Genomic DNA, 60496 nt, shown 5'->3' with positions numbered 1-60496 from the left:
GCAGACCATACGCCGCACACTGCATCAAATTGGTCTGCATGGCTGTCGTCCCAGAAGGAAGCCTCTTCTAAAGATTATGCACAAGAAAGCCCGCAAACTGTTTGCTGAAGACAAGCAGACTAAGGACATGGATTACTGGAACCATGTCCTGTGGTCTGATGAGACCAAGATAAACTTATTTGGTTCAGATGGTGTCAAGCGTGTGTGGCGGAAACCAGGTGAGGAGTACAAAGACAAGTGTGTCTTGCCTACAGTCAAGCATGGTGGTGGGAGTGTCATGGTCTGGGGCTGCATGAGTGCTGCCGGCACTGGGGAGCTACAGTTCATTGAGGGAACCATGAATGCCAACATGTACTGTGACATACTGAAGCAGAGCATGGTCCCCTCCCTTCGGAGACTGGGCCGCAGGGCAGTATTCCAACATGATAACGACCCCAAACACACCTCCAAGACGACCACTGCCTTGCTAAAGAAGCTGAGGGTAAAGGTGATGGACTGGCCAAGCATGTCTCCAGAACTAAACCCTATTGAGCATCTGTGGGGCATCCTCAAACGGAAGGTGGAGGAGTGCAAGGTCTCTAACATCCACCAGCTCCGTGATGTCGTCATGGAGGAGTGGAAGAGAACTCCAGTGGCAACCTGTGAAGCTCTGGTGAACTCCATGCCCAAGAGGGTTAAGGCAGTGCTGGAAAATGATGGTGGCCACACAAAATATTGACACTTTGGGCCCAATTTGGATATTTTCACTTAGAGGTGTACTCACTTTTTTTGCCAGCGGTTTAGACATTAATGGCTGTGTGTTGTGTTATTTTGAGGGGACAGCAAATTTACACTGTTATACAAGCTGTACACTCACTACTTTACATTGTAACAAAGTGTCATTTCTTCAGTGTTGTCACATGAAAAGATATACTCAAATATTTACAAAAATGTGAGGGGTGTACTCACTTTTGTGAGATACTGTATATATATATATTTTCCCCTAACCCTACCACCTCTCTCCTTATTGGAGTAAACTAATGGACAATAACATTTAGGCTTCTACTTCCAGCTTTTACATACTGTATACATTTTACGGACACAATGTATTTTACAATAGTTTGTTTTTAATCTCATCCTTCAGCTACCATCAACCCCTCCCATCTATCTCTGAAGCTCATTAGTTCGATTTTTTTTTTATTTTGCCATATATTTATAACTGTGCTGTTTCACAGAAGTTCTGAACCTATATACATTTTACGGACACAGTATATTTTACACTAGTTATCTTGTTTTTAATCCCACCTTTCAGCTCCACTCAACCTCTCCCATCTATCTCTTAACACCATACATTTTTTATTTCTATTTGCGATCTACTTTTTTAACCGTGCTGTGATGTTTCACAAAAGTTCTGAAACTTTCTATTCTCATAGTTTCTACAGATTGTAAATAAAAAATATTATTATATTATTGATCAATTGACCATTACTTTTCAAATCACCCAGTAGTGCTATCTGCAGAGTTAGCTCCAGGTAAATGTTGCACTTCTTCAACCATTCCTAGACCTGCGACCAAAAACAAGCTACATATGGACTGTACCAAAACAAAATCTGCAGAGCTGGGATGGTTGTATCCCCCATATATATAACATTCTATTGGTTGCAAGAATTTTGTATAATATTTCAAATAGAAAACTTCCAAGTTTGAATCTGACATTGTTTTGCGTATCAGTTCATAAACCATGTGCCTTGGAATCGGTACATCAAAAATCTCTTCCCAACTATTTTGCAATCTATATAGCACAGCTGTACATATTTTGGTCCTTAAATGAAACTGGTATACTTTTTCATTTATCACAATTTTCTTTAGCCAATTTTGGTCTTTAATGCATGGCAAGCAGACAAATTCCTTACTTTTCCCCCCTTCCACTTGCCTCTTCCATTTTTGTGGTAATGCTGCAATTAGTTGGTTGTAATGTTGGGTAGAGCAGACATTTCCACATATTTTTGTTAGCTGCATGTGTGACATAACTCCACCAGTTCTATTTATGATACATTTTACAAAGATTATACCTTTTTTTCATGTTTTTTTATCAATCAGTATATTTGAGTTTAACCATAATATATGTTGTGTTATCTGTTCCGTTTTTTTTTCTGGTGGATTAAACTGAAATTGCAACCAACTTTCTATGGCTTGTTTTAAAAGTAGCGATATTTTGGAAAATATTTCATTTTCAAATAACAGAAAGTGAGAGGTTGTAATCTGAATAAAGGGAAAAATGCCATTCTTGAACATATGGTGAGACATTTTTACTAATCTGCTAGAGAACCAGTTTGGATTTAAATATAACTTTTGTAGGACTGACGCCTTTAGTGAGAGGTCCAATGCTTTAATATTTAATAATTCCTTCCCTCTGAATTCGTATTCATTATATAAATAGGCCCATTTAATTTTGTCTGGGTTGCCGTTCCAAATAAAATGGAATATTTTTTGCTCATATAATTTAAAAAACAGGTCGCTAGGTATAGGCAAGACCATAAGCAAATAGGTACATTTGGATATGACTAAAGAGTTGATCAGGGTGATTTTTCCACAAATATACAGGTATTTTCCTTTCCATGGTAGCAAGATATTATCTATTTTTGCTAACTTTCTATAAAAATGTATTGGAGTGAGTTCATTTCTTTCTTTCGGGATATGTATTCCGAGTATGCTCACATCCCTGTCAGACCATTTTATTGGTAAACTACACGGTATTGTGATCCAATACATAATATAGTACACTTATCATAATTTGGTTGTAATCCAGAGAGGTTAGAAAAAGTATCTAGATCCTCTATGAGGCTGTGGAGGGATCCAAATTGTGGATTTAAAAGAAAACATGAATCATCAGCGTACACCTTTGTTTTTAAGCACCTTGTTTTGTAACACCTTGATGTTATTGTTGGATCTGATTTTAACAGCTAACATTTCGATGGCAATAATAAATAGATATGCCGATAGTGGACAACCTTGTTTTACTCCTCTTGACCGTTAAAATCTTTCTGAGAAGTAGCCATTATTAACTATTTTACACCTAGGATTACTATGCATAACTTTAACCCATTTTACAAGAGATTCTACAAAATTGAAATATTCCAGGCATGTATATATAAACTCCAGTCGTACATTATCAAAAGCCTTTTCAAAGTCAGCTATGAATACCAGGCCTGGTTTCCCAGATTTTTCATAGTGTTCTATTGTTTCCAGTACTTGTCTTATATTATCTCCAATGTGTCGTCCATGTAAAAAACCTGTCTTCTTAGGATGAATAATATTCGACAATACCTTCTGAATTCTATGTGCTATGAATTTTGCTAGAATTTTTGCATCACAAGACTGACGTGTAAGAGGCCTCCAATTATTTAAATGGTCTGGATCTTTAAATTTACCACTTGGATCCTTTATCAGTGATAATGAAATCAGACCTTGTTGAGTGTCTGATAATCTACCATTTATATCGGAGTGGTTAAAACATGCTCATAATGGCCCTCTGAGTATATCAAAAAATATTTGGTATACCTCTACTGGTATGCCATCCAGCCTTGGAGTTTTCCCTGAATTAAAGGCATAAATTGCATCAAGAACTTCCTCCTCTGTAATTTGGCCTTCCGATGACTCTCTCTGTACAGCTGTTCATTTTACATTATTAATAGATAAAACAGCCATACAATCAGCTTAGTTTAGTGCAGATGGAGGAGACGGAAACAAAAACATATGCTTTACTTCCTCTTTCAAAATATTGTTTGGTGAATCATGGGTGACTCCATCATTTGTAACAAGTTTCAGTAAATTCTTTCTGGTAGCATTTCTATGTTGAAGATTCAAAAATAATTTGGTGCATTTTTCCACATATTCCATCCAGTTCGCTTTATTTTAATAGTATATTACACTTGGTCTTTCTTGAATATGTTCCTCCATTTCCTTTTGTTTTTCCTCTAACTTACTCTGAGCCTCTACGGTACAGTTTTTATTGCTATCTATCTGTACTGTTAGTCATTCCTTTTCCTTTGTTAATATGGACTCTTTCGACCTAAATTGCTTTTGTTTTAGAGATGAGTACTGAAATCCATGGCCTCTAAAGGCACATTTAAAAGTGTCCTATACAATAAGTGGATCTGCTGAACCTATATCATGAAGGAAAAAGTCAGTTAAAAATGATTCTGTCCTTGTTAAAAACAAGTTATCATCCAATAGGCTTTGATTACATTTCCAATATTCTTGCCCACATGGAAACGATGTAAGTGTAATATACAGTGCATTCGGGAAATATTCATACCCCTTCCCTTTTTCCACATTTTGTTACATTACAGCCTTATTCTAAAATGTATTCAATTACTTTTTTTCCTCATCAATCTACACACAATACCCTATAATGACAAAGAGAAAACAACCAAAAAGTTCTACAGCTGCACCATCGAGAGCATCCTAACCGGTTGCATCACTCCCTGGTATGGCAACTGCTCGGCATCTGACCGTAAGGTTGCTACAGAGGGTAGTGCGTACGGCCCAGTACATCACTGGGGCCAAGCTTCCTGACATCCAGGACCTATATACTAGGCGGTGTCAGAAGAAGGCCAATAGAATTGTCAAAGACTCCAGTCACCCAAGTCATAGACTTTTCTCTCTGCTACCGCACGGCAAGCGGTACCGGAGCGCCAAGTCTAGGACCAAAAGGCTCCTTAACAGCTTCTACCCTCAAGCCATAAGATTTCTGAACAATTAATCAAATGGCCACCCGGACTATTTACATTGCCCACCCCCTACTTTCTTTTTACACTGCTGCTACTCGCTGTTCATTATCTATGCACAGTCACTTTACAAATTACCTCGATAAACCTGTACCCCCCCACATTGACTCGGCACCGGTACCCCCTATATATAGCCTCATTATTGTTAGGTCATTTTCTTGTGTTAATTTATTTTTTTACTTTTTTTTTTACTTTAGTTTATTTAGTAAATATTTTCTTAAGTCTATTTCTTGAACTGCATTGTTGGTTAAGGGCTTGTAAGTAAGCATTTCACGGCGTATTCGGCGCATGTGACAAATAACATTTGATTCTATTTATTTTGTGCCACCAGGGCCACAATAATACCCCCCCTCTCTGATTATCCGAGTGCGACCCCCTCCCCATACTTTACTGCAGCTAGTGTTGCAATTGTCACTCACTTAACTCCACACTTTTCCAAACACAAAAACACACACCACACCTTCCATCACAATACATCCGTACATACCCACATACCGCTTCTTAGACTTTCAATGAGAATGACAGATCTATAACTCACATCTCTATGTAAATTTGTTTGCCTAAAAATATGACATATTGCAGCATTAAATCCATTTCAATCAGTGTAGATGAATGGGAGGAGACAGGTTAAATAAGGATTTTTAGGTGTTGAGATAATTGAGACATGGATTGTGTATGTGTGCCATTCAGAGGGTGAATGGGCAAGACACACTATTTACGTGCCTTTGAACGGGGTATGGTAGTAGGTGCCAGGCGCACCGGTTTGTGTTATGAACTGCAACTCTGCTGGGTTTTTCACGCTCAACAGTTTCCCGTGTGTATAAAGAATGGTCCACCACCCAAAGGACATCCAGCCGACTTGACACAACTGTGGGAAGAATTGGAGTCAACATGGGCCAGAATTGTAGAATCCATGCCCCGACGAATTTAGGCTGTTCTGAGGACAGGGGGTGCACCTCAATATTAGGAAGGTGCTCTTAATGTTTTGTACACTCAGTGTACAGTACATCATTGCTGTGAACCCGTAATTAGGACTTTTATTTTGAAGACAATTTCGGACGCTGGAGTAATAGGCCTACTGGTGGCAAAGGTTTCACATCCTCTTTGTTCGTTGGAAGTAACGTTGGCTAGCTAGGTTTACTTTCTACCGTCTCATGCGGCGCTCACTAGCAAAGGTAGCTAAGATACTGATTGGCACATGGGCCATAATGGGTATGTATTCGTGGTAACGTATTATATAAAACAATATTGTGTTTTTTCTTGTTAATCTGTCTAGGTTGTGTTTTCTAGCTAGGTGGCCAACTAGCCATGATCAGGCAGGGCTGTCCTCATTCGTGTACACTTTACTAAAACGAGCGTTTCTTATTGGATAAGTTCAGGCTGTCCCTGTCCGTTTCGGTCCGTTTTTTTCTCCTTCGGTGTCTAATGAACACGACCCTGATCTCAAGGAAGTAGCTGGGTAGCTAGCTAGGCCTACTTTTCCGTTTTTAGCAAAACCCCTTGATCTATCTAGCAGTGCCGCTACGGCGATCTGTTATTATTGACTAACTAACTAACGTTCAGTTTTGTATTATGTTATTATGTGTCCATTTGCGCACGTTCTGTGCAAGCTAGCCTTATAGCTAATACGTAAGTGCAAGTTAAGCTGTTAACGTTAAGTTGGCTAACGTTAGCTATCTGCTGGCAATGTTATATCAACCGTAACATTTATCACTCAATGAATAACTATATGTAGTTAAGATATGCAAAAGTAGCTAATTTAGTTAGTTCTGCTATGTTAATGTTTCTACAAAATGGAATTGATTTAGCTAGATATCTAACACACTTCACTGTACTTTTCACATTATAGATTCCCCCATTCCGCTCTCCTCCCTGCGCCTTTTGGTTCCACCTCTACGGCTGATGTCTGCATTTATGTGGCAGGTAGCGCAACAGAGGGCCATCAAGCACTATGGAAAATTAGAGGAGTTTGTGACCGTGGTAACACAAACTGTCCCCGAACTTATGACTGACAGACAGAGGACCCTCCTTATTTTGGGTCTGAGAGCAAGGGTAAGAAATGCCACATATTATGCCATACAGAATCACTTCAATGTCACATACTGTTTTTGAATGGGCTTTAAAAAATCATGAAAACATGGGCATTTAAGATATTACATTCTAGTTGTATTCGTGGATTAATTTACTTCTACCTGATGCCTTTTATGAAGGTTTTCAATTGTTTTTGTAATCGAAAACCATAAGGCATGAGAGGTAGAATTTCACATCTCAAATTACTGTGTTTTCATGAATTTGATGATATAATCTTGAAGCCCATTAAAAAACAGTATGCAACTTTATCCAGGAAGCAGGTGGACTTTCTTAGTGTATAGGTAAAATGTAGAAAATAGTTTTATGCAAAGTATCAGACTTGATCACTTTTCTTGCAGGTAAACCCTGTCAGTCTCCGGACTCTCCTTTATAGAATAAAGTCTTCTCAACATGCACAGGTTGGTGAATCAAAGTATGAATACAATGCCAAGATTGGACATTTTGTTCTGCTGGACACTTATGAGATAATTAACACCCTCATAATTCAGAAATATTTCAAAACAAGAGATTTAAGATTGTTGGTATGGATGGTTGTGCGGGATTTGTCTGAAAGTCAAAAAATTAATCTTTTTTTTAAACTTTGTTTTACAGTCCAATGATGCAGGCATGGAATCACCTGAAGCTAACTTTGCCAAGCTCACCCAAAGCTTGATTATAGACCCGGTTGAGCGTGAACACTTCGTCCAAGTAAGTAGCTGTTAATGCCAAGCTTGTCTTGAACCTGCAAGGCCTTCCCACACTACGTCAGATTCAGTCTTTTACGATTATTACATGTCACACTGTGCAACGTGACCAAATTAAAATCTTGACATCAACCTGGCTGGGTTGTAAGGTTTACCTCAGTTCTGTCATCATATTCTGCGATTGGCTTGCGAGGCTATGTCAGTCGACTTAGGCTACGTCAACTGGGCGTATCAAGCATTGGCGTCAAAAGAAAAACAACAAGCTTTTGCTATGTTGGTTGACAGACACTGCTCCTCCTACCTCTGTGACTGAGCGGTCCTTGTATTAAAAAGCTAAACTCTCGAATTGAAGAGGCTCATCACAACATGGAAAAGCTAATGCCGAATATAATCCCCATAGCATAATCATTGGCATTACTAAATAAAAGCATTGCAATTTTGACATTCAAGGTGTGATGGTTATTTATAACTACAGAGCCAATTACTTGCACCAAGCTTTCATTCTACAAAGTGTGATTTAAATGTTTTATTTTTTATGAATGGTGTCATTGCTGGTGGTTTTCTTATTGATACTGCCATAACTTTTTCGGAGCTTAGGAAAAGTAGAGGTATTTAAATAAAAATTCCACCCAAAAACTATCCTTTGGTATTTGTTTTATTAGTCCATTGTAGGGCTGGGCAACTATATCAAAATAATTTGCAATTTTTTTGTACGATATCCCAAGTAACTATATCGCAAGAATCAAGTGTTTTTATTTTAAACATTTTATGAGTGTTTATGTCCACTTGTTTTCATGTAGTCTTTTTGGTCTCGTCTCCTTCGCTCCTTCTGTGATGTGTGCGCCTTCCCATTTTACACCAGAGATCTGTATGTAATGATGAGATGCATGTCTTCGCCCTAACAATTGGGGTTGTTGTCCCGAAGGCAAGCTTAGGTCCAAAATAAGCCCATTTGAAACGCATTGGGCTTATTTTGGACAGATTTGAGTGTGCGTGAAACTGCTCGCTTCACCTCTTGCTCTGGTTTACACACACCAAGCCACTCTCCCTGTCACTCACAACAACAAAGATGAGAGATCACGTCTTCCTCCTTGACAAGCGGTTTCAACTCGCTATTTGCATTTGAGAGAGGAAACTAATACATTAAAGACAAATTGCAGAAAGGAGGAGCGTAAGTAGAAAAAGTTAAAGTTACAGGTCCATTATGATATTCTGAGAGAGCATCTTGTGCATCTAAGTGCTACATTCAACACTGTTGACCATGATGTCCTTCTGGAGAGGTGGGTTGTCCTCGCCGGTCCAGCTCTAAATTGGTTTAGTACCTGTTTAACCAGTCTGAGGTTTGTCACCCTTGGTGAACACATCACGTGGTGTTTGACAAAGTTCGATTTTGGGTCAGGTTCAGTTTATAAATGTTACAGCATTTATAGCAGCATTATCAGAAAGCACATCATTGATTTTCACTGCTACGCAGACGATACAACTTTTTACATTAGTGTCACCAGAGGATTTTAGCTCCACGGATAAATTATTAGACTGTATTCGTGATTTAAATACTTGGATGGCTCACAACTTCCTCCAACTAAATCAAGTCAAGACTGAGGTACATCTTGTTGGAGCCAAAGCACAGAGAGAATCTGTCCGCACCTATTAATTCGCGGACAATACGGATAAAACACCAGGTAAAAAACCTAGGTGTTATTTTAGTCGGAACTCCATTTCGAATCACACGTTAGGAATGTGACATCTTTTTACCACCTGAGGAACATTGCCACGGTGTGGCCATTTCTCTCTTAGGCTGATACAGAGAGACTCATCCGTGCTTTTATTACAAGCAGGCTTGACTACTGTAATGCTCTTCTGTCTGGTCTACCCAAGAAAGCCATTGGTTAACTGCAAAACATACAGAATACTGCAGCACGGGTACTGACCAAGACCAGACGGACAGCACACATTACACCGATTTTAAGGTCTCGGTACTGGCTGTCTGTGTTTTTAGAATGAATTTCTATTGGTTTTTAAATCAATCCAAGATTGTGCACCCCAATACATGTCAGGCATGCTTTTAAGTTATGTGTCCAGTACAGTAGGTCCCTCTGGCGCACTGGCCTTTTAACTATCCCAAAGCCTAGGACCAGGAGTCATGGAGAGGCAGCCTTTAGTTACTATGCCCCCAGCCTCCGGAATAGCCTGCCAGAGAACCTGAGGAGGGCCAAAACTGTGAATGTTTTAAAAAGATCTTAAAACACACAAATTTAGCTTTGCTTTTCCTTAGGGTGCTTTTTAGTTGTTCAGTTTGTTATTCATCCTCTTATTGTGTAGTAAATATAGCATTTTATTTTTATCTTTTTCCTGTGAAGAACATTGTTGCATTCCATGGCTGAAATGTGCTGTATAAATAAAGCTTGATTTAACCTGTGTTAATTTTCTGTAGCCTAATGCCTGCTACGTTAAGTTAGTCATTATTAGTGAATGTGCATTATGCAAGGTTCTGATAATGTGTCCCTTTCCAACAATGCAGAGAAAAGAGATAATATAAATTCGAAATAAATACAATGAGTAACAATAACTTCGCTATATACACGGGGTACTGTCGGGAAGAGTGGTTGTGCCCGACTACACAAGCGGCAATGAGTGTAAACACGAGTTCGAGTTTTAGATGCTTTCACATTAGGTTTTTGTGTCTCTGGCATTGTAGTCCACAAACTGTTCAGGCCAGAGGGTGTTTGAAGACGGCGGTGCGGCTTCACTGGCAGAGTCCGTAACACTCCTTCTAAGAAGTCTGTGGAAGGGGAGAGTAGGCATGCTGTGTCTTCCTAACTGCTCACTTGAGTTAGGTCCAGCCTGCACTCTTGTGCCAGTCAGTTGATTAGGGAATTCCTTGCAGGTGTGCTGATTAGTAATCCTGCACAGGTGTGTTTGGTGAGCAGCGCTGTGGCTGGCCTGGTGCTGAAGGTAGTGCAGCCTTGCACAGTGCTGAACTGAGTGCCGTTGTCCATGGGGCTGAAGTGAGCGCACCGTACTCCTGTAAGTGGGTGGGTGGCTTTGTCCATGTTGCTGCACTGAGAGTCCTTCAGCCAAACCTATGCCCATGCCTCTCATGGTGCCACACACCCCTCCCTTTAACTCCGAGCCATGAAAGGAATTGGTAGAAGAGAAAATGGAGCCGGGAGAGGGCATCAGCGTTCCCATGAGCAGACCCTGGTCTGTGTCGAACCACAAAGTTGTATGGTTGTTGCTCGAGGAACCAGTGAGTCACCCGGTCATTGGTGTCCTTGGCAATCCACTGCAAGGGTGTGTGGTCTGTCTCCAGGGTGAACTGCCTTCCCATGAAATGGTAGGATCGGGAGCAGGCAGCCTATTTTATAGCCAGACATTATTTTCCAGACATTATTTTTCTACGGTAGCATACTTCGGTTCCCTAGGTAGGAGCTTTTGACTGATGAATAAAGCATAATGTTCTTAACCATCCCAGACCTGGGACTGGATGGCTCCTTGTCCAGTTCCAGAGACGTCTGTTTGGACGACGAAAGGCTTGGAGTAGTCTGGTGACCTCAGGACTGGTCCTGAACAGAGCGAGGTTTGAAGATTCACAGAATAAACCGCCGGTAGTAACTGGCCAGTCCCATGAAGGCTCTCACCTGAGTCTTGGTGGTTGGATAAGGTCAGTTGCTTGGATACCAGGACGATAGGGCTGGCCCTCTGACTTTTTGACTCCTCTATGGCGTCCAACTCACACACATTTTTGACCTCGGAGCAGATGGCTTTGCGATGATCTTCAAGGACCCTATTCGGCTTGACGTGTACAGTCTTCCCAGGTAGCGTAAGGATATACTGCTCTAGCACATCTGTCCGCCCTGGCAAAGAGGAAAATAAATATATCCGTGTACTGATCAACAAAGTGTCTTACTTCTTGGGGTTGTTGGGGAGTAAGGTCTTGGCCCATGTTTATGACATCTCTGGGTATTTCCCGAGGAAGCTCTGGAGACAAAGGCCACAGTAACATCATCCTCCTCCCACTTCTTCAGAAGGTTGATGTGATATACTTGCTCTCGTTTACGGCGATCTGTCTGGTGTATCCCGTACGTCACTGGGTCTAGTTTCTCCATGACTGCGTAGGACCCCTGCCACCGGGCGAGGAACTTGCTTTCTGTGGTGGGGAGAAGGAGCACTCGGTCACCAGGATTGAACTCTAGGAAGGCCCACCCTTGCGAACATATGTACCAACTCCTTGGCTATGGCCTTGGTAGTGATGGTTCATAGGATAATTGCCTCTGGGTACCTGGTGGCATAGTCTACCACCACCAGGATATATCAGTATCCTTTCCCAGACTTTGGGAGAGGTCCAACTAGGTCTCCCTAGTCTATCAAATGGGGTCTCAATGATGGGTAGTGGGGTACGCCTTACTGGGGCAGTCTGCTGACAGGTGGGAAACCTCTGACAGTACCGTGAGACAGACATGTAGATTCCCGGGCCAGTAAAACTTCTGTAGAATTCGTTCCATTGTCTTTTCCTCACCCAGATGAGTGCCCAAGATGTCAGAGTGGGCCAGTTGGAGAACAACTGGAACATACACTTTGGGCACTAGGAGGATATAAGTTCTTCGCCTACTTCGTTAACCGATAGAGTAGCCCTTGATGAAGGGCAACGTAAGGAGTCACCAAAGGGCATTTGCGAGGTTTTGGTCTCTGGGCATCACCAAAACGGCACTGCAACAGAACTGAGAAGTCATTGATATGTAGGGGAGGCTCACCTTCCACATCAGCGGTATCTCTGTTGTATTCAGGTTGGTCTGGTTGTGCAGCATCACCCAGCAGCACCTTTACCGATCTCTCCTGGTGAGAAAGTTTTTTAGTATTTTGCCCCTTCAGAACAGGCAGCAAAGGCTTGGGTCTATGGGTGTGGTGAAGAGCAGAGGTAGTGCGAAATGAATTTTTGCTTACCCCAGCAGCCTCAAAGACTCAAATCCCAGGCAGTTTCGACTCGGGAGCAGAGGGGTTGTCCATGCCCCACAATCAGTGTTGAACCGGATGTGGGATGTCTTTGGTGTCCCCATGGATGCAGGTGAGGGGTAGGGTGTTGTGGTTTCGAAGACCCCCTACAGGAATCTATTCTGGCCGTATTAGCGTGACTGCTCTGCCAGAATAGGTTGTGAGCCCACCTGCACTAGATACTAGCGAGCAGGTACCTCACTTCCCTCCTCCCTCAGGTCCCACAGGTGGTCATCGCCAGTGGGCCTGTAGGCATTTGCTCATCTGTTAGTCGAGTAGGGTACCCTTGGCCTCACATTTTCTGCACCAGACAACATTATGTCGCTCCTCTCTGGCTGGGAAGTAAGCAGCAGTTTTGGGAGGCTCATATTTTCTTGAGGAAAAAGGTTGTCAGGTTGTTTCTTCCAAGGTCGTTCCTGTTAGTTTGACTTAAGTGCATCTTTTGAAGCCCCCAACTTTTCCACCAGCTAAATCATGTCCTGGTAAGTCTGAGGGCATTGTTGGGTGGCTGCTTTGTGCAGATCATAGGGAAGGCCAGTTCTCATGAACTGGTCCAGGACAACTTTGTTGATCACATCATCCACAGAGTTGCCTTATGGCTTCAGACAATTCTTTCCCAAGCCGCCTTCGGTGGTATAATTGGGCCTGGGGTACCTGGCCAGCTTGTTATTCCCAGGTTCTGAACCGTTGGGCGCATTGCAAAGGGGTTGAGCCTTAATCTGCTCAGGATCTCCTCCTTCAAACGGTCATAGTTAATGACCCCTACTGTCCTCAGATCCTGATAGCCTTGTTGGGCCTCTCCTGTGAGATACGGGCTACAAGAGCGGCCATGTCATCCGGTCCCATAACTCTCTCTCTCTGTCACTCTCAAACATCAAGAGAAAAGCCTCTGGGTCATCAGCATCAGTCATCTTAGTGAGTGTCTCTCTTGCCTTACTGGCGGGTGAGCGAAGAGGGACTGGACCCCTAAGCTGTTCCAACAGGCCTCCTTTGATCTTCCAGAGTACCTCTGAGGTGGGTAATCTGTTGTACGAGCCGGCCATGCCTTCTACCATGGTATCAGAGATCTGTTGGCTGACTCCATGAAGATTTATGAGTTATCCCAGCATGTTTTCCAAGTTTCCAACTCCAGGATTAGACATGGTTCCGCTCTTGCACAAAAAAAGTTACAAAAAATGCAATTAGTTGTGTTTTTACTCAGATGTCTGCATTCTCCACCATATGTCGAGAAGAGTGGGGTGTGCCCGACTACACAAGCGGCAATGAGAAAACACACAACCAAAGAGTAAAAGTTTCAGATGCTTTAGCTTTTAGTGTCTCTTGCGTTCTAGTCCACAAGCAGTTCAGGCAAGAGGGTGGTTGAAGATGGCGGCCACCTGTAGTCTCTTGCGGTGGTGTGGCCTCACTGGCAGAGTCCGTAACTCCCCTTCCAGGGAGTCTGTGGAAGGAGAGAGAAACAGTGCAAGTGGGATAGTAGGCACAGTGTGGCTGTGCCTTCCTAACTGCTACAGGATAGATAATAAACACTAAAAGCAGCATGCTGTGATGATTTATGAGTTCAATGCAGATACTCTGTGTAGCTATTGATGAACTATTTAACAGTCGTATGGCTTGGGGGTAGAAGCTGTTCAGGGTCCTGTTGGTTACAGACTTGGTTCATCAGTACCGCTTGCCGTGCGGAAGCAAGTCTATGACTTGGGTGGTTGGTGTCTTTGACCATTTTTAGGGCCTTCCTCTGACACTGCCTGGAATAGAGGTCCTGGATGGCAGGCAGCTTTGCCGTACGCACTGCTCTCTGTAGCGCCCTGTAGGCTGTCTCATCATCGTCAGTGATCAGGCCCACCACCGTTATGTTATCGGCAAACTTAATGATGGTGTTGGAATTGTGAGCGGCCACACAGTCGTGGGTGAAGAGGGAGTACAGGTGGGCACTAAGCACGCACCCCTGAGGGGCCCCCGTGTAGAGGGTCAGCATGGCGGATGTGTTGTTGCCTACCCTCACCACCTGGGGGGGGCGGCCCGTCAGGAGGTCTAGGATCCAATTGCAGAGGGAGGTGTTTAATCCCAGGGTCCTTAGCTTAGTGGTGAGCTTGGAGGGCACATGTCAGCAATCGAGTTTTCAAGATATAGAACTTTCGAAATACACAAATACCAAAATGCAGCATTATATGATGATGCAAAACGCAGCTGTATTTTGAAAGTTATACATCTTAACTCGATTGCTGACATCAAAACATTTTGGGGCTACATCAACAATGGACTAATGAAACAAATACCAAAAGAGTGGAGTTTTCCTTTAATCGGCAGACCCTGTCACATTGAACAAGCCAAGATGTTCGACAATCGTTTACGACCTAAGAATTTACCCACAACGTGGACATTTTGTCTGGATGGCAAAATCGTGTCATAAGGCGGTTAAAATCATGCAGTCTGGGCAGGCCTTTACTTGAACATTTTCTCTGGCCTGACTCAAGTTAGTTATGTTTGTGGAAAATAGAGTTGAGTTGAGATTCAGTAAGATTTTAGTCAACAAGATAGCATTTGAATAGTGAATAGGCCTGCGCTATTATAAATCATAACTAGTCATTCACTAACATTAATTTGTCTATGCTGTGTTTACACAGACAGCCCAATTCAGATTTGTTTTTCAGTAACTGGTATTTTGACCAATCAGATCTGATGTGAAGAAATCTGGTGTGATTGGTCAAAAGTGCCACAACATGCAGCCTTACATGCCACAACACTGATTCCTGTTCTTTGGGTACTGGATTGTGCTAGCCTGGGTGCCAAGACAGCAGAAACAGGCATGGCACCCAGGCTAGGATCATGCAGGGTCTCTCAAACAATAATTCATTGATCTAATTATTTTCCCTTTTGCATTATCTCACTGACTCTCCATCTTTTCAGGTGGTGTTTCCTGAAGAATTCAGACCTGATTTTGACCAAGTGCTTCAGGAACTGGTCTGTGACTTCCTCACTCGGCTGGAAGAGCTGCTTACACTACCAGACTTTAAGCAGGTGCAGAAATCACTTTCGTAAGACAGTCTTGAGAAAACGGCATTCAAATTAAGAACTGTAGTTGGCCTGGAATCTATTTTGGCATTTTATTTGTGTCCCTCTTTTCCCTAGACTGCATTGTTGCTGAGTGCTGGCTCCTCTGGCCTGGATGAATGCCTGCAGTCTTTCTCTCACTCAGAAGATCTCCAGTTTCTGCTCCAGAATTACAAACAATGCAGAACATTGTACACAAACAGTAAGTTCATAGAAAATTATACATTTTTTATGCATCATTTTAGCACAACATGGTCAGATAAGGTTTATTGATGTAACAACTGCATCTGAGGAGAATAATATGTTCATTTGAAAGGGATTTAAAGTTGGAAGGATTAGTTAAATAAAGTGACGGATTAAAAAGTAATTTATGGATTTGAGAAGTTTTGCCTCTAGGTGTTCAGAACAGTCACCTAGATAAAAAAGTGTGTTTTTAACGTATTTGTTTTTGTCTGTGCAGTCTCCTCCTCTGACATTCCTCAGGAATCAGATATTGAATCCGATGCCTTCCCTGACCAGTTAAACCGTACCAATCTGGACACTGGTGTGGGGATGAGGACTGGGATACAAAGCAGAGACTGCCAAAGGATGGAGTTGGCATCACATTTAGTGGAAATGGGGAGCACAAGAGATATTATAGGCTGCGATGAAACCTGTGATGAAGGGAATGAAGATGATATTGATGTAGAGGACGACCCAAAACAGAAAAGGTATGAGAATAAATGTATTTTTGTTATTTCAAACGGTACAGTTGGTAAATAACCATTTGCATTTGGACAGTCTATCAAACAAACTTACCACTTGACCCAGTAATAGTCAACTATTTGCATTTATGTTTTGTGCTTTTCACAGGGCTGGTTCTGGTCTTTCTCCTACCAGTATCATGCAAGGTGGTGATACAGGTGAGACCTCACAAACTTTTAGTACATTTACCCTTTGGAAAGCTGCAGCTGACTATTGTGGGGCAATGGTAGGGGACTTCCTCATGAGTATTTCAATATTTGTATTCATTTTTCCGCAGACACTGTTGCAGGGGTATCGTTTCAGGTGTTGACTCCCCTTTCTTCAGCTTCAAATGAGTGTGCCCCATCTACTTCCAGTTCATCACACATGAACATTTTCCACCAGTGTCCTCAGTGTGGGAAGTGCTTTAATTATCAGTCTCAACTTGTCCAACACCAGCAAATTCACTGTGGGGATAATCCATACAAGTGCTCCAACTGCGGGAATAGATTCAAATTCTTTACAAGTCTGTCAAACCATAAGAGGATGCAATGTGTGGGCACTGCCTTTAGCTGCCTGAAGTGCTGGAGAGAGTTTGGTTCTCTGCGTGAGAAATTGAGACACCAGTGTCCGCACAACGAAGTCATGTACATCTGTCCACAGAGCGGGAAGAGTTTTAAGACGCCACAGCAACAACCATTCCAGTGCCGTCATTGCGCAATGGCCTTTTCCGAAATGGATCAACTGCATGCTCACGAAAAAATTCACGGAATCCCCCAAACTCTTGACTGTCACACATGTGGAATTACCTTCAGCAACTTGCCCAGCCTCGTGCACCACGTGGAAGCCCACAAGAGGTCGGATCTGAGGCCATCGTCGCACCTTCCAAAGAAGAAGAAAGGATTGCAGCTTCCGAAAACTCACCATTGTCACCAATGTGGAAAGTCCTTTGTAACAAACCGACGCCTTAAGGATCACGTGCGCACTCATTTGAATTATCGTCCCTTCCCCTGCTCCTACTGTGGAAAATGTTTCACTCAGAAAGGTAATCTCAATGTGCACATAAGGATCCACACAGGGGAGAGACCCTACATGTGCTCTGTGTGTGGGAAGACCTTTCAGTCAGCAGGGAATCTGCAGGTACACCAGCGCTTTCACACTGGGGAGAAACCCTACCAATGCAAAGAGTGTGACAAACGTTTTACTAAGTCGAGCCATTTAGTCGTCCACATGCGTGGGCATACTGGAGAGCGTCCTTTCACTTGTAATGAATGTGGAAGGAGTTTTATCCGGAAAACTTGCTTAAAGAAACATTTGCTAGTTCATTCAGGGCAGAAGCCTTATTCACGGCCTCGTTGCCCAAATAATTCCAAGCGCAGTTCACAACCAAGCTATCAAATGAAGGAGAATCCTACTAATGCCACTGCCATGACTGGACATGCGACTGCCATGGCTGGACATGCGGCCGCGATGGCTGGACATGTGGCCGCCGTGGCTGGACATGTGGCCGTACCAGCAATCTATCATGACAGCCTTAACATAAAAATGTTGGCACATGTTGGCATGTCCCGAGGCTATGCCATGGAGAGGCTAGGAGGTGGTCCTTCAAATTGTTGAACGCTGCCCTGCGCACGGAAAAATGTCCCAATACTCCCCCCCCAGTCCTACCTCTCACCTCTTAGTGGGTAGTTGGGAGTGCAATTCGCTAGCGAAGCAACAAGTTATGGGGAAAAATAAATACTAGTCCAGAGAGATTAATGGGTGTTCTAATTATTGTTAACATGGAAACAACTGCGTTTTTCATTGTAGGTTTCAAACAAACCCTCTGCAATGGCTTCATGCACAGAATTTAATTGGAACAACTAAGAATTTATCATTAACACAGAAACAAAGGAATTGTCCGGTGTAGGTTTTCCAAAAACGTGCGGCAATGGCATCATTCACGGATGGGGGAGGGGCTTTGGAAGGTGACGGGGGTGTAGACTCTCTAGTCTTTCTCTATACATCATGTCTCAGAACCTCATCAAGTAGCTGATTTGGTTGCCAATCTACTGGACCAGTTAAGAAGCTACTTTATAGTTTCATGTGATGTTCTGTTTTTCTCATTACAAATATTATTCCTTTACAGATGTATTATAGACATGTAGAGCTGTTTGCATGTACACATGTTTATGTAATAGGAGCGGTAGTCATGGATAGAGATTGAACTGGTGAAATGCATGTGCAATTGTAATATAAGTATTTACTCTTAACAGTAATAATGATAATGTGTTATTTGATAAGCGTATTTCTAGACTTTCAAGGAATCTAGAAAGTGTATTTCCTGGTGTTATATTTGGAGGGTTGTGATATTCTTTGTTATACCTATTATTAAAGGTTTTAATACTTATTAAGCTTCTATTTATTGATTAATTTTTTTAGGGGCACTCAGCACTGTGCTCTCTCTGTGTTACATGTGACCAACCTGCACAATCACATGCTATCGCAACGCCATTAGATTGTATATTCTGTTTTCTGGGTTATTGGCTGCTCACAACAAGGGTTGCAAAGGGTCAGAAACTTTCCGGAAATTAGTTAAGCCCGGAATTTGGGGACTTTTGCTTAAATTCATCAAAAAAGTTAGCTCATAAAAGTTAACCTTTTTTTGTAGGATACACATAAGGCAATTCTAGGTCTTGTGGCATATTTTGGTTAAACTATCCCCAATTCAATGGAATTGCAACCCTCTACATGCACAGAGCATTCTTCCATCACATGTACAGCTGATTCTCAAGATCTTGCACACTAATGAGATGCTATTGAACCCACACTACTACACTGTCTGAGCCAAGGACTACATGCTTTCTGGTAAGTTTTGATTACAATACTGGGTGGGGTGAATATACACTGCTCAAAAAAATAAAGGGAACACTAAAATAACACATCCTAGATCTGAATGAATGAAATAATCTTATTAAATACTTTTTTCTTTACATAGTTGAATGTGCTGACAACAAAATCACACAAAAATAATCAATGGAAATCCAATTTATCAACCCATGGAGGTCTGGATTTGGAGTCACACTCAAAATTAAAGTGGAAAACCACACTACAGGCTGATCCAACTTTGATGTAATGTCCTTAAAACAAGTCAAAATGAGGCTCAGTAGTGTGTGTGGCCTCCACGTGCCTGTATGACCTCCCTACAACGCCTGGGCATGCTCCTGATGAGGTGGCGGATGGTCTCCTGAGGGATCTCCCAGACCTGGACTAAAGCATCCGCCAACTCCTGGACAGTCTGGTGCAACGTGGCGTTGGTGTATGGAGCGAGACATGATGTCCCAGATGTACTCAATTGGATTCAGGTCTGGGGAATGGGCGGTCCATAGCATCAATGCCTTCCTCTTGCAGGAACTGCTGACACACTCCAGCCACATGAGGTCTAGCATTGTCTTGCATTAGGAGGAACCCAGGGCCAACCGCACCAGCATATGGTCTCACAAGGGGTCTGAGGATCTCATCTCGGTACCTAATGGCAGTCAGGCTACCTCTGGCGAGCACATGGAGGGCTGTGCGGCCCCCCAAAGAAATGCCACCCCACACCATGACTGACCCACCGCCAAACCGGTCATGCTGGAGGATGTTGCAGGCAGCAGAACGTTCTCCACGGCGTCTCCAGACTCTGTCACGTCTGTCACATGTGCTCAGTGTGAACCTGCTTTCATCTGTGAAGAGCACAGGGCACCAGTGGCGAATTTGCCAATCTTGGTGTTCTCTGGCAAATGCCAAACGTCCTGCACGGTGTTGGGCTGTAAGCACAACCCCCACCTGTGGATGTCGGGCCCTCATACCACCCTCATGGAGTCTGTTTCTGACCGTTTGAGCAGACACATGCACATTTGTGGCCTGCTGGAGGTCATTTTGCAGGGCTCTGGCAGTGCTTCTCCTGCTCCTCCTTGCACAAAGGTGGAGGTAGCGGTCCTGCTGCTGGGTTGTTGCCCTCCTACGGCCTCCTCCACGTCTCCTGATGTACTGGCCTGTCTCCTGGTAGCGCCTCCATGCTCTGGACACTACGCTGACAGACACAGCAAACCTTCTTGCCACAGCTCGCATTGATGTGCCATCCTGGATGAGCTGCACTACCTGAGCCACTTGTGTGGGTTGTAGACTCCGTCTCATGCTACCACTAGAGTGAAAGCACCGCCAGCATTCAAAAGTGACCAAACATCAGCCAGGAAGCATAGGAACTGAGAAGTGGTCTGTGGTCCCCACCTGCAGAACCACTCCTTTATTGGGGGTGTCTTGCTAATTGCCTATATTTTCCACCTGTTGTCTATTCCATTTGCACAACAGCATGTGAAATGTATTGTCAATCAGTGTTGCTTCCTAAGTGGACAGTTTGATTTCACAGAAGTGTGATTGACTTGGAGTTACATTGTGTTGTTTAAGTGTTCCCTTTATTTTTTTGAGCAGTGTATTTTATATGACATACATTATTTTTTGTTAACTAGTAAAGAATAGCCTACAGAAAAGTGTGTTTAAATCATTTCTAACTTGTTAACAATTTATGCTAGTTAGTTTTTGCTACCATGTGGGTGTTAGCTTATTTGAGCCTGCTAACTGAGTGTTAATTCACCTGTTTCCATACAGGTTTCATTTTAAAACATTTATCTTACAAAGGAGTTGTTTAATCTAACTGCTTAACTATACCTGTACATGGAATTGTATTTGTGTTTTTTTTACTCTTTTTTTTCTAATCTTTACAGGAAAATGTCACTGTCTGATGTCTGGAGACATTTCACTGCAGCTAATGCAGAAGGAAAAGCTGTGTACATTTGCAAATACTGTGCCAAATCATATGTGAAGAATGCAACAAAGATGCAGAATAATCTGGCCAAGTGCATATAGTTCCCTCAGCACTCACAACAAGCAACCTCTGACAAAAGTCCCTCTACTTCTATTTGAGGTGAAAATGATGAATCAGACACCTTATCAACAGCAACAGCTCATGGTCCTCCTGGAATCAGAAGTTTTTTTGACTCAATGGAGGAACATAGTCAGAGAAATGCTGATGAATGTCTTGCTCGAGCTGTGTATGCAACTGGTTCACCTCTGATGCTCACAGGCAATGTGTATTGGAAGAGATTTCTGAATATTCTTTGCCCAGCAAACACCCGTCTAACCAGACATACTTTATCTACTCATTTGCTGAATGCAGAGTTCAAGTGAAGGTCAAGCAAATCATAGAGAAAGCAGACTGTATTGAAATCATCTCTGATGGGTGATCGAATGTTCGTGGGCAAGGAATAATTAACTACATAATCTCCACCCCTCAACCAGTGTTCTACAAGAGCACAGACACTAGAGACAACACACACCGGTCTCTACATTTCAGATGAGCTGAAGGCAGTCATCAGTGACCTTGGACCACAGAAGGTATTTGCACTGGTGACAGACAATGCTGTGAACATGAAGGCTGTTTGGTCTAAAGTGGAGGAGTCCTACCCTCGCATCACACCCATTGGCTGTGCTGCTCATGCATTGAATCTGCTCCTCAAGGATATCATGGCACTGAAAACAATGGATAGACTCTACAAGAGAGCCAAGGAAATGGTTAGGTATGTGAAGGGTCATCAAGGTATAACAGCAATCTACCTCACCAAGCAAAATGAGAAGAATAAGAGCACCACATTGAAGCTGCCCAGCAACACCCGTTGGGGTGGTGTTGTCATGTTTGACAGTCTCCCGGAGGGGAAGGAGTCTCCAAGAAATGGCCATATCACAGTCTGCTGATATGGACAGCCCCATCAAGAGGATCCTCCTGGATGATGTATTTTGGGAGAGAGTGGTAAGCAGCCTGAAACTCCTGAAACCTATAACAGTAGCCATGGCACGGATTAAGGGAGACAATGCCATCCTGTCTGATGTTCAGACTGCTTGCAGATGTAAGAGAAGAAATCCGTACTGCCCTGTCCACTTCACTGTTGCTCCAAGCAGAGAGAACTGCAGGTCTGAAATACATCAAAAAGCGTGAAGACTTCTGCCTGAAGCCCATACACGCCGCAGCTTACATGTTGGACCCGAAGTATGTTAGCAAGAGCATCCTGTCTGGTGCAGAGATCAACAAGGCCTATGGTGTCATCACTACCATGTCTTTCCACCTTGGCCTGGATGAGGGCAAGGTTCTTGGCAGTCTGGCAAAGTAAACTTCCAGGCAAGGACTTTGGGATGGACATGCAATATGGCAGTCGTGCCAAGATATCTCATCAGCCACCTGGTGGAAGGGACTTTGTGTATCTGAGGCTCTTTCCCCTGTTGCCTCCATCATCCTCCAAATCCCACCAATATCAGCCGCCTCGGAGCGCAACTGGTCCTTGTTTGGGAACACACACCAAAGCACGCAACAGGCTGACCAATACAAGGGTTGAAAAACTGGTGGCCATCTGGGCAAATTTTAGGCTTTTTTAGCCTGACAACGAGCCATCCTCAACAAAGTTGGAAAGTGACAGTGAAGATAAGGCCTCAGAGTCTGATTGAGGAGGAAACCTGAGAGGAAGACAACCAAAGCTTTAGTTTCTAGACTATAATTTTACAGATGTATGTTAAAAACGTTTTTGGGAGATGCGATGGATCATTGGGGATCATTCAATATTCCCTTTTTGTTGTTGTTCAGTGAAATCATCCCATGTGAAGAGTCAACTCATTTAAAGTTCGATTTGTAACTACATTGTTTTTATTTCTATTGGAAGGATTGAATCATTTGCAATTATGTCTACTTATGATAAGGTAAAAGGTTTATGTTTCTGTCTCCATATATGGTAAATATATCCAATGCAAAAAACATCTACATTTAAGTGGTATTAATATTACTTTGCATATATTTCCGTTAATTCCCACAGAAAGTTTCCACCTCTGTATATTCCCCAAAATGTGCAACCCTACTCACAACACATGGTTTCTGAAAACATTCACCCTTTTCCATACAGTTTCATAGCATTGTGGGTGCAATCAGCATTTCCTGAATAGTGTACAGTGAATTGTATGAACAGGGTTTAGTGTGTGTGACTGCCATGCTCTATTTTGGCATGAAGTGATTATCAATGGAGAGGCATCATGAACAACACAGGTAAACACATTTCTGGGTACCTTTTCAACTATCAGAAATGACCAAATTCCCTATGGTCCCGTGGTCTGACATGTCACAGAGAATTATGACTCCACCCCCATGAAGCTTCAGTAGGTCAAGTGGCTCTCATAATAAAAAATGTAAGTATATAACGGATGTAAGCCCTACCCTTACATAGTTTTCCTTGATAGGGACACATCTTAGGCTGCCATTGATTATGACTATTCAATTCACAATCACAGCATGAGGAAGTGATTAGTAGGCATACTATTTTAGACAGATATGGTCTATAATGGTATGATGATGTAGATGTCTCATGTTAGTCTACAATGCCCTTGTTACAGATGTCTTAGACCTCTTATTATACTAATGATGAAGTTAATGGTTACATGTAAATACAGTTAGTAATAACTAAAATGCAGATTGTATTGGCAATAATCAAGTTCATAAATACATATATTGAATAGCTTGATAGTTAAATATTACACATTTAGCATAATTGATGACTTTTATTTTGAAGACTTTTTGGACACTGACGTTAAAATAGTACTTGGTGGCAAAGGTTTCACATCCTCTTTTATGGTGGTAACATTAGCTAGCTAGATTTACTTTCTACTGTCTCATGCGGCGCTCACTAGCTAAGGTAGCTAAGATATTGATTGGCACATGGGCCATAATGGGTATGTATTGGTGGTAACTTGCAAGATAGAAAACAATATTGTGTGTTTGCTAGCTAGCTTTCTAACCTAGGTGGGCGTAATAACCAGGTCGCTAGCTAGCTATGACCAGGGTCGTATAAGAACAACCGTAGCTAAACGTTTTGCAACGGAACATGTACACGAGCGTTTCTAATTGGACAAATTCGGATCGTCGCTCCACGTTTCGGCCAGTTTTCTAGCACTTAGTGTCTAGTGAAAAACGACCCTGACGTCAAGGAAGTAGCTCGATATCTAGCTAGCTATTGTGCAGTTTCTAGAAAAAACTCTTGTATATCTAACGTTAGCTAGCTGTGCCTTTCGATATTTTTAAGCAATACGATTGAGGGGTTGTGGTATATGGCCAATATACCACGGCTAAGGGCTGGTTTTCATCACGACGCAACGCGGAGTGCCTGGATACAGCCATTAGCCGTTGTATATTGGCAATATACCACAAACCCCTGAGGTGCCTTATTGCTATTATAAACTGGTTTCCAAGGTAATTAGAGCAGTAAAAATACATACTTTATCATACCTGTGGTATACGGTCTGATATACCACGGCTGTCAGCCAATCAGCATTCAGGGTTCCATCCACCCAGTTTATAATATGTTATTGACTAGCTAGCTAGCTATTATTATGTTATTGAGTGTCCACATGCACATTCAGCGCAAGCTATTGTCTGCTGGGATTGTTATGAAATTTGTTATGACAATGTTATTATGACATAACGGTAGCTAAGATATGCATAGCTAAACGTAATTGATTTAACTAGCCATCTAACAGTAACACACTGTGCTTTTCACATTATAGATTCCCCCATCCCTCTCTCCTCCCTGCGCCTTTTGGTCCCACCTCTACGATTGATGTCTGCATTTATGTGGCAGGTATCACAACAGAGGGCCATTAAGCACTATGGAAAATTAGAGGAGTTTGTGACCGTGGTAACACAAACTGTCCCCGAACTTATGACTGACAGACAGAGGACCCTCCTTATTTTGGGGCTGAGAGCAAGAGTAAGAAATGCTGTCTAATCTTTCATACAGGATCACTTCAATTGGTGAAGTGCAGAGAATAGTTTTATGCAAAGTATCAGACTCCATCACCACTTTTCTTGCAGGTAACTTTGGGACGATTTTCTGCTGAACACCCTGTCAGCCTCCAAACCCTCCTTTATTCTATAAAGTCTTCTCAACTTGCACAGGTTCAGGTTGGTAAATCAAATGTCATAGTACAATGCCAAGATGTTAACTTTTTTTCCCCTGCTGGACACTTAAAAGAGAATTAACACCCTGATATTTCAGCCACATTAAAATCAAGGGCTTAAGTTTGTTGGTATGGACAGTTGTGTGCCATTTGTCACCCCCTTTAACACCAAGTCTAAAAATGACCATCCGGTTTCGGTGTGTTTTCCACATTGTTTTACAGTCCTATGATGCAGGCATGGAATCACCTGAAGCTAACTTTGCCAAGCTCACCCAAAGCTTGATTACAGACCCAGTTGAGCGTGAACACTTCGTTCAAGTAAGTAGCTGTTCATGTCAAGCTTGTCTTGAATCTGTTTTAGTTTAACATTTTCTTTAGCCTGACCTAATAATAATTTATTTAGCTTATATAGCACTTCTCATTAAAAAATAGAATCTCAAAATGCTTCAAAAGCAAAACAAACCGACACAGCAAATAATCCAAATGGAAAGTGAATGGTGTCTAGTCAGCTTCAGATAGTTGAGGCAGTTTGGAAAGGCAGTCTCTGCCATATGGCTTGACTGGATCGATGGTACAGCCAGGGAGAACCTAGTAATAATGTCCTTGAAAAATTGCATTTTGTTGTATGATAAGTCATAACTAGTAGACCCTGACAAGAGAGAAGAAAAGACTTGGCACCCAAAGTAGGATCATGCAGGGTCTCCCAACCAATCATTAAGTAGGCTAACCTTTTTCCTTTTGCATTATCTCGCTGACTCTCCATCTTTTCAGGTAGTGTTCCTTGAGGAATTCAGACCTGATTTTGACAAAGCGCTTCAGGAACTGGTCTGTGACTTCCTCACTCGGCTGGAAGAGCTGCTTACACTACCAGACTTTAAGCAGGTGCAGAAATCACTTTCGTAAGACAGTCTTGAGAAAACGGCATTCAAATTAAGAACTGTAGTTGGCCTGGAATCTATTTTGGCATTTTATTTGTGTCCCTCTTTTCCCTAGACTGCATTGTTGCTGAGTGCTGGCTCCTCTGGCCTGGATGAATGCCTGCAGTCTTTCTCTCACTCAGAAGATCTCCAGTTTCTGCTCCAGAATTACAAACAATGCAGAACATTGTACACAAACAGTAAGTTCATAGAAAATTACTCATTTTTTTATACCAATCATTTTAGCGCCACATGGTTAGATAAGGTTTATTGATGTAACAACTGCAATCAATCAAATGTATTTATAAAGCCCTTCTTACATCAGCTGATGTCACAAAGTGCTGTACAGAAACCCAGCCTAAAACCCCAAACAGCAAGCAATGCAGGTATAGAAGCACGGTGGCTATGAAAAACTCCCTTGAAACTGAAGCAGCAGCACGACCAGGTGGACTGGGGACAGCAAGGAGTAATCAGGCCAGGTAGTCCTGAGGCATGGTCCTATGCCCAGGCAGGATATAACCCCACCCACTTTGCCAAAGCACAGCCCCCACACCACTAGAGGGATATCTTCAACCACCAACTTACCATCCTGAGACAAGGCCGAATATAGCCCACAAAGATCTCCGCCACGGCACAAACCCAAGGGGGGCGCTAACCCGGACAGGAAGATCATGTCAGTAACTCAACCCACTCAAGTGACACACCCCTCCTAGGGACGACATGGAAGACGACCAGTAAGCCAGTGACACAGCCCCTGTAATAGGGTTAGAGGCAGAGAATCCCAGTGGAGAGAGGGGAACCGGCCAGGCAGAGACAGCAAGGGCGGTTCGTTGCTCCAGTTCCTTTCCGTTCACCTTCGCACTACTGGGCCAGACTACACTTAATCATAGGACCTACTGAAGAGATGAGTCTTCAATACAGACTTAAAGGTTGAGACCGAGTCTGCATCTCTCACATGGATTGGCAGACCATTCCATAAAAAAATTCTGATTTATGTGCAGGAACTTCCTCTCACCATGTTCCTTACCTTTCTTGTTCATTTTAAATGGATTTAAACTTGGATGGATTAGACAAATAATAAACAATTTGACAGATTAAAATGTAAATTAGGGATATGAGAAGTATTCAGAACAGCCTGGCAGATATTCAATTTATATTTAACGTATTTGTTTTTGTCTGTGCAGTCTCCTCCTCTGACATTCCTCAGGAATCAGATATTGAATCTGATGCCTTCCCTGACCAGTTAAACCGTACCAATCTGGACACTGGTGTGGGGATGAGGACAGCACATTTAGTGGCAATGGGGAGCACAAGAGATATTATAGGCTGCGATGAAACCTGTGATGAAGCGAATGAAGATGACATTGATGTAGAGGACGAGTCAGCACAGAAAAGGTACAGTGCCTTCAGAAAGTATTTACACACCTTGACTTTTTACAAATGTTGTTGTTACAGCCTGAATTTAAAATTGATTAAATTGAGATGTTTTGTCACAATACCCCACAATGTCAACGTTAAATTATGTTTTTAGACATTTTTACAAATGAAAAGCTGAAATGTCTTGAGTCAATAAGTATTTAACCCCTTTTTTAGGGCAAGCCTAAATAAGTTCAGGAGTAAATATTTGCTTAACAAGTCACATAAGAAGTTGCATGGACTCACTCTGTGTGCAATAAGTGTTGAACATTATTTTTCAATGACTACCTCATCTCTTTACCCCACACATACAATTATTTGTTAGGTCCCTCAGTTAATTTCAAACACAGATTCAACCACTAAGACCAAGGAGGTTTTCCAATGCTTCACAAAGAAAGGCAACTATTGGTAGATGGGTCCAAATAAATTAAAAAAGCAGACATTGAATAGCCCTTTGAGCATGGTGAAGTTACTAATTATACTTTGGATCGTGTATCAATACACCCAGTCACTACAAAGATACTGGCGTCCACTCAGTTGCTGGAGAGGAAGAAAACCGCCAATAGTGAATATATGGGGAATATAAAACAGTTTAGTTTAATAGCTGTGATAGGATAAAACGGGATGGACAACAACATTGTAGTTACTCTACAATACTAACCTGATTGACAGAGTGAAAAGAAGGAAGCCTGTACAGAATAACAAATATTCTAAAACATGCATTATGCTTGGCCTACCGAATGGCGCAGCAGTCTAAGGCAATGCATCGCAGTGCTAGAGGCGTCACTAGAGACCCGGGTTCGATCCCGGGCTGTATCACAATCGGCCGTGATCAGGGTAGTCCCATAGGGCGGCGCACAATTGGCCCAGCGTCATCCGGGTTAGGGAAGTGTTTGGCCAGGGGTGCTTTACAAGTAGGCCGTCATTGTAAATGAGAATTTGTTCTTTACTGACTTGCCTAGTTAAATAAAGGTTAAATAAAAATGTAAATACAAGGCACTAAAATAATACTTACTCAGTACCACTCTCCATATTTTCAAGCATACTGGTAGCTGCGTCATGTTGTAGGTATGCTTGTAATCATTGGGGACTGGGGAGTTTTTCAGGATAAAAAGTAAATGAAATGGAGCTAAGCACAGGCAACATTTTTATTTTATTTCACCTTTATATATGAGGCCCCCTCCCCACATCAGCCTGCCCGAGACAGCTCGATTTGTCCTTGTAAGACGTCTTGCCAGGGGGGGCTGGAGAGGCCCTACTAGAGGGCCCCTCCCTTAGTCTGCTATCCACCAGACACTTGGAGATGCAGGACAATAACCTAAAACACAAGACTAAATCCACACTGAAGTTGCTTACCAAGAAGACCGTGAATGTTCCGGAGTGGCCGAGTTACAGTTTTGACTTACAGCTGTAATCACTGCTAAAGGTGCTTCTACAAGGTATTGACTCAGGGGTGTGAGTACATATGTAAATGAATTATTTTTGTATATAATTTAATACATTTGCAAACATTTCTAAAAACATGTTTTCACTTTGTCATTATGGAGTATTGTGTGTAGATGGGTGAGAATATGTTTTATTTAATCCATTTTGAATTCAGGCTGTAACAACAAAATGTGGAATAAGTCAAGTGGTGTGAATACTTTAAGACACTGTATGTGATAATTAATGAATACCTTTTTGTTGGTTGAAACAGTGCATCAAACAACTTTACCACTTGTCTTAGTAATGGTCATCAATTTGCATTTCTGTTTTGTGCTTTTCACAGGGCTGGTTCTGGTCTTTCTCCTACCAGTGTCATGCAAGGTGGTGATACAGGTGAGACCTCACTAACTTTTAGTCAAGTACATTTACCCTTTGGAAAGCCGCAGCTGACCATTGTGGGGCAATGGAAGGGGAAACGTCAATGTTTTTATTCATTTTTCCACAGACCCAGTTGCAGGGGTATCGTTTCAGGTGTTGACTCCCCTTTCTTCAGCTTCAAATGAGTGTGCCCCATCTACTTCCAGTTCATCACACATGAACATTTTCCACCAGTGTCCCCAATGTGGGAAGTGCTTTAATTATCAGTCTCAACTTGTCCAACACCAGCAAATTCACTGTGGGGATAATCCATACAAGTGCTCCAACTGCGGGAATAGATTCAAATTCTTTACAAGTCTGTCAAACCATAAGAGGATGCAATGTGTGGGCACTGCCTTTAGCTGCCTGAAGTGCTGGAGAGAGTTTGGTTCTCTGCGTGAGAAATTGAGACACCAGTGTCCACACAACGAAGCCATGTACATCTGTCCACAGAGCGGGAAGAGTTTTAAGACATCACCGCAATATCCATTCCAGTGCCGTCACTGTGCAAGGAGCTTTCCCGAATCGAGTCAACTGGACACCCACGAAAAAAGTCACAGTGTCGTCCAAACGCTCGACTGTCACAAATGTGGAATTACCTTCAGCAACTTGCCCAGCCTCGTGCACCACGTGGAAGCCCACAAGAGGTCGGATCTGAGGCCATCGTCGCACCTTCCAAAGAAGAAAGGATTGCAACTTCCGAGAACACACCATTGCCACCAATGTGGAAAGTCCTTCGTAACAAACCGTCGCCTCAAGGATCACATGCGCACTCATATGAATTATCGTCCCTTTTCCTGCTCCTACTGTGGTAAATGTTTCACTCAGAAAGGTAATCTCACTGTGCACATAAGGCTCCACACAGGGGAGAGACCGTACATGTGCTCTGTGTGTGGGAAGGCGTTTCCATCAGGAGGGGATCTGCAGGTACACCAGCGCTTTCACACTGGGGAGAGACCTTACCAATGCAAAGAGTGTGACAAACGTTTTTTTAAGTCGAGCCATTTAGTTGTCCACATGCGTGGGCATAGGGGAGAGCGTCCCTACACTTGCAATGAATGTGGAAGGGGTTTTATCCGGAGAACTTGCTTAAAAAAACATTTGCTAGTTCATTCAGGGGAGAGGCCATATTCATGTCTTCGTTGCCCGAATACTTACAAACGCAGTTCACACCTGAACTATCACATGAAGAAAAATCATTGAAAGTTGTAGTGTATTTACAATATGCTTTTTTTGGTAGAGCTTTTGTAATAGTGGCATTAGTGGAGATGCAGGAAGTACACCCAGTACCAAACTAATGTATCATATCCTCAACACTTTAAAGCCTTTTTCCCAGTTCAAGGAGAAGTTCAGTAATTTACAGCTTGACGATTCCTCATCCTTTAAGTAGTCTATGGGCCAGGAGACACTGTAATCTGTGTTTCAGTTTTCTTTAAACAGACACTACAAATTAACAAGCTAACGTGAGCCTCCACTAGCTGATATTCAATGGAAGTGATATGGGGCATCCATGAAATGTAAAAAAAATAGAAATGTTGCTAAATTACCTTATGCTAATGTAAAACCAAATATTGGATTTATTTTAGTTGATTGGGCTATTACATTTAGAACAATTGCCTAATTGACCCTATCACTCTCTTTGATTTATAGTTAGAGGTGTTTAAAATTAGCTTAAGTTTGTAGTGGCTGCTTAAAGAAAACTGAACTATAGATTACAGGTTTTCCTGGCCCATAGACTACTTTCAAGGTGATGAACCATCTAACAATAAATTGTTAAATAGTGAACTTTCCCTTTTTAAAAATCACTCTGCATAATAGTTGAGGATGAAAATATGTACATAAGCCACTCCACTGGTTGAGGCTGTTCCATCTGTTTGTTTACGTAATGTTATATGGAGTTTTGGTGAAACTGTTTAAATGTTCAGCACCTGGATTTATTTCCATGGTGATATAGTGATTTAGTGTTCTGTTGAATGCAGTATAATCGGCAGAATCTACTCTTCTGTAATTGAGTTATGCATTAATATATCAATAAACATATCCATCTAAAAACACCAACCGTTTTGCCTTTGTGTAAACATTGTGCCATTCCAAAACAAAGTAGATGAATGATTGAGTCAAGCATTTTCATAATCATTACATGCTGGTGTGTTCCCATCTGGCACTGGCTTACAGGGTTATCGTACAGGTGACTGTTCAGAACTGGGACGGGACTGCCCTAGATGTCCTGGGTGGACCAGAGGGCCCCCGACTGGGCCTCGTGCAATCAAACAAGCCAAAGCTCAGAATGATGGCTAACTGCCAACATACAGGAAACACTTGAGTAAATGAGGGATACAAAGTATATTGAAAGCTGTTGCTTCTACACAGGTGTGGTTCCTGAGTTAATTAAGCAATTCACATCCCATCATGCTTAGGGTCATGTATAAAAATACCCAGTTGCCCATTATTTTGGCTACAATGGCTAGAAGAGATCTGTGACTTTGAAACAGGGGTCTCAAAGAAGCATAGGGGGTTTAAAGGTTCTGTCTCACCGGATCTCAACCCAATTGAACACTGAGACAGGGTTTTCCATCAACAAAAACCCAAATTGTGGAATTTCTTGAGCAGGAATGGTGTCACATTCTTCCAATAGAGTTCCAGACACTTGTAGAATCTATGCCAAGGGGCATTGAAGCTGTGCTGGCAGGCCCAATGCCCTATTAAGACACTATGTTGGTTTTAGGAAGTTCTCTGTATCTTCCTTTGCTTCCTTCAGTAACATGTTCTCACTTTGCAGTGGGTAAAACATATGAGCGGAAACATATCTTTATCACCCCATCCAGAAACATGATTCAATCAGCACAGTTCACATAGGCTGTGTTGACACAGGCAGCCCAATTCTGATCTTTTTCCCAATCGCCAATCTTTTTCAGAGCTGATCTGATTGGTCAAAAGACTCATTAGTGAAAAACATTAATTTGTCTGCCTGTGTAAATGCAGACATACAGGTTTCACAGGGTTCTTCCAAGTTTACTACAGCGGAAGTGGGTTTTTTTTACAGTTTACCCACCTTTGAGGAAAAATTCATTGAAAGTATAGGGTGTTACTTTTTTCACCGCGACCGGCGATCAGAGTTTACCCATCTATTTGTTTTACCACTACATCACATGCAGACGAGCTTCAAGTTGGGACTGAGTCCTCCAGCTGGGGGGTAGTGTCTCATCCAGACCTGACACTATGGACCTCAGGACCAGTTTCCTAGAGGGGTGATATCTTCTGTGTGGAGAAAATAAATACAATTCTTCTTCACGATGCTAAAGTAATGCTGGTGATTGTATTGAATACCTAGAAAGGTAAAGGTATGAGATACATCGCTACTCTGCTACAGAACATTTGTCATTCCTGATCTTTGCTGTGTGTCAATCTTGCAAATGGTCTCATTGAAGTGATTTCTGCAAATGAAACAATATACACAAAGTGGTGGGGACATTTTCTAACCTTCAGAAAGCTTACCTGGTCATATGATAAAAATAAAAACTTGCAGACTTGAATACCTTTGCAGTTGCAGTGTAAGAGTTGGTTGTGTATTATATCAAATCTGTTTTCACTAACAGTTACAGTTCTGAATCAACAGAACCCAGTTTTTCAAACGTTATCTATTCTATCGGATAGGTTGAAATGCATAGAAATATCATGAATAGAATGGACTAATCATTGACTTGAATGGGGACCCCTGTTCTATTCATATTTTTGTGAAATCCAAATAGATTTTTTTTAAACTGGGCCCAGGGCTGACATACTGGTAATGACCCACACACAAAATAACTAAAATCCAATCAGATATCATCAGAGCCTACAAAAACTATATTTTCTAGACAACTCAATCAAACATGATAAAGTGGGCTTGGGAGGACATTCCCAAGCAATCCGACATTTTCAATCCACAGTCAATGGGGAATGTGGCCGTTTGGCAGGCATTTTAATAATAAGGCATAGAGATTTTACATGTCCCCAACCGATTGTGTTTTTTTGTTCGTTTATTTAAGTTTTTTGTAACAATTTTTTTAACTTATTGTGTACATAATGTTGCCGCTACCGTCTTATGACTGAAAAAAAAATTCTGGACATCAGGACTGCAATTACTCACCACGGACTGGTGGTCATGGCTCACATCAACACCATTATCCCAGAAACCCTAGACCCACTCTAATTTGCATACCGCCCCAACAGATCCACAGCTGATGCAATCTCTATTGCACTCCACACTGCCCTTTCCCACCTGGACAAAATGTGAGAATGCTATTCATTGACTACAGCTCAGCGTTCAACACCATAGTGCCCTCAAAGCTCATCAATAAGCTCAGGGCCCTGGGACTAAACACCTCCCACTGCAACTGGATCCTGAACTTCCTGACGGGCCACCCCAAGTGGTAAGGGTAGGTAACAACACATCCACCACGCTGATCCTCAGCACAGGGGCCCCTCAGGGGTGTGTGCTCAGTCCCCTCCTGTACTCCCTGTTCAATCATGACTGCACGGCCAGGCACGACTCAAACACCATTAAGTTTGCCAATGACACAACAGTGGTAGGCCTGATCACCGACAACGACGAGACAGCCTATAGGGAGGTCAGAGACCTAGCCGTGTGGTGCCAGGACAACAACCTCTCCCTCAACGTGATCAAGACAAAGGAGATGATTGTGGACTACAGGAAAAAGAGGACAGAGCACGCTCCTATTCTCATCGACGGGGCTGCAGTGGAGCAGGTTGAGTTTCAAGTTCCTTGGTGTCCACATCACCAACAAACTAACATGGTCCAAGCACACCAAGACAGTCGTGAAGAGGGCACGACAAAACCTATTCACCCTCAGGAGACTGAAAAGATTTGGCATGGGTCCTCAGATCCTCAAAAGGTTCTACAGCTGCGCCATCGAGAGCATCCTGACTGGTTGCATCACTGCCTGGTATGGCAACAGCTTGGCCTCCGACCGCAAGGCACTACAAATGAAATCAAATGAAATCAAATGTATTTATATAGCCCTTCGTACATCAGCTGATATCTTAAAGTGCTGTACAGAAACCCAGCCTAAAACCCCAAACAGCAAGCAATGCATGTGAAAGAAGCACGGTGGCTAGGAAAAACTCCCTAGGAAAAACTCCCTAGAAAGGCCAAAAACCTAGGAAGAAACCTAGAGAGGAACCAGGCTATGAGGGGTGGCCAGTCCTCTTCTGGCTGTGCCGGGTGGATATTATAACAGAACATGGTCAAGATGTTAAAATGTTCATAAATGACCAGCATGGTCAAATAATAATAATCATAGTAGTTGTCGAGGGTGCAACAAGCACGTCCGGTGAACAGGTCAGGGTTCCATAGCCGCAGGCAGAACAGTTGAAACTGGAGCACTACAGAGGGTAGTGCCAACGGCCCAGTACATCACTGGGGCCAAGCTCCCTGCGATCCAGGACCTCTATACCAGGCGGTGTCAGAGGAAGGCCCTAAAAATTGTCAAAGACTCCAGCCACCCTAGTCATAGACTGTTCTCTCTGCTACCGCACAGCAAGCTGTACCGGAGCGCAAAGTCTAGGTCCAAGAGGCTTCTAAACAGATTCTACCCCCAAGCCATAAGACTCCTGAACACCTAATTAAATGGCTACCCAGACTATTTGCATTGCCCCCCCCTTCCCCCTCTTTTACACCGCAGCTACTCTCTGTTATCATCTATGCATAGTCACTTTAATAACGCTACCCACATATTACCTCAATTAACTGGTGCCCCCGCACATTGACTCTGTACCGGTACCCCCCTGTATATAGTCTCGCTATTGTTATTTTACTACTGCTCTTTAATTACTTGTTCATTTTATTTCTTATTCTTATCCGTACTTATTTATTTTTACTGCATTGTTGGTTAGGGGCTCATAAGTAAGCATTTCCCTGTAAGGTCTACCATGTTGTATTTGATTTGATTTGATTTGAAATGAATATTTGGCTGCATTTACACAGGTAGCCAATTCAGATATTTTCCACTAACTGGTCTTTTGACCAATCACATCAGATCTTTTTCAGAGCTGATCGGATTGGTCAAAATACCAGTTAGTGGAAAACGTATCTGAATTGGGCTGTCTGTGTCATCTCAGCCTTTGCAGCAGGAACTCCATATATGGGCATAGGCCAGTCACCATGACACAGCTACCTCACATACTAGGGGCACGTTCAGTAGGTCACAAGTTAGTTTTGGAACGTTCAGATATATGTAATGTAAAACAAACATGCCGCTCTGACAAGGAATCATGTCGGCTCTATTTCTATATGCAACGTTTTAATATTCAAAAGGCACTCGCACATCTGAGCTAACTTTTTTGCAGGTGCATGGTAACAGTTGAATAAGATGAGAAAAAAGAAGAAACCCGCACACTGCAAAGTTTGGCAACTGAATGTGGCCCTGCATACACATGACCATAAGCCATAATTACACCTCACACACCTGCATACAAGTTTACGTATAACATTACAAAACACTCGTAATTGCTAAAATACCTACTACCTCCATGTGGAAATGTAGATGACATTTGTAGCAGTTTAAGTGTTCAAATTATAATCTATAAACGGTAATATATAAAAGTTTAATAAAAAACAATATTTACATTTACGTACACACCTGTTTCTGTGTATTATTTTTAATTAAGCCAAATGCTTATTATATATAGAATAAGTAAGGTAGAATATAATAAATTAAGCCTACTGTAACAGCTTTCATTTGCATTGAAGAACAAAAATACAGTTGTATTTCAAAGTTCAAATATTGTCTTCTCAGTTTTTGTATTGGTTTTTATGCTGACATTTGTTACATTCAAAATAAACTCTGACTCAAACCCCAAACTTCCAGAGAGAAGCAGGCCCAAACGTCCAAAGAGAAGCAGGGCCAAGCTAGAAAGTATCATAAAATGCCTCATTTATGACACAAACTTGAAAGAGGTTATTTTATATTTTGAAATTTTTATTTTCCATCCATGTTGGCAGTAATGTACACAAACTACAGTTTGAGAAAAAGGCATGGTGAGCATGGTTTTCAGTTATACATTGACGTTATTCAGCATAACACATTGACAGACAGTGAAACAGCAGATCCATGGTAACGCTTTTCAGAATGAAACCAAAACAGGAAAACACACCGGACTCCCTCAAGTGTGTGTTTGTAGGTGTCTCTTCAAGTGTGTGAGACGGGTGTAACTTTTTACACAGTGATGGCATGGGTATGGCCTCTCTCCTGTATGGGTGAATTGATGTTTAGTTAAGACAGAGCTCTGTGCAAAACTCTTTCCACACTCAGTGCAGGTGTAGGGGCGCTCTCCTGTGTGACTGCGTATGTGAACCGTCAAATGACTTGACACTGTGAAGGCCTTTCCACAAACTGTGCACCTGTAAGGTTTCTCTTTGGTGTGAGAGCGCTCATGCTTCTGCAGGTCACCGACTGAGCAAAACCCTTTCTTGCACTGAGAGCAGATGTGAGGTCTCTCCCCCGTATGAATCCTTGTGTGCACAGTAAGATTAGCCAACTGAGAGAAACACTTCCCACAGTAAGAGCAGCTGTATGGACGCTCGCCCGTGTGAGTCCGCATGTGTGACGTCAGCTGACTTTTGGAGATATACTGCTTATTACAACGAGGACATGTGTGGGGTTTCTCCCCCGTGTGTGTTCGTTGGTGGAGTACAAGGGTGGCTAAGGCGCCAAAGCACTTTCCACACGCATCACACTGATGGGGTTTGTCCACTGCATGAGTTTTTTGGTGGATCTTCAGCTCAACTGACCCAAAGAATTTGTCTTCACAGTGTCGACAGTTGAAGAGAGGTTCACGAGAGTGAGTTTGCTGGTGACTCTTTAGTTCGGAGCGGGAACTGCAACTCCGTCCACACTCCGTACAGTTGAGCTGTGCCCTGTGTGTCCTCTTATGTTGGAGCCGTTCACTTAAAGATCCAAATGTTTTCCCACACTTGGAACAAGCATACCCCCCCTCCACTGAATGGGTCCTGTTGTGCCTGGTTAGGCTCGACAGGAACTTGAAGCGTTTTTCACAGAGAGAGCAGTTGAACGAAGGCGTCACACTATGTGTTTGCTGGTGCTTTCGCAAATCAGAAGTCGTCTGGCAACTCTTTCCACACAACAGACATTTGAGGGACTTGTGAGTAGATAGGTGTTTGAAACGCTCGCGGAGAGATCTGAAACTCTCTCCACACTTGGGGCAATCGAAGGTCGCATCTAGACAGTGTTTTTGGTGGTGTTTTGAAAGCCCAGTTGAATTACTGAAAGTCTTTCCGCACTGGGTGCATTTGTAAGGTCGATCTCTAGTGTGAATTCGCTGATGCTGAACCAGTTGAGATGGATAGATAAAACACCTTCCACACTGGGAGCACTTGTTGGCAATACGCCGTGCAGTGGACAATGCTTTGGAAAGGGTCTCCGAGGATGGTGATGCGTCACTAGGTGGTGGTTGAGCGCAGCTAGAAAGCCGAGAAGACTCCCCCGAAGCAGGTTCTGTGGAGAATAAAGCAAGAAAATAAATGCCATTGTCTTTGCACAACTATGGAATCCTTGGGGCCCCGTTTATAAGTAAGTTTCAAAAATCTTACCGTTGTTTTCCTCTTCTGTGTTGTCATGGTCTGGAGAAAATGTTCTTGATTCTTCAGCACCAGTCCTGTTAGGGGAGGATCCACAGCGCATGTTCAGTTAAATACTAATGCACAATAGTAGTAGATAACAGTAGTTTAATATAATGGATTAAAATGTAAAAATGCATGGTGTTGGTGGTGTATGTCAAACAAACCTAACTATAACATTTTCCGACAAGATAGAACTGCCAAAGGGGGTGGAGTTGCAATCTACTGCAGAGATAGCCTGCAGAGTTCTGTCATACTATCCAGGTCTGTCCCCAAACAATTCGAGCTTCTTCTTTTAAAAATCCACCTTTTCAGAAACAAGTCTCTCACCATTGCCGCTTGTTATAGACCCCCTTCAGCCCCCAACTGTGCCCTGGACACCATATGTGAATTGATCGCCCCCATCTATCTTCAGAATTCGTACTGTTAGGTGACCTAAACTAGGACTTGCTTAACACACTGGCCGTCCTACAATCTAAGCTAGATGCCCTCAATCTCACACAAATTATCAAGGAACCTACCAGGTACAACCCAAACTCCGTAACCATGGGCACCCTCTTAGATATCATCCTAAACAACTTGCCCTCTAAATACACCCAATAATTTCAATAAGCATCTTTCCACGGCTGGCCATGCTTTCCACCTGGCTACCCCTACCCCAGCCAACACCTCAGCAACCCCTGCAGCATCTATGTGGACAACTACAAATACCTATGTGTCTGGTTAGACTGTAAACTCTCCTTCCAGACTCACATTAAGCATCTCCAATCGAAAAATAAAATCTAGAATCGGCTTCCTATTTCGCAACAAAGCCTCCTTCACTCATGCCGCCAAACATACTCTCGTAAAACTGACTATCCTACCGATCCTTGACTTCAGCAATGTAATTTACAAAATAGCCCCCAAAACTCTACTCAGCAAACTGGATGTAGTCTATCATAGTGCCATCCGTATTATCACCAAAGCCCCATTTCTTACCCACCACTGCAACCTCTATGCTCTCGTTGGCTGGCCCTCACTACATATCCGTCGCCAAACCCACTGGCTCCAGGTCATCTATAAGTCTTTGCTAGGTAAAGCCCTGCCTTATCTCATCTCACTGGTCACCATAGCAACATCCACCCATAGCACGCGCTCCAGCAGGTATATTGCACTGGTCATCCCCAACGCCAACACTTCCTTTGGCCGCCTTTCCTTCCAGTTCTCTGCTGCCAATGACTGGAACGAATTGCAAATATCTCTGAAGCTGGAGTCTTATAACTCCCTCTCAAACTTTAAGCATCAGCTGTCAGAGCAGCTTACCGATCACTGTACACAGCCAATCTGTAAATAGCACACCCGACTACCTCATCCCCATATTATTACTTACCCTCTTGCTCTTTGGCACCCCAGTATCTCTACTTGCACATCATCATCTGCACATCTATCACTCCAGTATTAATGCTAAATTGTAATTATTTTTGCCTCTATGGCCTATTTATTGCCTACCTCCCTACTCTTCTACATTTGCACACACTGTACGTAGATCTTTCTATTTTTCTTTTCTTTTCTTTTGTGTTATTGACTGTACGTTTGTTCATGTGTAACTCTGTGTTGTTGTTTTTGTTGCACTGCTATGCTTTATCTTGGCCAGGTCGCAGTTGTAAATGAGAACTTGTTCTCAACTGGCCTACCTGGTTAAATAAAGGTGAAATAAAAATAAATAAAATAAAAACCTAATTCACAAGCACAATTCCAACACACTTTGCTCTTACGTTTCCTGTGAGGATTCAAACAGAGATGTATCAGAGTTCACACTGGACTCAGCCATCCTCCCTTCTGGGCTCTTTCTAGATATCTTGGAGGAATTGACTCTGTGGTCCCCTTTACTTTTGAGTGTAATTCGGGTGGGAAATATTGAGGGTTTTTCAGCCACACTGGAGGTGACCATTGGAGAGTTGGCTGTGAGGTCTGGTGCTCCAGCAGCACACAGGTCCCCAACAGCCCCTTCACATCTCCTCTGGTCCTTTGGTTCGGTAATAACCCTTCCCACAGCACTTATGTTTTCATTCTCCTCTTCCACACCTCTCTCTGTGCATTCATCATCATCGCTACCCATGGTAGACACTCTGTCTTCTTTACTGTTCTGGTTTCCATCTAAACATGCTCTTGATTCTGCCTGTTGATAATCTCTGCTGTCTGACAAAGTCTCCATCTGTCTTCTTACATGGGTAGAGCCTTCCAAGTTAGGCAAGACATCTAATTTGCTGTCAAAGGCATATGCCACTCCCACTGTGGTAGGGAGGGATAGTGAAGCGAGGATGCAGTCTTCTGCCGAGGAGGGAAATACTGACAGACACAAGGGTAGAGGACAGTAAAGTAAAAAGTCAGTATGTCAGAAAAGTTAACATGTCACAATGTGTTTCTTGTGATAAAGGAGCTTAGATTATCACGTTTGTCTAACTTTCCACAGCATGTGTGGTGCTGAAGCAGGTATTGCAGGTCCTCTGTGTGAGAAAGAGACTGCAGACACTCATCCGAGGCAGAGGGTACAGCGCTGAGCCAGGATGCAGTCTATGAAGACAGTACACCGAAAATGTAGTGTAACAAAAGCATATAAATCCTTTTACATCTCAAACATTGCTCTCAATGTGTTAAATGCAACATGTTAAAGATGATGATATAACAACAAACAGAGCCAAAATGGAGCTCATAAAGACTGCATTGAATATCAGTGATATTTACATCTCCTTGGTTTTCTCTCTACCTGCTTAAGGTCTGGCACTGGTAGCAGATCTTCTAGTCTGGAGAGGAACTGACAAACAAGTGCCTGCAAAGCTCTGTCAAAATCACAGCCATACACCACAGGGAAATCTGCCTGAGAGGGAGATAGAGAGAGCAAGTGAAAGGAGTCCCACAATTTGTATGACAGACAAGTACGTCCGCAAACCAAGGATAGATAATATTGATGTTGCTGCCCTTGGCACAGTTGCTATAGCAGAAGGGCAGACTGACCATTCGTCAGACATTAACTATAAACTTTTTTTGATAATTCAACTGGTTAATAATGTCTGCTATTCAGTGACGAAATGTTGTTATTCACAATTAAGATTTAAGCCAGCTGGGAATAAACAGTTCCATACCTTGAAGAATTGGATCCTCTCGACTGGGTCTTCAAGAAGGTTTTTGGTGAGCTTGAGGAAGTTTGCTTCCAACGCATCCATCTGTGCATCATTATTCTGTAACATAAACCCAACACAATGATACAAAAAGCAGGGCAACCAGAAAACGTGATATTTTACCCTATATACAGAAAAGTGCAAGAACATACCATACCAACTCACCTGTGAAAGACCACAGGATGAGAATCTGTCAAGATGGATCTTAATTTTGTTGAGGTCCTCTGGATGCTCACCTTGAAACAGCTGAAGAGTTACCTGAAAAATATCAACTGTATCCTTGGCCGTGTCTACACTTGACACTTACAATTGAAGTCGGAAGTTTACATACACTTAGGTTGGAGTCATTAAAACTCGTTTTTCAACCACTCCACAAATTTCTTGTTAACAAACTACAATTTTAGCAAGTCGGTTAGGACATCTACTTTGTGCATGACAAAAGTAATTTTTCCAACAATTGTATCACAATTCCAGTGGGTCAGAAGTTTACATACACTAAGTTGACTGTGCCTTTAAACAGCTTGGAAAATTCCAGAAAATGATGTTATGGCTTTGGAAGCTTCTGATAGGCTAATTGACATAATTTGAGTCAATTGGACGTGTACCTGTGGATATACTTCAAGGCCTACCTTCAAACTCAGTGCCCCGTTGCTTGACATCATGGGAAAATCAAAAGAAATCAGCCAAGACCTCAAAAAAAGAATTGTAGACCTCCACAAGTCTGGTTCATCCTTGGGAGCAATTTCCAAATGCCTGAAGGTACCACGTTCATCTGTACAAACAATAGTACGCAAGTATAAACACCATGGGACCACGCAGCCGTCACACCGCTCAGGAAGGAGATGCGTTTTGTCTCCTAGAGATTAACGTACTTTGGTGTGAAAAGTGCAAATCAATCCCAGAAGAGCAAAGGACCTTGTGAAGGTGCTGGAGGAAACAGGTACAAAAGTATCTATATCTACAGTAAAACAAGTCCTATATCGACATAACCTGAAAGGCCGCTCAGCAAGGAAAAAGCCATTGCTCCAAAACCGCCATAACAAAAACAGACTATGGTTTGCAACTGCGCATGGGGAGAAAGATTGTACTATTTGAAGAAATGTTCTCTGGTCTGATGAAACAAAAATAGATCGGTTTGGCCGTAATGACCATCATTATGTTTGGAGGAAAAATAGGGAGGCTTGCAAGCCGAAGAACACCATCCCAACCGTGAAGCACGGGGGTGGCAGCATCATGTTGTGGGGGTGCTTTGCTGCAGGAGGGGCTGGTGCACTTCACAAAATAGATGGCATCATGAGGTGGGAAAATTATGTGAATATATTGAAGCAACATCTCAAGACATCAGTCAGGAAGTTAAAGTTTGGTCGCAAATGGGTCTTCCAAATGGACAATGACCCCAAGCATACTTCCAAAGTTGTGGCAAAATGGCTTAAGGACAACAAAGTCAAGCTATTGGAGTGGCCAACACAAAGCCCTGATCTCAATCCTATAGAAAATTTGTGGGCAGAACTTAAAAAGCGTGTGCGAGCAAGGAGGCCTACAAACCTGACCCAGTTACACCAGCTCTGTCAGGAGGAATGGGTCAAAATTCACCCAACTTATTGTGGAAAGCTTGTTGAAGGTTACCTGAAACATTTGACATAAGTTAAACAATTTAAAGGCAATTCTACCAAATACAAATTGAGTGTATGGAAACATCTGACCCACTGGGAATGTGATGAAAGAAATCAAAGCTGAAATAAATCATTCTCTCTACTATTATTCTGACATTTCACATTCTTAAAATAAAGTGGTGATCCTAACTGACCTAAGACAGGGAATTTTTACTAGGATTAAATATCAGGAATTGTGAAAAACTGAGTTTAAATGTTTTTGGCTAAGGTGTATGTAAACTTCCGACTTCAACTGTACATGTGACTTTGCTATCAGAACACGAAGATCACATTGAAAATATAAGAGGTTCCAGGACGATGGCGGCGAGTGCAGAGAGATTTTAGCTTGCTCTGAGTAACCTTAACTTTTATCCCTCTCAACAGCACAATTTTTACTTGAAACCTTTAAGGAGACTAAAAAGAAGGGAGAACTCTCTGGCTCTCTGAAGCAAGGGGTTATTACTCTTATACCTACACCACACAAGGATCTCTTAAATATTGATAATTGGCATCCAATCACACTCCTAAATAAAGACTACAAAATTATAGCCTTAATCTTTGCAAAAGGTTAAAGTCTTACTTGAATGATCTGATTGATGAATGTCAATCAGGATTTATGAAAGGGTGCCATATATCTAATAATCTGAGGCTGGTGTTAGACTTGGTTGAGTATTGTAATCTATTGGATGACTTCCCTGTTATCTTATTTTTGGATCTTCAGAAAGCATTTGATGTTTGGTTATTTTCTATTGTTGATGCTATTATAACTCTGTATAATGGTGGCAATAGCTGTATCAAACTCTGTCATGGAATATCCTCAAGGTTTAACATTTACAAAGGAATACGACAAGGTTGTCCAATCTCACCTTTTTTATTTTTGTTAGTATCTCACATCTTATGCTCATTAGTTCATCAAAGTCAATTTCAAGGCATTACATTCCAGGCCAGAGAGATCAAGATATCCCAACTGGCAGATGACACATCACTTTTTTTGAAAAATGTGTCACAAGCTAGATTAGCATTGGATATTGTGAAGCAGTTCTCCAAAATCTCAGGTTTGGTATTAAATCTTTCCAAATGTGAGATGTTTGTTCTGAAAGGAGCTGTCAATCTAGCAGATTGTAACATCTCTGAAAAAGATGCTGTAACCTACCTCAGTGTAAAGATCAACAAAAATGTTAAGGCTGTGAATGATCTTAATTTGAACCCTGTAACTGAATCTGTAAAAAAAAAAAAATATCCTCATGGTTAGGGAGGGATTTAAGTCTTCAAGGAAGCGTGCTTTTATCCAAAGCTGAGGGGCTATCTTTTTTCATCTATTGACATTCCCAAATCCACTTGCTGTACCTTAGATAGGCTTTTGTACAACTTCATATGGAAAAACAAGCCACATAAAATGAAAATAGATGTTATCACCAACAGGGTTTGTGATGGCCGTCTAAATGTCTTAGACTTCACTCTCTTCAATCAGATATCAAAAGTCAACTGGTACATAGGTACATAAAAAAATCCTCCGTTTCTGGAATATTATACCTCATTTTGTTTTTCTGAAGCTCGGAGGGCTTAGTTTTTACTACAATGTCTGTATATGGCGGCTTTTCACAAGCAGGCTTTAATGTGCTGGGCTTTGCTGTATAAACTTTTCACCTCATAAATGTTTAATATGGAATAATGGGTCGATATTACATAGAAACAAGATTTATTTTAACGTAACTGGTTCTCGAAAAACATTGTCTTTGTCAGCCAATTAGTTAGTATTTGTGGGAATCTATGTACACTGAGAGAATTTATGGAACGATACAACTTTGGGGTTTCAAGCAAGGAATATGACACTGTTATAAAAGCTATACCTAGTGGGATAAAATATTTACTTCAGAATAATGCATATTTGGAATATCTATTGTAAGCGATATCCAGGTGAATGGCATAGGTTTACTAGATAAGAAATTCAACAATTGTTTATTAAGGGATATTCTCTACAGGAAGTGTATTCCCTCTGCGATATTTTATCGTTTGATGTAAACTGGCGCCGTGCTTGGCTCACTCCACACAAATTTATGGTGACCAATAAAGTAAAGGAGATCTCCTTTAAGATTATCCATAGTTTCTATCCGTGTAATAGCTTGATTTCTAAATATATACCTGATGTTACCAGTGAATGCAGTTTTTGTGAACTAGAAACTAAATCTATTGAACACTTTTTCTGTCATTGTTCACATAGTGAAGTGTTCTGGACTGATGTAAAACTATATCTTGGCAACAAAATGCATACAACAATTGAAATATCTAGGTTTGACATTATTTTACTACACTGATTCCACAATTGAACTTGAGTATGTCATAAATCTCAATTTTATTAGGAAAATGTTTCATACACAAATAATTTATGAAAAATCCCCTTTTCTTAATTTTTTTTATCTGATTTGGAAAACTATTTAGAGTCATTAAAACGTATACAAAACAAAATGTCTAAAAAATGTATTCGCTACATGGCTGTATTTGAATTGATATAATGTGGATTTGTATTATTTTTTTCTTCTTCTATTATTCCTTTTTGGAAGCCCTCTGGCTGTTCTGTTTGTGTTTTACTGTTTAAAAAAAGCATTGAAAATATAGGTAAAGGCTGTTTTTACACAGGCAGCCCAATTCTGATATTTTTCAACAAATTGGTCTTTTGATCAATCACATCAGATCTTTTCACAGATCTTTTGCAGAGCTGATCTGATGTGGGGAACGTGTTTGCTGGCCTCATAATTGCTAGCCTGCTAGCTAATATTTAGAAAAATAATGCACTTTTTTTGGCTAGAGTTATTTGCAATCCCTTTAACTTTGCTTGCTCACGAGCTACAGAGGTTAGCTGGCTAGTAAGCTAAAGTAGTTAACTACTGCCATCAAGTTGTTGTCGTGTTATCATATTTTGCTTATTCCACCATTTGCAGAATGCATACTGGCATTTGAATATAGGCAGGAAAAGGGAATCGGGACACATTTAAATGTAGGTGTAGACGCATGATGTGTTCGGATTTCCATGATCAGAATACAAAAACTGCATTAACTGTCAAGTCTACATGGCCTAGCCCTTGATCATGACTCTCAGCTCCATTATTTTTTATTTATTTAACCTTTATTAATTTAACTTTTATTACATTACACATAAGAGTTATTGGATGAAGGCGTCTTCTGTACAGAGTTTTGTTAAGAGCCCCTATGCTCAATCTGAACATTAACACGCATCGCTTGCGGTACGGTTTTGGAAACATAAGGACCTTTCATATTAGCGAGAAATAATAATTTAAAAAATGTAATTGATACACACCTTTATAGGGATAATTATGGTTCCCACGCGGCCATATCTCGTTACAGTGCATGTTTACGGAAGACAGAGGGACCAATTGCGCTAATTATCAATCTAGCATACCTGTGTGTAACCAAAGAAGGCCGGCAGAAAAATACTGTTTGCTGCAACTGTGATAAAGCCGGTTAAAACAGTGTACAGTAAGTGAACATTTTTGCATTTGTGAAATTATTTTTGATGTGATATGAAAGTAGAGGGTGTTTTGTTTCTAGAACCGTATCACGTAACAATTGAAATCGTTTCACGTTTATATAGGAGTATTTGGCTGGTGTGCCTGCCAGAGCCAATCTACCTCTGAAAATAGCATAAGGTCCTTGGACCTTAAGGAGTAACGGTAGGCTCCTTAAGAGTACATCTTGGGCTAGACACAGCCCTTCATGCACCTGACACATTATTAAACACATTTCTACACCCAGGGTAAGTTTCAGAATTTACTTACCCTTGCCCTTAATGCCAGAAGAAGCAATGTCCTCTGCCTGTCAGTTATAAGTTCTGGGACAGTTTGTGTAACCACTGTCACAAATTCCTCTAACTTCCCATAGTGCTTGATGGCCCTCTGTTGCGCTACCTGCCACATAAATGCAGACATCAGCCGTAGAGGTGGAACCAAAAGGCGCAGGGAGGAGAAAGGGAGGGGGTAATCTATTGTGTAGAGAAGGATGTACAGTAAAATCAAAGACAGTACAGTATAACGATAACTGCTTCTCCAATAGAAATCCCTGATCTTGCTTGTAGGAGATGTCATGGCAACGTTGGCTAGCTAAACTCATGCGTAGAAACAAGTCTTCGTCTAACGGCGGTCTTGTGCCGAACTGCGAATGTCTGGTTGCTAATTCGAATCTCATCAAGGACAACTTTAGCATTTTATCAACTTTTCAACTACTTACTACCTTTTTTCTACTTTGCAATTACTTAGTATGTTAGCTAACTTTTCCCCAAACCCTTTAACCTAACTCCTAAACTTAACCCTAACGTTAGCCACCTAGCTAGAATTCGTAACATATCATACGTTTGCAAATTCGTAACATCGTACGTTTGAACATTTGTAACATATAATACGTAATATTGTACTTCGAAACATATACAAAATGGCTGATGGACATCCACAAATTATTACATACCATACGAAACTTAACATTTCATAATAAATGGCAGGTTACTGATTTACATACAGAATAATACGACATACTCTGAGACCAGGTTGCAAAGCTAGCTAGCTGGGGCCATATAGACATATAAATCCCTCATACAAAAATAAACTGTGTGCTACAATGTCCACAGCAAGTTTGAAGCCATATATAACTAGGCTAGCTACAGGAAGCTGTTAGCTACATACCCAAAGCATCCATCTTTTGCTGTGTTATAAGTCTGCTAAATGACTGTATCAATACTGAAAACTGTTTACAGCATTCTGCTGTAAAACAGCAGTATTATTATTAGATGTTGTTCTAAAATGCATGAACAAAACAGAAGGAAAAAAACGTGTCCTCGAGTATTTAGCTACTTCCGGGTGGGAACGTCCACAAAATTGTCAAAATAAAAGTCCTTTTCGCTGCATGTGTTCTGTTCATGAAGTAACTTACTTTACATCATTCATGAAGCTGTTTCTTTTTTCTTTTTGATGAGGTGGAAGTAACTAACAAAAACATAAACATGTTTATTTAATTGAATACCATTTAAATAAATAATTGATTGATTAATTGACAACTAATTTGATCAGTTCATTAATACCAAATTAATTAAACTGTAAATGAGATTCAGGCAGAAGAAAGGCCTTAGATTTTCTTTGACAGTATTCAGTCCTTTCTCCTCAGTCTGATCCTTAGCAGCCACAGCTGTTAAAGATCACCTTCTGACAGACCTAATTAACACATCCCATCTATGGGGCAGTAGCCAGTAAGGAAAAGGTGGCCTGCCAAACATGACACAAGAAGGATTGTGGCTGAGGAGAGAAGTAAGGGAAAGAGCAAAGAAGAGGTATGCGTGTGTGGGCACATCAAACAGGCCACAGAGGAAAAGCCCTATCCCAAAGCCCAAACACACTCCATATTCATTGACCTGTCTAGACAGAAATAGGATCGCTAACTGGGGTAACACCACTGTGTATATGATATTATAGACACTCAGGATCCAGAATGTGCACACAAAGAATCTCCATTGAAAATGCTACTTAGTCCAGAACTGGGTTAATATGTGTCTGGGAGACAAACTCTTAAAGTAACAGTTCACCGTTTTATCTTGTTTTTCCACCTAACTAGGGTGGTGTCATTCATGCTTGATCACTCGTTATTTAGCTTGTATTTTTATTGCTTTCTAAACAAACAGTCTTTGAAGGATATTCATACAAATGTACCATAAACATGAAGATGGCATACAAGTAACAAGAACAAGGAAACAGTACTTTCCACAAGCTACATTTCTTTGAAAAGGTAACATTCTTTATTGAATTAAGAGTCTTAACTGTGCTGTGGTGTTTGAGTCCTGCCTGTTCCTGGCCTTTGGCCGTTGTATGTAACTATCTACATGATGGGACCCCAGGTCATTGTAAAGAGCTCATATCTTCTGTGCTCGCATGAGGAGATGGGTCCATCTTCCTTGTGTTCAGTCCAATCTTCTCAGTCAGATCCTTAGCTACCATATCCTTCATCAAAATCATCCTTTTTTCACCAAGTCCATATACATCCCAGTTGTCAGGCAGTAGCCCTTTAAGGAAAAGGCAGGCTGCGAAACGTGACACAACCAGGATAGTGGCCAGAGAGACCAACATGATGCCGGTGCGGAACGGGAAGACATGCAGCAGACGCCCGTCCTCGTGTAGGCTGTCCCAGGGAAGGGGCATGAGTCCAGGCACACCAAGCAGGGGCTCTCCCACAAGGAGCCGCAGCAGTAGCCCTACCAGAAGGCCTGCCAAGGCACCATACCCATTGACCTTCCCAGGCAGAAAGAGGACGCAGATCAACTGTGCACACACCACCGTGTACATCACATCTCCACTGAGAATCCAGAAGACATACACAGAGGAGGTCGTCATTGCCAAGCCCGCCCCCATCAAACCAAACAGTAGGATGGACACCTTTACAACCAGTAGAATCTCTTTCTCAGAGGCCTAAAATGAAGAAGAAAAATCAATCACAGTGCCCGATTCTGTAAATTTGTGGGAAACATTTACAAATAAATAGTTACATAGAATAAACTAAGATGTTTGTAAGTAGATTCTCCAACTTTCTCTCACCCTTTTGCTGAAAATGTTTTTGTAGATGTTTCGGGCAAAAAGGGACGCAGATGACAGCAGGGCAGAGTCAATCGATGACATCACGGCAGCAGCAATGGCGCCGATTCCGGCAAGAGAGACGAAAGGTGGACACAGGTGGTGCAGGGAGATGGGCAGAATCATACCCGCCTTGTCCTGCTCGTAGGGAGTAGGTAGACCAAAACTGGTCTGGTTCCAATCTAAGTGAGGGAGAGAAAAAAAGCAAGCATATGAGATTTACAGAACTCCCATTGATTGACATTATTGGGACAGAGTCGGCTCCTCCCATGAAGCCTACTCCTCCATTTTGATGAACACACAGCTGTACCTGTGGATGCTGCCACAGCACCAATGAGAAGAGGTGGTATGGCGAGGATGAAGCAGAAGACAGAGGCAGCATAGCAGGTGAACTGAGCCTGAGCCACAGTGGCTGTGGCCAGGACTCTCTGATAGAAGGCCTGGTAACAGATTCCACCTAGAGTCTGAGAGAGCGAGACATTGAAATGGACCGTAAAAATGTTGAAATCCAAAAAGTGACAGGACCTAAATGAGAAAACAACCAGCACAGAAAATAGAAAGGTAACACAATACAATGAAAATTATAGGGTCTTCGTTTGGGATTGAGACATTTAGATAAAGATCTATACAACAGATGGTCTGTGATGTGGAATCAAGTAGATATTAGACCATGTTTGAGGTCTGAACACCTCTGACAAACTGTGAAATTGGAGTGAAATGTGACTTTAAGTTGACATTACCACCAGTAGCAGGTCATCCAGCCAGCACCCTGCATCTGCCAACTTCAGCCTGCCGGTCCATGGCTCCTGATACAGCTTTGTCACCGCTGTGACTGTAATGTCTGTTGAGGCGGGGCTCATCAGTATGAAGGGCACACAGAACCACTGGAAGGGAAAAAACAAAACCACAAAATCACTGAAAGGAAAAAAAACGAAACCACAAAACCATTGAAAGGGAAGAAAAACAAAAGTTGAAGCAATTCCCATACAGAAACTCTGACACGTAAATAAAGTGAATCTTGGCGTGTATATATACAGTAGACCACACACGTGCCTCACTCGCTATAACACGTTGACTCTAGAACCAATAAGGGTTCTTCGGCTGTCCCCATAGGAGAAACCTTTGAAGAACACTTTTTGGTTCCAGGTAGAACCCTTTTGGGTTAAATGTTGAACCCTTTCCAAAAAGGGTTCTCCTATGGGGACAGACAAAGAACCCTTTTGAAACTATTTTTTGTAAGAGTGCAGGACAAAGTTTTATCACCAGGCTGAGGAACATGAAGATGAGCTGGATGACATCAGTGTAGGCCACCGAGTACAACCCTCCCAGCAATGTGTAGAGAACTGCCACGGCAGCAGACAGGGCCACAGCCAAAGGTGATGGGATATCCATGATCACACTCACCGTTCCCCCTAGAGTAAAGCATTGTACAGATTGTTCACACATTCTAGCTAGCGTAGTAGCTTGCAAGCTTCTGTGTGTAGCCTATAGCCAACAACATCCCGGAGATCTAGTGTCATGATGTCGCTAGAAGGCCTCAACCATTCACCCAATGTATAACTTACAGACATGCCATGCAGGTTCATGCACTCATTCATGCATCAGGGAGTTGGCCAACATCACCAACTAATAATGTAAGAGTTTAGACTCATTCTCATGCTTCCAGATAATGTGGTGGTGGAAAACAATTGCTTATTCTTCAATAAATTACATCAGATGCACTCAGAGAAATCTAAGCTAGAGACAGTTTTTCCATGTGACATAACCAGGTCATAACCAGGTAAACGTGGCTCTAGTCATGGCACGTGCCAAAAGGTGCTGTGATGGCTATTTTACTGACAGAACAACTGACTTACCCAATGCAGCAAGCACACAGGCTATCCAGAAGATGTCAGCAAGGAGTGATGGGATAAAGAAAATAGCAGTAAACGTGTTTCCGTACTTCTCCTGGAACGGATCCATTATGGTGACGTAATTCTTCTCTCGGACCGGTTTCACAAAGAACAACGCACCTGCAGCCGTCAAATCCATTTACTGTGAATTATTTACCTTACACCACATGGTTGCCATGTGTTTGATGCCATTCCATTCGCTCCATTCCAGTCATTATTATGAGCCATCCTCCACTCAGCAGCCTCCACAGCCCAAGTATTATGATAACATAACCATACATACCTACAACCAGGCTAAGGGAGGAGCCTATTGGTCCAATGGCCCAAGCCAGGCCCCTTTTAGGGTCGTAGACCACCTCAGCATTGCCTAAGATGAAACCTCCTCCCACCCATGTAGCTGTAGAGAGTGGGTGGTCACACAGAACAACCACTAAACATTGAAAAACACTAAAGTACTTTGAAAGAGACTCAATGACTTTCAAATCTGGGTGATCTTATGTTACAAGTTAGTTAGGTTGACTACACACCTGTGGTAGTGAAGATGCTGACCCAGATGTTGAGGTTCCGCCCTCCAACCATGGCAACCTCACTAAGGTTTCCAGTGCACTTCCTCTCCTCGCGTTTGGACTTCCTGGACGCCCAGACGCCTGTCGCGAGGACGATGAGGTAGAACACCCCGATCGACAGCAGGCCGGGCCAGTTAAGCGCCATCTTCAGGGAGGAGAGGGAATTTCTATAAGATATATGAATATTGACGACAGACCATCGAGACTTAGGCCAATGTCACACAGAGATGGACAAAAACGTAAACTCAGCAAAAAAAGAAACGTCCTCTCACTGTCAACTGCATTTATTTTCAGCAAACTTAACATGTGTAAGCATTTAAGTGAACATAACAAGATTCAACAACTGAGACATAAACTGAACATGTTCCACAGACATGAACAAAGGGGGAGTCAAAATCAGAAGTATCAGTCAGTATCTGGTGTGGCCACCAGCTGCAATAAGTACTGCAGTGCATCTCCTCCTCATGGACTGCACCAGATTTGCCAGTTCTTGCTGTGAGATGTTACCCCACTCTTCCATCAAGGCACCTACAAGTTCCCGGACATTTCTGTGGGGAATGGTCCTAGCCCTCACCCTCCAATCCAATAGGTCCCAGACATGCTCAATGGGATTGAGATCCGGGCTCTTTGCTGGCCATGGCACAACACTGACATTCCTGTCTTGCAGGAAATCACGCACAGAATGAGCAGTATGGCTGGTGGCATTGTCATGCTGGAGGGTCATGTCAGGTTGAGCCTGCAGGAAGGGTACCACATGAGGAAGGAGGATGTGCAATGACAACAAGCTCAGTCCAGACCATGACGGATCCTTCACCTCCAAATCGATCCCTTTCCAGAGTACAGGCCACGGTGTAACGCTCATTCCTTCGACGATAAACGTGAATCCGACCATCACCCCTGGTGAGACAAAACCGCGACTCGTCAGTGAAGAGCACTTTTTGCCAGTCCTGTCTGGTCCAGCGACGGTGGGTTTGTGCCAATAGGCGACGTTGTTGCCGGTGATGTCTGGTGAGGACCTGCCTTACAACAGGCCTACAAGCCCTCAGTCCAGCCTCTCTCAGTCTATTGCGGACAGTCTGAGCACTGTTGGAGGGATTGTGCGTTCCTGGTGTAACTCGGGGAGTTGTTGTTGCCATCCTGTACCTGTCCCGCAGGTGTGATGTTCGGATGTACCGATCCTGTGCAGGTGTTGTTACACGTGGTCTGCCACTGCGAGGACGATTTGCTGTACGTCCTGTCTCCCTGTAGCGCTGTTATAGACGTCTCACAGTACGGAAATGGCAATTTATTGCTCTGGCCACATCTGCAATCCTCATGCCTCCTTGCAGCATGCCTAAGGCACGTTCACACAGATGAGCAGGGACCCTGGGCATCTTTCTTTTGGTGTTTTTCAGAGTCAGTAGAAAGGCCTCTTTAGTGTCCTATGTTTTCACAACTGTGACCTTAATTGCCTACCGTCTGTAAGCTGTTAGTGTCTTAACGACCATTCCACAGGTGCATGTTCATTAATTGTTTATGATTCATTGAACAAGCATGGGAAACAGTGTTTATACCCTTTACAATGAAGATCTGTGAAGTTATTTGGATTTTTACAAATTATCTTTGAAAGACAGGGTCCTGAAAAGGGACGTTTCTTTTTTTGCTGAGTTTGTATAGTTTTGTCCATTTTGTCCATCAAAAGTTCAACTAATTCTTACTTTTTACGTACATCTAATGATAATTTGCATGTTTAGCAAAACTCTGGTTGCCTCTTGATGCAAACTGTTAAATCGCTCAGAGGCTGTCTACTATAAATGGCCAATATCCACCAGCAAGCAATGCTTCACCTAGCCACGCTAGCTTCGCCCTGAGTAGCTTGCCATGTGGGTGCTAGCAAGCCAACAACATGATAGGTGCTGCTAGGTATTGACAGCCAATCCAGTAGGGGCTGGAAGCTATTCTAAGCTTTAATTGGTTGTGCAATATTGGCAATAATTTACATATATCAAGCTTTCCCCAACTTAAGTCCCACCCTGTTCAGGGTCTGTTCAGCAAGCTTCTCTTGCCTTGCTAACTTACTTCCTTACACTGAAAATGAATGGGCTCCGTCACTTTGTCGGAGGCATCTCTTGCTAGAGGACATGCCCGGATCACTTCAGTTTGTTATTTCCAAAGAAATGTAGCTTGTGGTATCAAACAACATTCACACAGGTAGTGAACTTATCAATAGCCAATCCAGCCCGGTGTTCAAGCTAGCGAGACCTTCCCTCCCCCGATTGGTTAATCGCACAGTGGTTTTCTTCTGTGATTTTCATAAAGTTCAGCCTAACTTTTTGCCAATTTCTGTTCACCAGAATTGGTTTGCCTCAGTCTTTAACCCTGGTGCTTTGCTCCAAAAAAAATGTACGGCCATTGTAGTATGAGTCAGATTGACCCGTATAGTTTAAACACACTCAAGACAGTCAAAGAATCAAGTAAAAACAACCAAAACTTGATTTTGTCTTGTCAGACCTTTCAGAAAGAAGAAATGGAAGAACATTATTTAAAGAACTCTATATTTAAGAACTATTTGTTAAGATCTGCTGCTCTCACACTGAGAAGCTTGGTAATGCTCCTTTTCACCCAAACTTTATTATAAAAGTGCAATCAGAACCAGTCAAAACAAAATACATCAGACATTTGTTTATTTTGGACCTGTGCAAATATCTGTACACATGAAAGCCTCCTGGTCAAAATGACTCACATCATGTTTGTACACAAACTCTATAGACATTCCACAACACATCAGTGTGTCCACATTTTGAGTTAGGTTCATGACGCTAAACGAGAACAAGGTATTTAATTTCATGGAGAAAAAGAGAGGTTAACTAGTATTTTAGGGGTCAAGTTGATCCGCAACATAATAGGAGGGTTAACAGAAGGTGTTTCCTTCCTTTGAAAAATAATGACTTCTGCAATTTGTCGCATATAGTGGACAACCTCTGACAATGTCTCCTTGTGAAATGACTGATTTCTGGTTGTTTGATTTCTCAAAGTAATGCCCAGTATAAACGTACTGTTAGGGTGAACTCCAACCTAATTTGCATAACACCAGCATTTAGAACAACAGAAAGGAGTCCACTCCACAGCAGTCTTCTCCACATGGAATATATGGGCGAAATGAACGTGAAACCCAAATAACGGTAAAGCTAGGAGGGATTTGTGGTCAGAGATGTCGCCATAGATCTTCATCTTCACCTTAGCCCAAGAAGTCACCAAGGCAACCAGTAAAGAGAGAGCAGATTTGCATTCAGTCAGTCAGTCGGTTTCATTAACATGCTGACTCACACACACACACACACACACACACACGCACATGCACACGCATCCCATACCAAAAAAATCTCTTTACAAAGGTATTACACTGGAACTACATATTAGAGGTGGATGGAAATATGTGGGTGGTCTTGCACATAAGAAAATGGTAATGTATTTACTGTATAGTTACAAAATAGTTATGCTGCATGTCAAATCAAATCAAAGTTTATTTGTCACGTGCGCCGAATACAACAGGTGTAGTAGACCTTACAGTGAAATGCTTACTTACAGGCTTTAACCAATAGTGCAAAAAAAGGTATTAGGTGAGCAAAGGTAAGTAAAGAAATAAAACAACAGTAAAAAGACAGGCTATATACAGTAACGAGGCTATAAAAGCAGCGAAGCTACATACAGACACCAGTTAGTCAGGCTGATTGAGTCTGAACTAGGAAACTCGGAAATGTCAAACTTCGAAACTCGTTGTAGAAAGATGATACCCAAGTTTCACACTTGGAAAGTATCAGAATCCACCAATAGGAAGCTCTACGCAAACAACTTACGTTTATTTTAACTCAGAGGTTGCTGAGTTTCTGACTTGTCATAAATGTAGCATTACACTATAATTACTACACACAAAAAAAGTTTATATCATTCTGCATTCAAATTCATTGTGGTTTCATATATGGAAACTGAGACAATCATATTGTTATGTAAATAAACAGATCTTGTACAATTCTGTAATAGGTCTTCGCAATATTATCCTAAAACAGACCAAAGACGGTACAGTACACCCTTCAAATGTTATTATATTTCTAAATGTCAGTCAATTATGCAAGTACAGTATAACATTTGAAAATACATTTAGTCCTATTTTAATGTTCCAATATTCAATAGATACTGTATCATATATTTAATTGGTTTTATATACTTTGTAGTATTTCTCTTCAAGTTCAGTAGATACTTCTTTGATTGATGTTTCAGCATTGAGAAATACCAAAGTGTACTCCCAAGTTCGATCAATATGACAAAACAAATATAAGATGCTAGGAACTGTTTAAACTTACCTCGATGTGCAATTTCCTTGATCCTCTCAGAGGAAAAACCTAAATGTACTTAGAGAATATCTTCTAACTCCTCCCTCTAGTCCTAGGAGTTTATTAGTGTAGTCAATATAACAAGTTAATAATTGATCATTACAGTACACTCATGTGGACTAAAATGCAAAAACAATAGTAAAACCATGTGTTGACCACACTGTGAAAAATATATTAGTGGAATTTATGATTTACTGATTTATTTTAGCTTTGCACTACTACTCTACTATTCTGTCATCGTCAGTTACATCCCTTATAAGGAATCATTATGGTCTGGGATTCCAGTGCGCCAATTTCCTCATGTTAATTATTAAACTGCCTGGCCCATATCCAGGTATCTATCTGAACAGACACCCTGCTCAGACATGGTGGACCCCAATACAAGTTAGTTCAGGTGTGACCCCACAGCATAAACCCAAACCCAGCGGGACCAGGTGGTCACTTTGTCAAGGGTCAGCTTGCAACTCAAGCCAAACATTCTTTCACTGCAGGGAAACTGCGTCAATTAAAATCTAAGCTAAGTAACGCTCTGTTACTCAACTCCATAAGTAAAGAAAAAGGCAAAAGGGAAATGTTGAGACTTTGAGCAACAACTGACCACTGTTGTCCTGTTGCGTGACCACATTCTTTCACAGTGGAGAGCTGAACAAGGGACAGGACAACTAAAGCCTAGCGGCATTGAGAAACCCAGTGATAGTTTATTTTTCCGAAAGTCTCTCGTTGATGTCACCCCCTGGGTTTGTCAACATCCCCCACTCTATCCATCACAACTGTAAGAGGGGGATGAAATACGACATGGCTGAGGAATAGGGGTGGATGGGGCTGTTTTTTGATGTGGCTGTATCTTGTGCATGTTGCTACAGGGTTTTGTCTACATAGATGAGCTGACAGGTGCATTTCATTTATGTAGACTACTTAAACTTGAGTTACAGTTATAATGTAAGGGTATTTTATATTATTTTCGATATGATAGTAAAGTGGAACCCTGAACATATAAAACTATAGAAAGCAATGTGTTCAGCCAGCCTTGAATGGGTCATAGAAGCCTTTGGAGGGTCCCTGCCTGGTAGCATTTCTGGTTTCCTTGTAACCAGGCAGCCTAGTAATTGGACACATAATGACATGGTATGACACCAATGCGGAGGACGACTTGAAGGATCATGTTCAACTGGTGCTTCCTGCTAGGAACATTCCACTACTCTCCTGGACCTTGATTACTGTTTTCTTCTGGACCAGATGTATTCATAAGCCTGAGGATCCTCGCACAAGTTCAATTGGAATAAGTGTTTATTTGTCGGTTTGGATGACTGGGGGAAATGGGAGAGGGGTGACAAAGAGACATGATACGTTGTATTCACCCTCCAAAACGGATACCTGGTGCAACGGGTGTTGTTCCTTATTGGATACGAAGGTACAGAGGAAGTAGAGTCCATGCCTTTTGAACTTTTCTCCCCTCTGTATCTTGATGCTGCTGGGATGTGTCGAAGTCCCAGGGCTTGGTGAAACCGCACTCTTGTCCTCCAGTTGGACGGCAGCAGGGCCTCCCAAACCGCACAGTCCAAGCTGGGACAGCTTTCTACTTTCCACTCCCCCCTGCCAGCCATACAGCCCCCCCCACCCCCAAAAAATAAAAAGATGTACTATTGTAAAGTGGTTGTTCCACTGGATATCATAAGGTGAATGCACCCATCTGTAAGTCGCTCTGGATAAGAGCGTCTGCTAAATGACGTAAATGTAAATGTAATACAGAGACCTTTACAGCACTATCAGGTGAGCTGACTGTACTGAAAGTTGCCATGTAAATCCAAGGCCATTAATAATGTCAACTAGAGGCTGATATTTCAATAGCTTGGTAGCGAATGCTTGTTTCAAACACACGAGTGGGGGGCACTGTTTACTCATTTGGCTGGGGAGTTATGGACTACACAACTACAATTTGGCCATATAGGCCTGGCAGAATAATTAAGTAACTCATGGAGGAAAAGGGTTACTGAATGAAAGTTCATTCACTCCTTCAGGTCTCTTTGGCCAATCATGATGCAACACCAAGGTGGTTGGCGTTCACCGAGAAGACTGGCAAGCTATTTGGCTTGGCAGAACCCCCGTCAAGTGTCCATCGCAGGCTACTGTGTATCCATTACCTACTTTCATCTTCATGTCCTTAATGGAACAGTGGGAGAGAGGAGCATATTCTCTACACACAGAGAGGACATTGATCATTTTATATTCATCATGTGCATTGCATGTATCGATTGATTAAATGTAACTGATTTCGGTAAAATGCTGAGGGATTGGCCTGGTGAAATGTAACCACTCTCAAATTCATAGAGCTATAGATGCAAGGAGTGACCATCCATGATATCAAAATGAGTTTAAACCATATTTTAAGGCTATACAGACTTTTACATTTATATTGTTTACAAACATTGGAGTAAAACATGTTTGTATTTTGGGTTCTGATGGGGTATGACAGTTGAACTAAGCTCATAAGGTAATAAGTTATTGAATCTTGAAGAATATAGGTATATATAATTCATTTATAAGTAAAAAAATAAATAATGGATGTTGCAATTAAGGATTCCAGCTTTAAATAAATGTGATCTGTTCAATTTATGATTTAGTTGTTCATTTCCAATTTAGGTATTTAAATTTACTTCATAAACTGACCGAATCTAATAATTCTTTTGACCCTAATCCTGGTTGGTGGTGTGTCTGACAGGGCCGGTCTCGTCTGCCCTGTGGGGGAGACTGTCATCTGGGCTGATCTAATGCTTCATCATCTGGGCTGATCTAATGCTTCAGGTGGACCCTGGCAGCTTGGACGCAGACCAACGTGTACAGCTGACCAGCACAATGGCTGACTATCTGCGAATGGCTCCTGGCTCCATGCACCTCCTCTCGCTCAGGGGCCCCACTGCACTGCAAAGAGAGAAAACCAGGGTGTGCAGGCAGGATCCCCTGACTGCTGACGCTACTCGGGGAAAGGGACCTTGGGAAGAGGGCAGGCTGCCGAGCTCTTGTGGCTGGTCGGTTGTGGGGTGGGGGAGCAGTTATCAGACTTAGTCCTGATTTTGGAGCATAGCACTGCCTCAGGTCGGCTGACCACCATGTTGGGAGTCCCCATACTAGGGTGGTGGGTTCTCTGCAAGGGGTTGCTTTCTAGGATCAGGAGGGGCCTGCAACCTCTGCGTCATACAGCCACCCCAAATGCAGTTCTCCCACCACCAACGCAGGTGCCAGAGTCAGTCAGACTGGAGCTTTCACACATACCTGCTCTGGAGCCTTCCACTAGTTTGATGATGTCATACCCCACAGCCATCCTGGAGACACACACTGGGGTCCCAAACCTAGAACTAACACAGGCCTCAGGTTACCCTCTAACATCCTGTTGCTTGTGAGGGTGTTTTGCAATCACCACCATCTGGCACAAGAGACGATTTGTTGTCCATGCCTCTCAAACCATCCCTACTCACCCTAGAGTGTTTCACACAATCACTGAAGAGGCCTACATTTCACACAGCCACCAAAACGGAGACGGTATCAACTGTGAGTATGTCCAGAGAATCAAGCCATTCTCAGCACCAGGCTGGAGAGTATGACAACTTCAAGCTTCTCATCAGGTCCAGTTGAGACGCGAGGTTTCTTTGGGCCTTGCTCCAACTGGAGTACTTAGAGCATCTTCTCAGCCCATGTCTCCTTCAGCTGCCTCAGGTTAGTTTACTACTAACTTTCACATCACATTTCTCATGCATAACTTCCTCTCTGTAAGAACTTTGGCATGACGTAACGGTCTTTCTAAATATGTACTGATATTATTCCAGGGCCCTCCGATCTCCCTCCCAAAGTGTTGCAGTCCATCCCACTTCTGGAAGCCACTGTCGGCTTCTCTTTCCACTACACAATACCATCAAGGACATTTCTGGATCCAGAGGATGGGGCAGCAGAGTCCCTCTCCCCGGGGCTGACGTTCATAGATGGCCCTCCTGTGACTCTGGGGTCCTGGGTGGTCTTGGATGGACTTGAGCTGCACGGTGTCCCTCTGGAAGTGGACCTGCAGTTTGCCCCTCAGCAGCTGCTGCTGGCTGCTCGGGACAATCAGGGCTT

General features: G+C 42.3%; 4 protein-coding genes across 8 annotated transcripts; 2 read left to right on the top strand and 2 right to left on the bottom strand.

Annotated features, from left to right (window-relative positions):
- Positions 1-5822: 5822 nt before the first annotated feature.
- Positions 5823-18698, top strand: LOC106609535 (uncharacterized). Of its 2 annotated transcripts, none has more exons than XM_014208458.3 (9): positions 5823-5981; positions 6619-6821; positions 7199-7258; positions 7452-7547; positions 15443-15553; positions 15665-15788; positions 16047-16296; positions 16439-16488; positions 16608-18698. In XM_014208458.3, exons 1-9 carry the CDS (start codon positions 5924-5926, stop codon positions 17924-17926), a joined length of 2271 nt encoding a protein of 756 aa, XP_014063933.1. In that variant the 5' UTR covers positions 5823-5923; the 3' UTR covers positions 17927-18698. The 2 variants fall into 2 exon arrangements, with proteins under 2 accessions (XP_014063933.1, XP_014063934.1); XM_014208459.2 differs by lacking the exon at positions 5823-5981 and adding an exon at positions 6224-6398.
- A 5255-nt stretch (positions 18699-23953) lies between these two features.
- LOC106609533 (uncharacterized) lies at positions 23954-31551 on the top strand. 2 transcript variants are annotated; one of them, XM_014208455.3, is made up of 9 exons: positions 23954-24094; positions 24926-25128; positions 25233-25322; positions 25541-25636; positions 26090-26200; positions 26312-26435; positions 27420-27630; positions 29420-29469; positions 29582-31551. In XM_014208455.3, exons 1-9 carry the CDS (start codon positions 24037-24039, stop codon positions 30694-30696), a joined length of 2058 nt encoding a protein of 685 aa, XP_014063930.2. In that variant the 5' UTR covers positions 23954-24036; the 3' UTR covers positions 30697-31551. The 2 variants fall into 2 exon arrangements, with proteins under 2 accessions (XP_014063930.2, XP_014063932.1); XM_014208457.3 differs by lacking the exon at positions 27420-27630 and having other exon boundaries at positions 29582-29786.
- A 4901-nt stretch (positions 31552-36452) lies between these two features.
- On the bottom strand, positions 36453-47830 carry LOC106609532 (uncharacterized). Of its 3 annotated transcripts, none has more exons than XM_014208453.3 (9): positions 47633-47830; positions 46736-46938; positions 41455-41547; positions 41254-41349; positions 40878-40988; positions 40564-40684; positions 39886-40459; positions 38105-38169; positions 36453-38009 (listed from the first exon to the last, which is right to left on the bottom strand). In XM_014208453.3, the coding sequence occupies exons 1-9, from the start codon at positions 47643-47645 to the stop codon at positions 36658-36660; spliced, it is 2628 nt and encodes an 875-aa protein (XP_014063928.1). In that variant the 5' UTR covers positions 47646-47830; the 3' UTR covers positions 36453-36657. The 3 variants fall into 3 exon arrangements, with proteins under 3 accessions (XP_014063928.1, XP_014063929.1, XP_014063927.1); XM_014208454.3 differs by having other exon boundaries at positions 46736-46864; XM_014208452.3 differs by having other exon boundaries at positions 46736-47830.
- Positions 47831-48694: 864 nt separating this feature from the next.
- Positions 48695-56547, bottom strand: LOC106609539 (high-affinity choline transporter 1). Its single transcript, XM_014208468.3, has 9 exons — positions 56363-56547; positions 51984-52167; positions 51740-51853; positions 51421-51576; positions 50828-50976; positions 50305-50448; positions 49875-50028; positions 49529-49746; positions 48695-49402 (listed from the first exon to the last, which is right to left on the bottom strand). Exons 2-9 carry the CDS (start codon positions 52165-52167, stop codon positions 48836-48838), a joined length of 1686 nt encoding a protein of 561 aa, XP_014063943.1. The 5' UTR covers positions 56363-56547; the 3' UTR covers positions 48695-48835.
- Between the last annotated feature and the right edge of the window lie 3949 nt (positions 56548-60496).

This window comes from Salmo salar, chromosome 07 (assembly GCF_965601325.2).
Source record: "Salmo salar chromosome 07, fSalSal1, whole genome shotgun sequence".
In the NCBI taxonomy this organism is placed as follows: Eukaryota; Metazoa; Chordata; class Actinopteri; order Salmoniformes; family Salmonidae; genus Salmo; species Salmo salar.
The sequence above is the reverse complement of the archived record's forward strand: the minus strand, read 5'-3'. Positions and strand labels throughout refer to the sequence as shown.

What these genes read in the sequence shown, in the direction of transcription:
- LOC106609535 (XM_014208458.3), top strand. Translation starts at nt 5,924, where the DNA reads ATGCGGCGCTCACTAGCAAAGGTAGCTAAGATACTGATTGGCACATGG. An exon ending in TGGCACATGGGCCATAATGG is followed by an intron (nt 5,982 to 6,618) that starts GTATGTATTCGT and finishes TTCACATTATAG; the next exon opens with ATTCCCCCATTCCGCTCTCC. An exon ending in AGTCTTCTCAACATGCACAG is followed by an intron (nt 7,259 to 7,451) that starts GTTGGTGAATCA and finishes TTTGTTTTACAG; the next exon opens with TCCAATGATGCAGGCATGGA.
- LOC106609533 (XM_014208455.3), top strand. Translation starts at nt 24,037, where the DNA reads ATGCGGCGCTCACTAGCTAAGGTAGCTAAGATATTGATTGGCACATGG. An exon ending in CACTACCAGACTTTAAGCAG is followed by an intron (nt 26,201 to 26,311) that starts GTGCAGAAATCA and finishes TCTTTTCCCTAG; the next exon opens with ACTGCATTGTTGCTGAGTGC. An exon ending in CAGAACATTGTACACAAACA is followed by an intron (nt 26,436 to 27,419) that starts GTAAGTTCATAG and finishes TTGTCTGTGCAG; the next exon opens with TCTCCTCCTCTGACATTCCT.
- LOC106609532 (XM_014208452.3), bottom strand. Translation starts at nt 47,041, where the DNA reads ATGACATCTCCTACAAGCAAGATCAGGGATTTCTATTGGAGAAGCAGT. An exon ending in TTCTGGCATTAAGGGCAAGG is followed by an intron (nt 41,548 to 46,735) that starts GTAAGTAAATTC and finishes GATATTTTTCAG; the next exon opens with GTAACTCTTCAGCTGTTTCA. An exon ending in CATCCTGTGGTCTTTCACAG is followed by an intron (nt 41,350 to 41,454) that starts GTGAGTTGGTAT and finishes TTTATGTTACAG; the next exon opens with AATAATGATGCACAGATGGA.
- LOC106609539 (XM_014208468.3), bottom strand. Translation starts at nt 52,167, where the DNA reads ATGGCGCTTAACTGGCCCGGCCTGCTGTCGATCGGGGTGTTCTACCTC. An exon ending in TGCTGTGGCAGCATCCACAG is followed by an intron (nt 49,747 to 49,874) that starts GTACAGCTGTGT and finishes TCCCTCACTTAG; the next exon opens with ATTGGAACCAGACCAGTTTT. An exon ending in AAAACATTTTCAGCAAAAGG is followed by an intron (nt 49,403 to 49,528) that starts GTGAGAGAAAGT and finishes TCTTCATTTTAG; the next exon opens with GCCTCTGAGAAAGAGATTCT.